This window comes from Neolamprologus brichardi, chromosome 22, assembly GCF_056152115.1.
Source record: "Neolamprologus brichardi isolate AB-2024 chromosome 22, ASM5615211v1, whole genome shotgun sequence".
In the NCBI taxonomy this organism is placed as follows: Eukaryota; Metazoa; Chordata; class Actinopteri; order Cichliformes; family Cichlidae; genus Neolamprologus; species Neolamprologus brichardi.
The window spans coordinates 17,896,790-17,968,878 of NC_142124.1; the positions used below are offsets into that span (position 1 = coordinate 17,896,790).

A 72,089-nucleotide genomic window follows, 5' to 3' on the forward strand; every position below is an offset into this window, starting at 1 on the left:
AAAATTAGACATGATGAATTAAGAAAAGGTCCCTCTAGTCGTTATATGTTTATTACATATTGCATTTTATTAACTTCTACGTTGCAAACTGAGAAACAGTTGGAAATGTTCTTCACAGATTTTGGTCCACAGCGACATGATAGCATCACACAGTTGCTGCAGATTTGTTAGCAGCACATCCAGGAGCTGAAGCTCCCATTTCACCACACCCAAAGGTTGGGTGCTCCATTGGACTGAGAGCTGGTGGCCATTTGAGTACAGTGAACTGACTGTCACGTTAAAGAAACCAGCTTGAGATGATTTGGCTTTTGTGTGCTATCCTGCCTAAAGCATGCAATCGGAAGATGTTAGGCTATGGACACGGTCAGCAACAATTCTCAGGTATGCCCTCATGTTTAAATAAAATGTGGCAAGAGCCTTTCCCCCTCATGATTACACCACCAGCAGCTTGAACTGTTGAAACAAGAGAGGATGGATCCCTGCTTTCATGCTGTTCGCACTAAATTCTGACCTTACCATCCGAATGTTGCACCAGAAGATTCGAGACTCATCAGAAGAGTAATGCTTTTCCAATCTTCTATTATCCAGTATTGGTGAGATGATTTAATGTTCAGTGTGTTTTGTATTCAAAGATACTCTTCTGCATCCTTTGGTTGTAACCAGTGATTATACCTGTTACTTTTCACTTCCCATCAGCTAGAAGCAGTCTGGCCATTCTCCTCTGGCCAGACTGTCGCTTATGGGATATTTTCTCTTCTTTGGATCCATTCTCTTTAAACCCTAGAGATGGTTGTGTTTGAAAGTAAATGATTAGTATGTGAAACTGCTTTCTGGCTCCAACAACCAAAACACATTCAAAGGCACTTAAGTGATGTTTCATCTCCACTGTGATGCTCGTCTTGACCGCATCCACTTTAAGTTCCTGCCATGTGACTGATATATTTGCAAGCAGTGAAACACATGTACCTAAAAAAAGTACACATTACAACATTTTCTCTGTACAAATGGGTTTTTTTTTGTAAATGACACTGATGAGATTTGAAAAGAAAGATTTGAAAAAAGACACTAAAGTAATGAATTTTAAAATCCAGTAATTTAAAACATGATAAAAGCTCCTCTTTGTTTTCTAAATTTGATTTGAGTTGTTTGTGGTTGGAGGTTAGCCAGGTGATGTTGGTATCCTGGGTGAGGAAGCTTGTCCAGATGCCAACCAGAGGAGACAAACAGGGAAAACAATTACTCGCACATTTTCACAACATGGAATCGTCTCAGTCTCTCTCTGTTTGCCACCATTGCTCTCTCTCTCCTTCTTTTCCTATTTGCCTATCCTAACATGAAAGTATTAAAGATGATAGATTTCTGTAAAACACACCTGGCGTTTCCCTATTACTACAATGCAACACAAGATAAAACAACACAAAACACCTGCACCAGAGCTTTGCTGCCTCTTCAATATTTAACATCTTGCCTTCTTACATGGCTTGTTGGAGTGAAATCTTTTATACATGCTCAAAAACTCATGCCACAACGCTTCACACAGGTTTACATCCATATATAATGAATCTGCGAGTCATGGGATGAATTAGTAAACCTCTTTACTCTGGAAAATTGAGGATACATCTTCGAAGTTCCCAAAGAAACAGTCTCAAATGCATTTGTCCTTGGCACACTAAAGTGAACAGTGTAAGTTTAAATAATGGAATTCGGACAAATTTTAAATGAGATCTTAATAGGTAAGGAGGTCCGTACTAAATGAATGGTTGTCACCCTTCCCTAAGAACCCTTTTGATCGCCATGCTTATTAAATCTTTTTAAAAAATCTGGATCATAATGACAGGCTTATTGTTAAGAATTAATCCTTTTAATGCCTAAGCACTAATCACGCAGGAAACTTTTGACACAAATGGTCACTCTCTTGACACAATTGTTACCGGAGGAGTGAAAAGGAGCTGATTGTAAATTATCTGCAGCTACTTAAATCCAAATCGCCACGTCTATTTGCGCAGCGCCACCGACTCCTATTTCCACGGCTGTTAGACCATGAAATCTACCCTGACCTCCTCCACTCAGGAAGAAAAAAAACTTCAGGAAACTGAAGTGCGAACATTCAAGGTAAGGCCAGTTAGACAGTCTCAAGGAAGGACAGACCCTCAGGGGCTCCAGTTTCACTGTGCTGCTTCCTCCAAATAATCAGCTGGTGAGAGATTTTCTTGTGCTTGAGATGGGTTTTTGAACTGGTTGGGCAACTTCATATTCTTTTCAGATAAGTGAGCTTGGTATTTATTTGTGTATTGCAATTTCTTATGTTATTAACCTTTCTTAACAGAAGATTTCCCCTTGATATTCAAAGCGTGCTGACAAATCTGGCCCTGCATGTAACACACACGAGCAGAAAGAGACACAGAAAGGACCAGAAAAGAAAAACAGAAGAGTCACATTCAGGATGTGTGTGCCCCTTTATCACACAAACAAACCAATGATACACACAACTAAATGACAATCCATAAAAGTCAAAATAATATTTTTGCATTGTCATCGACTGTTTTGTATTTTGTGGTGTCATTTTTAATTAAAAGACGATTAGCGCATGGGCCTATTTGGATGTTGAATTTTGAGGGTATGTTAATTTGCAGCACTAAAACAAACTTTAATAAGAAATAGTCCACAATGTTTTTACTCTACGTGAGTCCATAATTAACCAAAGTTCAAACCAATCAAACTGAGACCCAGAGGAAAAAGAGGACATTAATATTTCAATTTTTCTCTTATTAATTTAATCACATTTCATATGCTGATTTGAATTGGCCACGCTCCACCACTCAGAGTTGACTCTAATCCCAATCTAATTACTAATTATACGGTTGGAGGTTGATTGGACCAATCCTCCCAGCCAAGGCCAATTTGACTCCCTCTGATGTCGAGCACCTTTCATGTGCGATGTCTCTCAGGTTTTGAGGACACAGTGGCGGTGCATTTATGTGTGTGTGCGCACATGTCTCTGTTTTAATCAAATCATTCTTCAGCACCCTCAGTCATTAATGTTTTCCCATTGTTTCTGGCTGAGAAAAAATACAAACAACAAAGTAAAAGATGTGACTCCAGGTTGCTCTTATTAAATAATCTGAAAACGGGTTTGTGCTAGTTTTACGGTGAGCCGTGCACAATCCACTAATAAACAAAATAATTTCCCCGCAAAACTAACTGCTGGTATATTTTTGTTCCTCCTAGATAAAGACAGTAATCTTATCGACACAGCAGTCATACACGTAATTGCGGGCTTTTTGCTAGGGGAAAACTTGAAAGCAAAGGACAACGACACTCCTATTAAGAACGATCAAGAGGACAAAAGCTTGAAGGAGGATGCTACAAGTCAGTCTGGTGCAGCACTGGAAACCTTATTTTACAAAGTAAATGACTGTGGTTGTGAATTGTTTGCGTTAGTTAGCAGCTAAATTAATTGATGATAAGCCTAATTTAAAGTTAATTGACAGTATATGATAATGTGTGATAACATTTTCTCATGAGGACAAAATTATATCTCGGTAAGTGTTCCAGGGCATGGACTGCCATAGCACTGTGATCATCAGCGTCCCAGTGAAGAAAGAGTGAGGACTTTTCCAGATCCAGAGTTTAGACTTTCCTGCAACATGTAAAAGCATCAGGCTGCAGCACAGATGGAAGTCTACTGGGTCTTCACATCACTGATGAATCCAACAACGTATGCGATTCAGGGTGTATATATTAATAATTCACCATCTGTGTGTGTGTGTGTGTGTTCGAGTGTTCAGGTATGCGCACAATATTTCACCCAAGATGTTTGGTACTGCTGGTGATTCTGTTGCTAATATTCGTTTAAACTTGATTTAAACTTGAGATTGTTGTGCTGCTAATTCGAGCAGTGTGTTCACAGTGAAACTCTTTCTCTAATGGCTAATCGCACTTTTTTCCAAACTGTTGAACCTGCATATTAATAGGGGCAGTGCGATTCACTGTGGAACGCTTAAACACTGCTTTACAATGTCAGCTGGAGCTATGCTGGAAAATGAACTTCTATCGGATGATAAATACTAAGAAATGTTGACTCAGACATCTGAGGATTTAACACAGCCTTGCTTGCTTCATGTTAGTTGGCTTCACAAAACCTAAAATCCCAGTCAGATAACAGATAACCCAGAATTTCTGCTTCAAGCTTCGAGCATGTTCATATTAAAAATTGTATTTTGACGTGTCATTTGATGCTTCTGTGAAAAGTGGACCAACTGAGCACTCTCTAGTCCAGTCAGACATGCTAACAAGGGGAAAGGTCATAAAATTCTCTGAAGATAATTTAAAAAGTCACAACAGTGAAATGCAACACTGGTTCTGAAAATAATGCTGCGGAAAAACGTCACCATCACAAGTGCACAGAATGGTAAAATGAATATATGAGCTTCAGTTAATTTCATTGAGTTAAAATAATTGTATTGATTGGTAGTCTTAGTCCAGTGAAGCTGAATTGGATGGCTGGATATTCTTAGTCATAAAAAGCATAAACAGACAGATCCATTTTCTAATCATGTATTTTCTTCACAAAATAAGTGAATCCAAATTCCACCGACAATAGAAAGCAGAGTTTGCGCTGTTGTTAAACACATTCTGCATCGACAAATCAATGTCTAAGAAAGGAAAGAAAAATCTAAAATGTAAAGCCACGTTATACTGATGTAATTTTAGTCATTCTTCAGGACTGAGGTAATATGTTTTGGGTTTTTCTTTTTTACTTTTAATTTAAAAATATTACAATAAAAACCAGGCATGTTTCGCGCCCCGTGGTCTTTTCTCTTTCTGACCACACAAGCTAAGAACACCGCAGCGTGAACACAGATTGTATTGCGTCAGCTTGCAACTGTTACATTGTGGAGCAGGCGTATGGATACACTACTCAGTAGATACACTACTGTAAGCAGTGCTCACTGCAAAATAGGGAGGTGGACCTTGTGTAAATATATCCTGCTAGAAAAGAAGTGTGAACTGTAAATGTTAGCAGCAGTGCAGGGAACATAAAATGTTTTACCAACAAAATTCTGTCCAAAATAATTATGTTAAAAAAATATTGATTTATAAGAAAAACACTAAAGCTTTACTTTTTTTTTTCCATAAATGAGCATTTAATTTGCTATTGATAGAATTAGGATAAAATCAGACATCTAAGAAAGCATCAAATAAATATACACAACAGGAATATATGCAAACTATCAACAGATATTAGAATTCAACTGAGAAATTAAAGACATATGTAAAGGTTATGAGCAGGCAGACAACTAATAAAGTGCAATAGTCCGAATAGATCCAGATTTCTACAAGTACAAAATCCATTGTTAAATTTTCATCTCTGGCGTATTATTCACAGTCTCACAGAGTAAATAATAAAACTAAAATAAATGATACAAATTCCTTGTTTTAAACTTTGAAGGTGTAGCTCGAGCTGTTGCATCACTAAAGAAAACACAGTTCTGACACAGTCCAGGGATTTCTCACGAAAACTCGTAATAATGGTGCAATTATTGGGGAAAAACAAATTAATCTTCTCCGTGTTTCACTCCTATTTCCTCATTTTCTACTTTTCAACCTTCATTTCAAATAAGATCTGATTTTTTCTCAGCGCAGGATCAAAAGGGCACCTAAAATAAAGAGCCCTCAACCTCCACTACACCACCCAAATTCCAAAAATAATGAAGAGAAAATAGTGGAAAATAATGTTGCCTCTGCACCAGGAGGTGACTTTTGTTGACATAACCTCTAATAAAGGTTTTATATCACCGTTGGAGTATATAGGGCTCCGTGTGTGGCTGTTACTGCTCGTGGCTCATAGCACTGAGTGTATTTGAAAATGTCATCTCAATTAGTTGTTGAGCCTCGAGTCGTGAGAGCTCTGACAGGGCAGTAATGAATGGCATCACACTGGGACTAAAACAACACCACAGCAACCGAGAGGAGCGACTAGAATATTCTGTTGCCCCTTAACAACTTTTTACTATATTGATTGTGCACAGGACAGAAAGATAACTGTGTGGCCGGATGCTGTGTATGCCATTAGATAAATAAAGGAGAGCAGCTGTTGCTGTAGTAAAAATGTACGTTGTATCATCTTCATCAATGTTTTGCCCCATCCTTCTGCCCAACACCAGTCGTCAAGCTTTGGCACTTTTGCTATTTTAAATTTCTACCAATGTTGTCACTGTTAGCGGCCTCACAGGCAACATTTGCCATCGCATTTCTAAGAAGCTCTGATATCTGCAATCAGACAAAGACTTCCAATTATGCTCATTCCCACTCAATGATGGTATAGATTCAAGGCTGCTGTAATATAAGCTTTGCATGCACACAATTAGGGTCTAGTATAATTAAACTGTCTTTTATCTATCACAGTCATTACATATACCACATCTGAAGACAGAATGTGGACATTAGGCAAGTCACATTAAAATGTAATTGACTGGTAAATAAAGTAAACAAATAAACTATCTGCACAGCTGTGCAGCTCTAGTCATAGAAAAAGCAAGAAAAAGGCTGTTGCCATGGTCTTGACTCCAGACTCTGCAGCATTCAGTTTTGATGCTTGTTTTGAAGTCGGTGGTTTACCATTTAAGCATGTTTCTTCTGAGATTTCTAGTTATTAAAGCAATGATTGCTACTTCGCCTGACTTAATTTTTTTCAGTCTGCCAGTAAGATGAGTGTTTGAGCCCATCGGTTAATTTAACCCTGCGCATCGCCTCGACCTGGCTTCATCCCCTGCCGCTGTAACTAGCGGTGACGTCGATGTGTGAAGTATAGAGGCTGCCAGAGGAAACTGTCAGCAGTAAGTTTTGACAGCCTGCGTGATGGAGGCGTCCAACAGAGCCGTGGTCTTGTTAATGACTACACCACACAATGGGCCTGATTTAAATGCACCAATCAACCCTTATCTAAATATCAAACCTGATTATTAAGTAGCTCCATATCAGTAACACTGATTGAAGACATTTTTTTTTTTTTCCAGTAGCTTTGGCTTAAGGAGACAGTGTGTTTCAAAATGTCAACTTTTTTCATTGCCTTCTTGGTTGGAAGTTTGGTTCATTGCCATTGTTGGATATTAAATGTAAACGGTTTATTTTTGTGGTTGTGAATGAGCTCCAGTGGAGACGGCTCTTTTATAATTGTTAAAATATTTACTTTGACAAATTAGGAGAAATGTGAGAACTTGAATTAAAAATAAACAATTTAGATGTACTGAAAAAAGTTACTAAAAAAGCTGGAATGTGGTCACATTTTCAGCTAGAATATTTTATCTCCAGTACTGTGCAAAGTTTTTGAGCCACCTCTTAAGTGTATATATTTTGACCTATACTGTGAACTATGAGTTACTTGAGTATATAAAAAGGTTTAAAGGACCAGTGAAACTAAGCAAAAAAACATGTTTAAATTAGATCTTTAGGCACTTTGTGGCTAGCAGCCTGTCACAAAACATGTTATTTGCTCGCGTTATTTTAGCCGAACCTAAGAAAACGTCAAAGATAACACATTTAACTTTGACCGTGGGTTATGACGCAAAAATAAAAAATATGTATTTTGATCCATCATGCAAAACCATCTGAAAATTGTTTGATTAGCAACAGCGTTACTGTCGGTGCAGTAAAAGTATCAGGCAAGTATCAGTCATCAGTCATGGATTTGCCTCCCCAGAGCCTGGACCTCAACATTATTGAAGAAGTGTGGGATCTTATTGACAGAAAACAGAACAAAAGGCAACATCTAAAGAAGAGCTTTGAATGCCCTTTATAAAGTCTGGAGAACTCCTGAAGATTACTCTTTCCTAAGAGAGTTCAGGGTGTGTTGAAGAATAAAGGTGGTCCTACCAAATATTGACTTTCAAGCTCATTTGAATTATGAAATTTAAATTATATGTTGTATTTCAATTTATGGTTGCATATTTTACTACGTTGCAGCACCTATTTCCCATTTTCCTAGAAAACTATAAAGATGTAAAGGGCAGCTCAAGACTTATGAACAGAAATGTATATATTGAAAAATTGATGACGTTAAACTTAACCTCAACCTGTTGTTCTCCAGGACACTATCACTATTTTGACCAAACACACCACGTGTCAATGAATTCTTTCAAACAACATCAACTAGAGAACACTTACATTAAAATGACTGACTTACAACTGGATGCCTTTCTCAGATACCATATTTATTTACCCTTCACCGTGAGATATTGCAGGCTTTGTGCAGCCCATATAAAAGCATTGCTGTCTGTATATCACCCATTCCTCCTGAGGTTGTGCTTTGCTCCATCATACAACACTGGCCCCAGCAAAACTGATCTGACATCTCCAAATTGCATGGCGATGAAACCATATCACAGTGTTCAGATTTCAATTCTACTCCTTGGGGAAATATTGTTTCAAGCCATTACTCTTCATCAAGGCGACGTCATAGCCACTCTATGGAGCTATTGTCCTCCATGGCCTGTGTTTTCAGCTGTGCCCCTGAGACAATGGCATACGTGATGTACAAGCCGCTGAACTCCTGTCATGTAGTCACAAAGGACCACAGTGCAATGATCAAAATCCTTAAATGGCGCTTGCATAGAAATTTCATCATTAGTTTTGAGAGTGAGATGCATCAAACACAAATCGCTTGATGAGACGATCATATGCTGAAATGGTGCAGCTTACAAAGTATTTATTAAATAGCAGAGTGTTATGAATCACTCGGATACTGTGATCTTCCCCACTGTCTTTGTTAAATATGCTCAGTTGCAGTGCGACTGGCACGGCACCAATGATCCATGCCTGTTCCACATTCATCTTTGCTGCTCACTCTGTGTACAGAACGCCGCAAATTACAGCCCTGGTGGATTCACGCTGCTCTAATCCTCAGCAAAACTGTGAGGGGTTATGAGGGGAACCCTGCCAGTTACCTTGGGGGGGCGAATGATCTCTCTGACCTACCCCTACTAACCCCAGTGGCCGTACTGCAATGGGAAAAGATCTATCTCTCCTTATTATTACTCGCACCTCCCACCAGTGGCACAGAAGATGAATCATACCTGTCAATCCTTATCCCTGGTGCAGGGAGGCCATGTTTGTTTATATTGATCGGCAGCATATGTGGCACAGCTGTTGCTGGAGGAGGCTGATGCTGGCAGAGGTTTGTTCACGCTTTCCCTTGGCAACAGTACAGTTGGCAGGCAAGAGAGCAAACAGTGCGCACTCGACTAATCAATACAAACAATGAAGCAGCAAATCAAGAATGATGTTGGAGCAGACAGAACTGAGGGAGCGAATATAGCTTTTAATTATTTGAGGCTCAGAGATTATTTTGTGTTGCGATCTGTTAAGATTTATTTTCCAAATGCTTAATGCCTTCATGTTATTCTCCCTCTAGCATTGCCATTAAAGATAGGCCCTGGGGGCCAGTTCAAAAAGTTCACTGTGCCGTTCTCAGCTGAATCCTACTGATACACAACTACTACTAAAAGTAAGTCATACAGTTTGTTGATAATACAAGCTCAACACCAACACACCGGTAAGTTACCGCAGGTCAAGCTGCAATCCTGGCAACTATGATGTCAGTGAGGGTGGAGGGCACTAATTTTTGAAACACACAGGCTCCACCCCCGCAATTCTTTAGCCCAATCTAACTTGAAAATTGCAAAAACAAAAAGAAGTGAAAAGCTATTTTGAGCTCCAAGACTCCACCTGTCCTATAACTGTTCTCTCCTGCTTTGTTTGTATACTTATGTAATTGTTGAGCATCTGTCTATGCGTGTCATTGTACATATGCCTTCGTTGTAAATGGTAGATTGACTGGTTCCTATATAGAGCCTTTCTTCTCCATTTTGAGCACTCAAAGCAGTGCGAGTACAAGCACATCTGTGCCAACAGGAATGTACCCTGTCTTCTTTTTCATGAAATAGCAAAATCCACTATTTTGCTAAAGGTGTCCGCCCAGTTCACATGCTCTGGGATCAACCTTCTCCCTCTCTGCATGTAGGATTTTAACAATGCATGCATTTCAACATTAGGTGTATTTGGATAGATGTTGCACATTGCAAGTTGGTCCTGGTTTATGTTTATGAGCTTCCATTCTGAAGAAACACTCCAGAATATATATAATATGACTATTGTGATGTTACTGGAGACATTTAAGCATTATCATAATGGGATTTTATCCCTGTGTAGATTTGTCTATATATAATATTAAGCATGCAAGAAATAGTGGCACACAAAATGTGGTTCATTGTCAGCGTGTGGGACATTTAGAATCATATGAGTGTGTGAAATTGTAAGTGCAAGTGTAGGTAAATTACTCAAGGTGCAGCATCTGGCAATGATTAGTGACCATTAATTGGTGTTAACTGGTGCTACTAGTGTTTATAGAGTTGAAGGATAATTAGCTGGAGGTCAACTCACGGCTGAAATTAACATGTCAGAACTCTGCAGCTGTCTTACGACAACTAGGCAAGGTAGTATTAGAGTCTACCACACTTTATTGAGAGGGCAGTGTAGGATTGTGAGGATGGATGAGTTAGTGTTTTTCTTTTCCTTTTTTTGCAGTTATTTTCTTAAGCGAATCATTTACTCCGTGTTTCTGGATGTGTGTGTTTTTGGACCGAATTGTTAAAAAAAAAAAAAAAAAAAAAGAAAGAAAGAAAGCAAAAAACAGAGTATTTATGCATCTTCGCTGGTGGTGGACCCAAAGTGACAAAAATTATGTACCTCAAGAATAGCTCTCAGCAGGACCTTGACTTGACTTGCCAGAGTAAACAGTGAAAAGAAACAAGCCGAGTCAGCCAGTCTGCAGTTTGACCACTGGGAGACCTCGCAGAGATCCAACTGCAGCACCTGTACAAACACCAGAGCTAAAACTCAGTGCAGGCAGTTACCACACACACACAAGCATTGTATATTACACAACGCTCTCCAGTATGCATTTGTTGTGAATATTTGATGCCTCATACCCTAAAGAGTATTTGTTTACCATAACATTCACTACGTCACATGTGTCGCCCTTGACAACCACTTGAATTGAAAACAAAAATTCAAATTGTTGAATTCATGAGTAAAGCTAATTGTTAACATCAATGTCAAAGTGATTTACTGAAATTCAGATATTACACTGATACATAGAAACCATGGAGAAACCACCAAAAAGCACCTGCCAGACCAACCATCAGATCCATGCCTGCTGTTTGATTCATTTATTTGTTAAGAAATTTTTAAACAATGGCCTATGATAAACTTGCAGCCTCCACGTTTCATTCAGCCTCTGGCCCAGTGACAGGATAGGGTCAGGTTCAGGAAGAAAATGAACTGGTAATTGGATTAACAGTGACTTTAGATTGTACTAAAACATCTGATTACTGGAAGGAGGGCGTTCTTAGCATATATAGTTAGCGTAGCTTGTTCTGTACCTCATCCAGTTCCTTATGGAAATCTTACTGATGATCCATGAGGTTAATTTGGCAAAGATATTTTGCTGAATGCCCTTCCTGGTTGCAAAAGGAAAACAATGGCTCGTAGAGCAATGTGGCTGGGTTATCTAGTTAGCATAGCTATGAGCTATGTGTCATAAATGTTAATTTTATATTGATTGTTCTCAGTTTAAAATGAGAATTCATTTGCATGCATGTGTGCCCAGTCGCGACATACCCAGACCCTCCTCACACAAGTGGATAACTCCCAGTCATCAGACTCCGATACCGGATAATGACTGGAGCAAAACGGAGCTAAATCCACCTCACGATAACTTATCTTTCTAGGTCTGTTAGTTTTTTTTTTTCTTATACCAGGCCTTGCATTTCATAAACCCAAAATTCATTTTGCTCTGTATCGCTGCTGATACAGTTTTCCCGTCAATGAGAGGGAACTCTGTGGCTGAGAGATAGAGAGGGGAGAGAATTCACCGCACACTGCAGACATTGCGGGAAAACTGAGATAAGAATATTAAACAGGGGAAAGAATTGTGTCTTCTCCGAACCAATAACGTGACTGAAGATGGAAATGAAAGGCGAACACTAAACTTCAATCTATAAGAATTCATGTGACATATTTTAGAGGGCACCGTGTGTTTCTGAATATTTCTGGATTGAATTATTAAAACACTGTTTTGTGGAAATCTCTTTCAGTTCAATTTTGCATCCTCTTGAGTTAATCTGATAAAACAAAACCTTGAGCATTACATTGGTCTCATGTTGCAGTGAAAATATGACCAAATTCTGACAGCACGACTGTAGCTGCTGCCACCACCCACATTTATAAACTAGGAAAGCTCATTACAGCATTAAATGTTGCCAAATGCATTTTTTAAACATCTGAGAGACACTGATAAATAACAGGAATTGTTGGTGTGTCTGCAGATTCACAAGGAATTCATTTCTTAATCTCACATGCCTCAGAATTGATAGTGTACCTTCTGAAAGAGATTGTGGCTAATATTCAAAGAATCTGCCTCACACGGTGTGACATTTTTATTATTATACAGTGTGTAGGGGTCCTAAGCCCTTTTTGATAAGAGGTCTAATATCTCCAATTAACAGCATTTTACAGGTGGATTATTGTCCACGTCAATACGAATGCCTTTTTGTTGACTGCTAACCATTAAATTTGCTTTAAAACATTTAAAGTAAGACCTTAAAATATAGACAGACCACTCTACTGTTTACGACTGACAGTCAGAAATTAATCAGTCCCCCTGATGATGACTGCAAATTGCCTAAGATTATGTTGACACGTCTTCATTGCTGCATGTAAAAGAGGCGATGGCAGCAGATCTGCCATTTAGCCTGCCAGTAGCCCCAGGGGATTCTTCTTCTCTTGCATTCTTTTTAATGTCTGGCAATTAAAGGCCGTATAACTGCCGGAGAGGAGGAGAGATGAAGAGGGAGGAATCGAGGGAGGGGTGTAAAAGAGTGAGGTTCAAAGAGAGACAGGCAGCGAGAGGCAAAAAAGAGAAAAGAGAAACAGAGGCAGTCGCACATAAATAGATCTAAGTGCAAACAAACAAACTACAAAGCAGATGATCATATTAGGAAAATGGCCGAGGCTTAACTCTATTTCATGCCGCCTCTGCAGCGCGGTCACTTTGCAGACATTTGTACAGCTGAAACTCAATTTCATTTAACAAGTCTTCAATCACTGGTGAAATATTTCACCTCTCTGTAACAGATCCTGAGGGAAATCCTCTCATCTCCTTTCAAGAGTTATCCATACATTTCCGTGTACAGGCCACACACTGAAGCTGTTCATCAGGCAAATCCATCCTACCTAGTTTTCATTCTCAGCAGCAGTAGATGCTAATGCTTTCCATATCTATCAGAGTGACAGGCACAGCACGTTGGTTTGTTTCACTCAACGGGAGAAATTAATCACACACATTTAGAATAACAAGAGAACATTTGAGCTCTGCATTAACTGCACTCATGCTGCTTTTGATGGCCATATTAAGACAATAGTTTCAGGCTTCTTATTGAGGCTATTTGTTAACAGGTCTAACATTTTTGGCAAATATGCATGACTTTATGTATTTACAGCATATGGTCTGAAATCAAAGTACTTGCCTTAGATAGTTCACATAACTTCAGTTTTATTTTTAGAAAAGCATTTTCCATGAACATACATGGAAAATATCCTGTTTCCTCAGCAATATTTCTCCTCATAAAAAAAATACCATCACTGACAAATGCCACTCAAACGACTGTTTCTCAATCAAGGGGCAGTGTTTAAGTGCTCCCTATGAATGGCAGCTTCATGTGAAGTAAAGCGTAATGCAGACACATTATAGACAGATTACATCTATTAGTTACTGCTGTGCTGCATGCAAATGGCATGCCCATGGGAGAGCAGAAAATCATTTTAAACTTCAATAAGTTACAAGCGGTGGCAAGTCTACCCATAATCTGCACTAAGCCCCAGGCAGCAATGAGGCTGAATGCAATTAGGGGGAAATAAAACTCTACACAGTAAACAAGGAAAAACTGTTAAAAACAAAGACTGATAAAAGAGAAATGAACATGGTGGAGTAAGATTGCCTCATCTTTGATGAGGTTGGCTGTTGCTTCCTTTAATTGTGACAGAACAGAGCTATTGTTTTCCACAATGATCACAATGGCATTGGTAATATTCTGCCAAGGCAAGAATAACTTAAGGACAACAAATTAAATGAACATGACTATTTAATTAACACAGCACATGTCTTTGTTACTTTAAATAACATTTAACTGTTTGGGAGAACCAAGGGTGAACACATCCTTGCATGTGATGTGCAGACAGGTCTGTGTGATCATCTTATTTTGCAGTGATGGAAGATTCTGAACCCTGGCTCCCATTTCTCAGTGTACGTCCTATCAAAACTGATTAGAGCACTATCAGTGACCTTTTTGGTTTTAAAGTCAAAGAAACAATATTGTGAAGTTGTCCGCATTTCTTGTATGTAATAATCTGAGTATTTTACGCTCAGTGGCTCCATAGTGTAGTGGTTTACACACTTGTCTAACAGGCAAAAGCTCCCCAGTTCTGTCCCAGAAGGAGAGAGGAGTATCATAAAAATTTGCTCCTTCTTCATTTAATGTAAAACATTAAAAATCATTTGGGGTTATATTTGTACATTATTACTCGTGTTTTAATTAGCAAATAGTTCTCGTAGTTTTTGCTACCTGATATTATTGACAGTTTAGTCCATAATGATGTAGCACTGTTATAAAGTCATATGCTTGGAATATAAACCACTGGCAAATGCCTGATGGGCTATTTTTGTGTTTTATGCATAGCAGTAACATCTAAACCTGCTTTTTTCTGAAACACTGAAGAAATAAATACCATTTTGTTGACCCTGGTTAAAAAGTTTTGAGGAAAAAAGGATCCTTTTTTTTTTTTTTTTTGTTCTGTACATTTTTATTGTTTTGTGCACATCCACATCAACACCACCAACCCCCAGTCAGGACCCAGTCCCATATTTAAGATGGCAGGCATGATTTTTTTTTTTTTCAAACTTTATTGAAATTATAAAGCGAACAGTCAGTCATTCCAGTTCAGTTTGTACAGTAGACATACAAGGCAAATAAGAGTAACAATATACAGTACAATGAAATAAGAAGGATAAATAAATAAAGGAGAAAAAAAAGAAAAAAAGGGGGAATGTGACAGACTTCATAACAACTTTGTACTTGAAAGTTGTGACAGCTCATTCGTTAAACATTTCGGAATGAATTTCAATCAATGATAAACCTTTTTTATTGGAAGTTAATTTAAGAGAGTTTAAGTAATATTCAATTTCAATCAAAAACAAATTAAATGATGGGGTTGAGTTTTGAAATTTACATTTATGTATATGGAATTTCCCTAATAAGATATAAAGATTGACAATGGCACATATTTTTTTTCTTTAGTTTCAAAATAAGTGATAATGTTCTTCCCTTCAATTTTGATTTCGTATGTTGTCTTGCACAGTATATAATTTTCAAGCTCTCTCCAAAATGTAGCACTATATGAACAGCCATAAAACAAATGAGTAACACTTTCAAGTTCAGTTTTACAAAAGGTACATTTTCTATCAATGTCACAGAATCTTGAAATGTACGTGTTGGATGGATATATGTTATGTCATATTTTCAAATGTAATTCTCTAACTTTGTTTGTAATACAAAATCTAAAAGGAACAAGCCACGCTTTATCCCAGTTGATATTATCAAAAATAGAATTCCAAAAAAACTTCCCTCTTGGAGTTATTTTCTTCGCATTATACAAACATTCTCTAATATGTTTATTGGTGCATTTCTTGCTTAAGAAATCAATACCATTTATATAAAGAGTGTTAACGGATGCATGTGGTGTGTTCTGTTTTTTGTAGCTTTTCATCAACTCAGTCAGTCCGCTGGGAACGGACTTTATTACAGAGCTAAAATCTTTTTGATAGGGAATGTTTTTTCTGTAATAAAGTTATTGTAACTAAGTAGCTGGCCTTCAGAGTCAAATAAGTCTTTTAAATAGATTATATTTTTATCAATCCAATTCTGCAAATATAGTGATTTGTTCCTCTTAGTAATACATTCGTTATTCCAGATAATAGATCTATGTGGAGAAAAGTTATGTGAATAACATAGTTTCCAAGCCAACAATGCCTGTTGATAAAATGCAGACATTTTAACTGGTAACTTTGATATACTGTAATTACAAGACAATAGGAACTGTAAACCTCCAACATTTCTAAAAATGTTATGTGGAATGAAATGCCATAATGATCCAGGAGATTTTAAGCATTCTTTTAGCCATTAAATGTATAGTTCAGGTCCATGAAGTCCAGAAGGCCAAAACCACCTTTATCTTTAGGTCCACAAAGCAATGATTTTTTTTAGATGATGGTGCTTATTCTTCCATACAAAGTTAGAGGAAAAAAGGCTCCGCTTGGGAGTGTCCGACTATCAACCCGTCACATGCTACTCCAGTGTTTTTGTCTTAGCGTCCCACCCGGCGCCCCGCTATTGGTCAAAACGAAAGATACTCTTGTTTCATTGGATGAAAAGGCTGCCTGTCATCGACGTTGCCGTGCAAAACAGGAACTGTCCGCGGAAGAAGTGATGTGTTGGCATTTCGGAGAAATTTAGATCAAAGTCCAATAAATAAAAGGGGTGCAATCGGTCGTCCTGCGAGTTCAAGTAAAGCAGCCGTGCATATCGTAAACTTCTTCTCGTCGACGCGTTCACAGTGTAAGTATCGCCGTCAGTGCAATGAATGAACATTGCTTCTTGCACGTCTCTACTTACTGCGGTGTTTTGGAGTCTTTACACACACATTAAAGGGCTTTCAGAAACATTAAATGGGTGTTCTGTTAATAGTCAAGACTTACTAGTGATTTTGACGTTGTTGAGAAATAGAAGGATATAATAAATGTCAACAAGCATCAAGCATTGTTGCGCAAACTGCATATCATAAATCTGCATTTTTACATTTGACCTTATTTTGTTTACGCTGTTGATGTCAGTGAGGGGAGAATAAACTGAAGAAACAAAGTTGACCTATCAGTTCCAGCAAACATAAAAACATTCAGACTAAATAACCATGGTTTTGCTTTGTCTGAATGGATACTGGTGGTAAAGCCTTTCAATGATTTCTTTCCAAACACATACAGCTTAGAAAATAGCTGCTAATCTGTGAAAATATTTAACTTAAGCTTAATATTTAAGCTGAATTTTATCAACATTTATTTATTTGTTTTTGTGAGGTACTGGGGCCCTACTTAGCATGACCCTTTGCTAACACTACTTGTGCATTCACGTGCATTTAGAATGGTCACATTTTCCAGATTGGGAAGTTGTTCTTCTGACTTTGCTTCGTTCATGTGCTTTGGAGTCAGACTGTGGCACCAGCATGAATGGTACAAAGAAAAGATGTTATTTTGAAGTTTACCGAGAATACATAATTTTTCAGACTAATCTGGGTCACCTGGAGCAACTTGAGCTTAATATGCAATGCTATACTCAGGTATGCCTTGCTAGTATGAGGTTTTTCTTTTGCCTTCAAAGTTGCCTAAATCATCTGAAGCATAGATTCAACAAGTTACTGAAAACATTCCTCAGAGGTTTTGTTATCTTCCTGTTTCACCACATTGCAAAGGCACTTTTTGGAATTGAGATAATTGGAGCACAGTGAAGTCATTATCATATTCAAGGAACCAGTTTGAGATGATGTGAGCTTTGTGACATGGTGTGTTATTCTGCTGGAAGCAGCCATCAGAAGACTGGTGCACTGTAGTCATAAAGGAACAGACAGCAGCAACAACTTAGGAAACAACTTGTGGTGTTTAATTGAGGCTCAGTTGGTATTAAGGCACCCAAAGTGTGCCAAGAAAATATCCTCCACATCATTTCACCACCACTATCAAAGCCTGAGCAAATTGTAGCCTCACTTTCTTAGCTGACAGGAGGGGCACCTGGTGTGGTCCTCTGCGGACGATCTGATATCCTCGTGTTGGTGTTGTTGCAATGTTGAACCTGGAACAACATTTATTATGATGATGTGGGAACAACACCGACACGAGGATATCAGATCATCTGTCTTCTGCTGCTGTTGCCCTTCTGCTTTCACTACATGTTGCGTGTCTGGAGACGCTCTTCTGCATCTATTGCTTGCAATAAGTTGCTATTTGAATTACGTTGCCTTCCTATCAGCTCACTGGAGTCTAGCCATTCTCCTGTCACCAGAGAGCTGGATATTTCCTTTTTCAGACCTTTATCCGTAAACCCTAAAGAAACCCTTTTTCTTCACATTTGCTGTACGTTTGCACTTGGAAACAATTTCTCCAGATTGACATCACCATATAATTACTCAATGAATCCTACAGCACATTTACATTAATGATTTTCTGGCTCTTTCACAAATTCCTTCACCTGCTAAAGCCTACGGTTGTGAATCATCTTAAATGCTAAATTTACAGACAGGCTGGTATACTTATTTAAACATTATGAGGGCAATCGGAGCAAGATAAAGACAAATCTTTTGTACAGATACTTAATACAACCGTTTGTTTCTTTTGGTTCAGTTCATATGTACTCATTTGTAAGTATTTTCTTGAATGACACTCGTCTAACCTGTGCATGTAGTTTTTACTCTACTGGGGTTGAAGACTGTGTCTTTCAGGGAAATGGCTGTTGTAAAATGCTTTAGTTTTAAAAAAATAAATCAATTTTTAAAAATCCAGATTTACTTCAGGTTTCTAGTAAAGTGAGATTACAGTTAACACTGTTAATGACAGGAATGTATTATTCGCCTTGTCATCTATGACTATAAGGTGAAAAAATGGACAGGGATGTATTATAGTATCAACTCCAACAATGCACCTGTCACTAGCTGCAGCATGCTGCTTTACTATGTTCCACTGATGCAGATGCAAAATATACTCAAATGTATCTGTTCAAACGTTGATGACTCCAATTTAGGTATATTATTGTGATGCTAATGAATAATACTGCATAGCAGTAGCTCTGAGAGCCTCCAACTGTTAACATTTTATTTTCATTTGGACAGGTTCCTCTCCTCCTTTTGTCTTTCTCTGACTTGCTTTTATTTGCTGACTCTGGTTTCCAGCTGCTGGAGAACAATAGCTGTGCATACATCCTTGTTCTATGCTGCCACTAAGAGTGTTTGAAATGTAGCTGAAAACAGTGTTTTTAATGTAAGGTAAAATTCTGGTTTCCCAAGGCAGCTGCAGTCTCCCCTGAGAAGGTATCAGTCAGCACAGGCAGCCAGCCACGCTCCTTGAACATGCTAATTCAGTCTCTCTCCTCTATTCCCCAGCTGCAGCTCTAGATTCTCCACCACTCTTGTTCCTCTTGGATACACATAGATACTTTTTCCTATTCACCTAACTCTTCCCCTTATGTGCACACCTGCATACAAATGTTTCTTTTTACCACACTTGAACATTTTATTTCTTTCTCTCTCTTTTTTTTTATTATAATCATTTATTGTTAGAGTAGCAGGATTTGGTAGCTGGTATTATGTGTCTAATGTGGGTAGTTGTAAATCTTTTCACCTCAAATCTTTTGCCCAGAGAACAGGACGGACATTTCTGTATCATCAGCAACCACACGTACGCGTCCCTAGATTCACTCTTACTTTTCCCACTATTTTAAACAAAGGGCTACAATATTGATTGATGCAGTGTGTTGTGAGAGAGTCTGTCTGGAATTTAGAGCAGGAGAAACAAGCGTTTTGGATTGATGCAACAAACAGGCAGTCCTAAGTTTTGTAAAGAAAAGCATTACGTGGGCTTAGATGCTGGCTTCATATTCATTTCTCTTATTTAGATTATCTTTTGGCCATAAGGCATTTTTTTAAAAATCAACAGTTATAGTAGATCAAAGACATTATAATGGTATTTTTATATAGGATAAAACCCCAGTAACACATCTAATGGCGTCTGTAATCTTCCAACTTTGTATTGTAATATTCCAACTTTATATAGCCAATTAATTTAATTTGATTGTAGTGTAGTTCTTGTCACTTGAATGTATACCATTTAAAGTTATATACCAGTAGTGTACTTTTTTTTAATTGGCACACATTTATATTAATTTGATTCTTTATTTATTAGTTATTTGTGTTAAACATAATAAAATCCTTCAAGTATTGTTTTATTGTTTTTATTATAGGTACACAGAAAAACAACCTTGCCATCTCCAAATACCATAACCAGTGAATGGAGGACTTAAAATACTTGATATACTTAAACTAGCTTCTATAATAAACTAAATTGGGTTTAAAATGAATTAATCAAAATCAAGACTCAGTTTTTTTTCAGGCCTAAACATTATGGGACAAGCAAACATAGTTATAAAGAGAATCCTTTGCAGAAAGTGTGGTACCCATGAGGGTCACCTGTCTTGAGAAGCTTTGTGAGGCAAGCCTTTACCCCAGCCACCATTAGTTTCTGCTTCTTTGTGGGTCTTTCTGCCTTTTTTTTTGTCTTTATTAAGTACCTTAATCTGCTTCACAGACTAAGCCGACAAAATTCAAGTCAGGTAACTTTGCCGTTTAAAGCTCTGACTTCAAACGCATCACAAAAGAAACATTCTCCAGCTGGACTGGAAATCTCATATCATCAACTTTGAGTGTTTTCCTTTGCATGTCTGGCCTGTGGATCTCCGATATCATCACTTCCGTCAACGTTTCTTCATCCACAGTCATTTTTCTTTCCGTTTTCACGTTTATCTGAACTTTCTTCCTCCTGAGTTGTACCAGTGGTCTTGAGTTCATTTACATTCATGAATGAGTCCCTTGATTGCAGATGCTGACAATGATACACTTACCTCTATGAGAGTGCTCTTGACTTGGTTAGATGTTGTGAAGTGGTTCTTTTTCCACCAAAGAAAGGAATCTCATATCATCACATCATCATATCTGGCCCTTTAGTGTTGATTTGTTGTTGTGTTGATTTGCCTTGTCCTAAAGTTTCTAGTACCGCTGACACATCTGATTTTCTAATCAATATTTTTGGACGTCATATTGAGACCTACAGCTACAGAATGCCAATTCAACACTTTCATTTGTCATGAAATAACATAACACACCTGACCATGAAACTGCTTATTGATTAGATTTTTTTTCATTTCACTGCAAAATAAAAGGACTGTTAAAAATGGCTGATTATACCTAAATGGTTAATGGGGATTTTTCTTCATTAAACTTCTTGATTGGCAGCTATTCTTCACTCACATCTTGTTTGCTTTCTTTTAGTCCATTGAGGTGACGTACAGAACCAAAAGAGTCGCACGATAGTTCAGGAATTCTCTAGTGATGGGAAGTGATATTTAGCCTTTTGTTCAGCACGCCACTTCCTGTATGGACGCCTCTTTACACAGGTGAAACAGAAAACGACTTACTTATTATGACTTGATATGTTTATAGGGATGTCTTTTACTGTGTAATCTGCAAGTGCAATTTACTGACTACAACAGCCAACTGTCTATCTGGCATGTTATTGTTACCAGTGCCCCTCCTTCTATTATATTTAAACTTGAAGAAGGTTCATTTATTGAAACACAAACCAAATAGAAGAGAGAACCATATCAAATCAAACCCTGCAGCACGTTTGTTTTCTTATTCATAAGTCTTCTTCCTTTGACCAGTATGTCTTTGCTACCCCTGCTGTGCAGTGCTTTTATGTTCATATTTATTCCATACCCCAAGTGTAGTCACTCACTTGTACAATTACATCCTAAGGATACTATTTATATTATTCATAGCTCTCTGTCTTTATATCTTACCTCTGAGCTGTCAGTGTAATCAAAGAGAACTCATGGTGTGAAGGAAAATGGTGCTAGGCTAAATGAGATGGGTAGGAAGTGCACATACCGAGAGCGTAACACACATGGTAGGTGGTGAGAATTAATTTAATTACGTGTAGCAGATGTATGTGAAAGATAAACCATCTGCCTGATCAAAATTGACTACTTTGTGCGGTATATGTGATTGTGTATTAACTTGAATCCTTCCTGCAGATTTCATAAATTATCCCCAGCTACAGAAGGAGTGGAGCTGCAGTATAGTTGCAAACAATCGTGAGTAATGTGGAGACTTAACTGTGAAATTGTCTCAATGTTTTTTATTCTCATTTTCTGTCAGGTTGAGGACGGAGGATGGGGAAGAAAGATGCCAGTGCAACCAAATTACCGGTTGATCAATACAGAAAGCAGATTGGTGAGTCATCTGTACTGCTGCTTGGCAACAGCAAATCAATCAAATGTAATTAAATGAAATAACGCACAAGGTGTATTTGGGGAAAAAAAACCCCAAACTGGTCCATAAAAAGCTTTATGTTCGAAGTTCGTCTCATCTCTTATTTTAAGGTAGTGTTCTCAGGCATTCATTTTTTGTTTTTTCAACATTCATCTGATTGCGTGCTGTGAATTGGTCCCCTAGTGAGATAGTCAAAGCAGACCTATATAGTAACAAAGAAATTTTAGAGGAACCAATCTTAAACAGCTTAAAGCCCATACGTTTTAGGCTTGAACCCACTGGCATCAACACAACCTGCAACTTTGTCTGCTTCTTGAAAATTAAAATCTATCCCGTTTGAGAAATGCATTCAACATTCCACTGATCACTGAAAACTATCTATAGTTGTACAAGAAGAGGAACTTGAGTGTTTTTGAATTTTGTGGACCTGTTCTGAAAACTTTTAGTTATTGCTAGTTGACCTGACATGTTTGAACTGTGTGGAAATCATACACAGTGCAAAACATAGATCTAGCATCTATGCTTTATACATGCGCTCTTTCTAATGGGGGCCAAAAAGACTTCTAATCCAATAGAAATCTATTGGAAAACTGCTCTCAGACCTGATCTCATAAACATTTTACAGGTGATTTTATGCAGTTGTGATTGGCAAGTTATTAACGAGTACAAGAGTGCTTTGTAGCCCAATCCACCCCTTGGTCATCACATTTGTTTTTAAAATGCCAAGACTATAGCAGCTAAAAAGCTCAGCCCTAAGCTTCATAATAAGACTTCATTAACCGATGGGTAATGTTATGATTGCTGTATCTATCTTCATACTGTCTATGGTGAAAACTCATCCAACAAACTGTTTTTCTCCATTGTCATACATTCTCTATAGCAGCGTATATAACATATGGCTGATAGTTTCAGCAAAATTCTACCAATATATTAACTAATAATTAAACCAACAAGGTGACTGGTAATTATTTTGTGATGCTTTTTTGGTAGTTTGTATTTATCTACTTGTGGTCAAATTCCATTTGAGACATAATCCTCACTGATTGGTTGATTGTGCCAGTGTAGGAAGGCACATGTAATTAATGCCGCATTATAAAAAAAAATCAAGCTGACATTCCACATTTAAGAAATTAATAATAATAATAATAATAATAATAATAATAATAATAGTAATATGTTACTGGGAAGTATTTGGTGGCCGTTCTCACATTTGTCAGTGTAGGATTATGTATCATCTCTTTGCACAGCGTTGGAAGTGTTTCTGGTTTGCACTAGAGTAAAAAGAAAATTCAACCAAATTCACAGCCATTATGCAAACTGTGCAAATAATTACACTTGGTCATGAAAAAGCAGCGTCTCAGGTGACAGTGAATACGTTGCTTAAAGACCATCTTGTCAGAAGCTGTTTTGTCAGGTTTATTGGCTTTCATGTAGTATTTACTTCCCCCTTCATTCCCCTTTCTTCACAAAGGGCCAACTAAGGCAATATGATTGGAATCAATCAAAGGCTCAGCCAACTTTAGCGTGCCAGCTGTGGTTTCTTAAAGATCAGTGCACCTATCATATCTTTTTGTTTTTGTTTTTCTCATGTAGAGCAAAGCCAAAAGGTCGCCAGTGGCAAAGCTGGATAATTGTGGGCAGCTGACAGACTCTGATACAAAGGGAAGCTCTGTTGGCTTTGCAGGCTTAAAGGTTTTATTTTAAATCCCGGGACTCCCATTTTGTTAACATGAAATGTGACACAGTAGTCTTATAAGACACAAAAGTCATGCAAATCCTTAGGGAAAGAAATTTTATCAGCAAATGAACTTTTTGTGAAAGATCTGGTTTTGGCCTTGATTAATTGACAACTAATGACTGATGATTTGTCCTTTTACAATGTAGTAGAGTGATGGCACAGTGCAGTTACTAAACTAACACGATGTCTGAGATTTATTTGGATCTCCATGACTGTGGGAATCTAAAAATCTGATGCTACAGTACATTCAAGGAAAGAATATTTAACTTGGTGACTTGAATCTCAGTCCAAGAGATGTGTCAACAACATCCAGCTACACAAATGTGCATGTCCTTTTCTTGCGTTCTTTTGTTTAGTTAGTAGTTAAATACGATTACTTCAATAGATACACATTGATAGTACCAGGTTGGACCCCTTTTGTCTTCAGATTTTGGCATGATTGTATCACACAATTACTGCGGATCTGTTACACAGTTGCTGTAGAGCTGCACATCCAAGATGGTATTCTGAGGTTCCCCCCCAAACTCAAAGGTGCTCTGTTGGCTTGAGATCTGGTGACTACGGAGGCTGTTTGTAGTACCATTTTGTTATGTTCTGAGCTTTGTCACATTGAGTGTTATACTGCTGGATGTAGCCACCAGAAGATAGGGGCACTGTGGTCATAAAGGGATACATGTGGTAACCAACAGTAGGTAGGCTGTGGTGTTTAAATTCTGCCAAATTGGTGCTAGAGTGACCAGAATGAGCCAGAAGTATTCCCACACCATTAAACCACCACCCTCAGCCTAGACCATTAATAGAAGCCAGGAAACATCTCTTTTATGTTGTTTATACCAAATTTTGATTCTACCATTCAAAGTGGCAGCAGACTCATCAGACCAGGCAATGTTTTTACAGTTTTTGTTGTTGTCCAATGTTTGTGAGGCTGTGTGAATAATACCCTCACTTTCCTGTTCTAAGCTGGGAGGATGCTGGATCCCATGCCAGCTGTCTTAAGGAAGTCGGAGTACATGGAGATGCTATATATTTATTTAAAAAGCTGTAAACTACGGTGACGTTACTGTGACAGTAATGGCATTGTTCTAAACACCTTCATTCCAGCTTTAAGTACATGTTATTTTTTTTTTGCCTGTGGTGATTCACATCCTCACATTTTTTCCAGGTTTTGTATTTTCTGGCGTTAATTTTGTGTTAACGGGACTCGTGGTGCTCTCGTGAGTTTTAAAGCAAAATGTTTGGTCGGTTCATATTTCCATTTCTAAAGGTATGTCACGTTTATCCTTCTTTCTTTTTGTTATTATTGTTAAAGAAAAAAGGATGGCACTGTAAGTCCAATTGTGTTTTTTATTTTATTTTATTTTCCTCAGGCATGTGAAAGCTTTTTACACCACCAGCTTATAAAGGAGAGGGATTGCTGTTGTGTATGTTTTCATACTGGGACAGAAGAATAGAATTATTTAGCCTGAAGATATCCCTTAACTGTCTGCCATTATGCAAAACCTGATAGGTTCAACAAATGAGAGACAGACATAACATAACAAGCTCATCTCCCACCGTCACATCCTCTCCCACGAGTCCAGTTTTTTTTTTCCCTTTCCCCCATTTAGTGTTTTCTTTCTGAGCACATCTTATCACTTCAGAAATGTGTAACACACTTTGGTCCCATCTCTCCCGCCGCCTTCCTCCAACCCCTCAATTTCTACCATTTTCCTTCTGTTTGAAAAGGACGGCCATCAGGCAATTTCACCGAACCACTGTTTAACAGCAAAGGTGAAAAACAGAGAGTGGGGGGAAAAGATGGAGAAAAATGAAGTCTTCAAATGGAGCATGGGGCTTGTTCTCCTCAGAGCTGGAATGGGCCACACATGGTAATTTGAAATCGTAATAGGTAGCTTATTCATGGCACATCGGCGGTAGTCCAGGCTGGTTGTTGAGCTGTACCATCATCTCTGCTGGAGTGCTTTTGTCATGGCAGATGGCCATCAAATGGCTACTGTTGACACTCTCTTTTTTAATAACATTATTAAACCTGTTGTAATTGAATGCCCTTAGGATAGATAAAGCTGTAGCATTCTTACATGTAAGTACAAGTGTTCAGTCACAATGATCCTTACTGCTTGTTGAAAACTAGGGAAAATTGTCCACATAGATAAAGACACCCACAATTTTAAATACAAAATGTCAAGCTGGAAGCCATTAGCTTTACAAGTTACCATTTTACATGCAAATAAAAGATAACACCAATGATATACTGCTTCTTACAGGTGAAATACTTCACTCCTATCTGTAGATAGGACAGCGCAGTAGATCGACAAGGTGTACCAGTTATCTCTTGGCGCTATATCATGGATAATCTCCCTTTATTGTTTATTATTTCGCTTCCTTTCTCTTCCAGTAAGCGAAAAAGGGCTCAGTATATCCCAAGAGTCTGGCATCAGTTCTCAGGTTCTACCACTCATCCTGGCAGATGTCAGCGATCCGCACCATGTGGTCACTGACTATATGCCTGCAATGCCAGATAGACGCGGAAGCAAAGCATGAAAACTGTCAAACACGCTGTCGGTGTGTTTCCCGAATTGTCCCAGGGCACTCAGAAACTACTAGACAGGGCTGTCTGTCCAAATGACTCTGCCTGTGTTGGATGCAGTATGTGGGACGGTTAGTCCCCATAAACACAGTCACCCACAGAAATCTTCAGGCATTTTAGTTTATTTATTTTTTCCTCTGAACATACTCATGTCCCTGTTTGTGGTCATTTTGGCTTAGCGACAGCTGTGTGCTGTAGGCAGTAAAGGATTTTACATATATTGGCTTTAAAGCAACCTGGTTATATCATCTATCAGTTCAATAATGAATTGGTGGTTACTTCAGAGCTACCCTTGTTTTGGGTCATATAGCTACATCCATTAAATTCATGCTCACATTCACACCAGTGGCCAGTTTCAGGATTGAAAGTTGGACTGTGAGATGAAGCTGGGATATGCTGAGACCCGAACACCCACACAACACAGGGAGAACATGCAAAATCCTCAGAAAATGAACCCAGCCAGTGCATTCAAACCCAGGACCTTCTTGTTGTGAAGCAGCAACATTAACAACTGTACCACTGTGCTCAGTTTCCTGTTCTCAGCTGACAAGAGTGCCTATTGCAGTCTGCTGCTATAGCCCATCTGCTTCAAGGTTTGGCATGTTGTCAGGTCAGAGATTCTCTTCTGCAAATCATTGTTTTAGTGAGTGGTAATTTAAATTAATATTGGCCTCCTATCACCTTAAAGCACTCTTTCCATTCTCCTCTCACCTCTGGCATCTACAGGGCATTTTTACCCAGAGAGCTGCTGCATAGTGCATATTTTCTCTTTTTTGGACCATTCTTTGTAATCCTTAGGGATGGTTGACTAGGAAAATCCCAGTAGATCAGCAGTTTCTGAAACACTCTGACCCGCCCATCTGGGACTAATGACCATGCCAAAGTCACTTACATCACCTTTCTTCCCCATTCTGATGCTCAGTTTGAACTTCAGCAGGTTATTTTGACCATGTCTACATGTCTAAACTTGTTGCCATGTTACTGACTGATGAGTAATTCGTGTTAACAAGCAGGTGAACAGGTGCACCTAGTCGTGCTTGCAATTAAACTGAATATTGCTTCAAGTTTTTCAGTAGTCATCCTCATGCCTGTCTACTAAATGAGTACAGTGGTACTGTAAGTCCATATGTGTGCTCTGAACCATATTCTTATACTTTAAGTCTATTTTTTCCTTCGCGTTGGCTTTTTTGCTGTGCTCTGTCTGACACAGGCAGAAGTTTGGAGCTGCTGCCGCTTTGCTAATGTGCTTCTCGCTCATGGTTTATATGAAGACATGGCATTAGATGAACTGTGGGATTTTTGCAAAGTTTTGTATACTGGGTTCATAATGGAGCTCGTTGCAATGGTATAGTACTTGATTTTTAATACTTTCTGACACTGGAATACATTTAGATATGACTGAGAATAATATATAATTTGTTTTTGTTTTTTGTTTTTTATATATAGGTGGATGCGTGACTCGAATAAAAGCAGCCGAACTATACTAGTTCATGATAGGCTTTCATTTCTCAGTTGCTCAAAAGTGGGAAATAATTTATTCACAAAATGATCCCCATGTTTCTCATTCTAGTCCATTTTTAAATAACAAAGAAGGAGGAAAGGGGAAGTTGAACAGAGCAAGAGACTTTTTTTTTTTTTTTTATAAAGGTCGCATAGATAGTTGGGGACCACCTATTGCAGTGCGCTCCAATAGTGGCTTAAGGTTTGCTTACCTAGGCTTAGAATGCCCCCCCCCCCCAACACCCTTAAACAATACTTAAATAAATGGAGTATGTACTTAGTTAATTATATGAAAGGCTTAAGGTGGTCTCACCAGTTGTGAACAATTCACTCTTGAACTTGCAACCAGAAATCTAAAAGTAGACATGTTGTCTAAGGGTTTGTTCCATATAAAAGGAGATGAATTGAATCTACTCACTATAGGCTTGACATAAATGAACATCCTGCCGTTGCACACCTGTTACAAATGTGGCTGTGCAGTTTCGATTTGGTTACTACCTTCATTGTGATACTGGGGAAATGATCTCCTTGCAAAGAGAAAGTGTCAGCAATCAAATTGCTATTCTAAGCAAAGAGGGGTATTATTAGCATCACATCATGACTGGAGTGAAGGTTTCAAATGGCTCTCAAATGCTTTGCGAAAACTCAGTCAGCCCTATTCCGAACATTACCAGGGAGACTGAAAGAAAAACCATATGATCACGAGGTTCAGGGCATCGAGCTTTGTTAGAAACGGCTGCATTTTCTAAATAAAGAACAGGTTATTTCAGTCAGTAGCAGGAAGACTATCTCGTCAGAGGATAGGTAGTGTCTCCAAACCGCTTCACAGAAAGGAGGAAGCAAGAGCAAACACTTGGCATGGCTTAAGACATCAAAACGTTTGTGTGGACAACTGAAGAATTTAACGATGACTTAAACTTTAAGATTCACAGCAGTAACAGAAAGGTGTGAGAAGATAATCAGCCTAGAGAATGTCAGTGCAGCGTGTCAACACAGTGTAATGGCGGATAGCCTGAACTAAACACCTGCACCAAAACAAGTAGCAACTCACTGTTCACGAGACACGTAACATCCTTTGAGCTACATCCTTGCGATGATGCTCGAAGACCAAGGAGTGCTGAATATCGCAGTAAACTATTCGGGGCATTGTCTCCATTTTTGATAACATGTCTCATCTTTATGCAGACTTGTGGTGTCCAGCTTGAGCGCTGTCATTAATGCAAACGGGGATTACTGAATAAGATATTCATGAAATTAATTTACATTTTTATCACAACTAAAAATTTCACCAAAATCGTTAAGCTCATTTTGCCAGCTGTAATACAGGATGTTCGAATTGGAACTCTATTTGTTTTCTAAAATAGAAGCATTTAGGAGGCTCAGGCTGTTGGATTCCATTGTATGCATTAGAAACTTAAAAAAAATAGTAAAGTTTCTTATCATTACTCACCACTCTTCTATCTTCATTTTAATGGCCAATTTGTATGACACAAATCACATACCTCCCCTCTCTTTCCCTTGAGTGCACAATCACATGTGACTAATTTTAGCTAATACCCCCTACCTGTCTCATTATGCTAAACAGAATAATGGCTCAAGATAAAAACTAATTTCACAGCCGTCTTCATCAGACTCCATTTATAGGTAACCTGATGACAAACAAGCAAGAAGAATCTGAACTTTCCTTTAAGCGGTGGGGGGAGAAGGCCACTTTCACTTTTCCTCTCTTTCTCTTCAGCGATGACTCCAGTGAAAGGCACGATCAGGGAAGCCATCCCAGCGGGTGCCCTAGGCCGTTTTACAGGGGTTAATGTTCCTCTGAGACGTGTCATTGTTGTTGCTGTACAGGAGAACAGTGATGGCTTTTCAGGGTGGCAGGCTGAGGCAGGGAGGGATGGGATGATTGCTTGTAGCTCAATGCAGGTAGATAATTGGTGACAGAAAATGTCTCCAGCGCTGGTGAAGCAGTGGAAACGGTGATGACAAATAGGAGTACTCATAAGCCCAGTGCAATATCATCAGGCACGCGCGTGTAGATTGTGCAGGCTCCAAACCCACACAAACAAACCACAAGAGAAAGCTGCTGTGTAGCTACAGGAGGTACACCAGTGTAACACAGCAGCATTAGAATACCATATACACACACTGAGGTAATTCTCTACTCTGCACATTACCTTGCTTGGTGTAAGTATTCTGATTTGGCCTCAGTTAAGTACTAATTGTTATCAGATGGTTATGTCTTCAACCAATGTATACATCTAGCATTGAAATTTAAACCCCATCCTTGCTCACATCACGCCATTTACAGTGTGAAAATCTTTGCAACGGTTATGTGAATTGTGAGCAACCTGAGGTGCCCTCCAATCAAATTTTCCCCTCTCCACTTTCTGACAAGTGGAGGAGACATTCAGTGCCCCCCGTAATGAATTCCCACTAGCTCGCTGTTTGCTCCTGGCAACACGCTCCCCATTTCTATTAGCCCTCCACAGAGTCAGTGGGAGGTGAACGAAGGGTTCAGGACCAGGAGGAATGGAGGGGGGGATAAAAGAGAGCGCGGAGAGATGGGAAGTGAATATCAGATCTTGGAAAAAAGATGCAGGGGGAGCAAGATTATTGAAAAGCAGATGAAATGCTTAACATAAGGCTAATGGTCATTTCCTGTTTTCCTCTGTGACTGGGCCGTAAGAGTGACACCTTATTGAGTGGAAACCAGCTCTACACACACACGCACGCACCTACACTTGTTTTCCCACTAGCTCATTTCAGCTTTTCCCTCTCAAACCCTCTCCAAAATACATCTTCCAGTCTCTCTTCCTATTCGCCATTGTAAACAAGGATTAATTGGAAGAGGAAAAACCACCAGGCTGACTTGGTCTCAGTCTATACTATGTAACATCCCTGTTTGTCTAATGAAGTACAATCAAGTTTAAATCATCAAAACTTCATAGTTAACTTCAAGCACCACACTCATCTTACCATTAATCAAATCTAGATTTAACCATAAGTTTGAAGAAAGACTAGTAAAAAAAAAAAAATGGAAATTGCACAACTTGAACACACACACACACACACACACACACACACACACACTGTTCAGCAAGCTGTTGCCTTTCCACCCTATTGTTAGCAAAGTTCCTTTTCCTGCTGTGTGTTGTTTCTAATTAGACCAAGACAACCAGCTGTCGCACACACACACACACACACACACCCACACACACACACACTTTTTGCCGGGTGGCCAGTTTGCCCACAGGACTCACCCTTGAGAATTTAGCCTACGGGAAGTCAAGTAAGCACAGGTGAACCGTGTGTTTTGTAGACTGCGTGAGGCGTGTATAGGTTTATTTGAGAAATTTCAGTGGTGCACAATTTATTTCTCACTTTCTCACCCCCCATTTTTGAGCACATAAATACATAGACAGAAACTCACATTTAACTGTTATATTTCCATTCAGCAACCTCCCTATTCGGTAGAATAAAGACCAGAGTACAACCAGTATTTATACATTATATAAAAACCTGAAGCTCCGGGCAACCATTTGGTCACTACAAATACAAAATGGTGAGTGTAGTCACCTTAAGCCAGATTCCTCACAATGTTCCCAGAGTGCTACACTTCTACACAAAAACTTTCTGGTCTCTTTGGTTGTTTGGCAACAGTAAATGAAACCTGTCACTCAATATCAGTCAATCTTGGTCATTTATTTGTGTACTTCATTTAATTTCTTTTGTATCTATTTCATGTGTTTTAGGTAAGCAAGACTACAAAAAGACAAAGTCGGTTTTGAAAGCAACACGGCTGAAAGCTGAAGCGAAGAAGAATTCCTCTGGATTCAGGGTGAGACTTGGTTTCTGTTTAGGACTACTGCAGCCTTTATCTATATGTATTCTACGATTTGTATATATGTATATCCACACTTAAATGTCTGTCCTGGTACAATTGTGGTTCTGCTTATCTATGTACAAGATCTGCTAGCCAACTTTTCCCATGCTCTTTTTTGTATTAAGTTTTTATATTTATATTTTTTTTATTCCAGACACACACTGTCTTATTGAAAGAAGTTACTCTAGGTCTTCAGGGAATATAATAATCCATAGTAGATCTTCACATAATTATGTGCTGTGGGCCACAGTCTATTCTTTTAAGATCTCTGCTGCCTTGCTAAAGAAGGTATGCTAGTGTCCTTCATAGATTGTGTGTAAAATAGTGCTTTTCTTTACCAAAAAGAGGAGATATAAAACACAAAGATGGTCTTATCCTTTCAATGGCAAAGGAGGGGCAACGGGAAGGTGGGTGAAAAGAGGAAAATACAGTATGCAGATGAAAGAAGATGAAATGGATAGAGCAGGTAATGCTAAAGTAAAAGGAGGTCAAGAGATTTGGAGCCAATGACAGGCAAGGCTGAGACATGTAGAGAGGAGGGAACATGGATCTATTGGCCAAAGGATGCTGAAGATGGAACAAGAAGAAAAGAGGAAGACCAAAAAGAACATTTTGGGATATGAGTGGCCCTGCAGAGGGTTGGTGTGACAGAAGAGGATGCTAGCATCAGGGCGAGATGGAGGCAGATGATCTGCCGTGGCGCCCCCTAAAGGGGAGCAGCCAAGAGAAGAAGACGATTGAAATCACAGATTCCATGAGAGGAACTTTTACAACTTTATTTTTTAGTGAAACTCAATTGAAAGACGTCATTACAGTAACATTCAGTATTAGTTCTTTAACACTTATTGTCCTTTGTTACACTAACAAGTTCTGCTTACAGGACATTAAAAGCCAAAATGTTTCGCTTCCTGATTAAGCCTCAGTTGCTACGAAGTGAGCAGAGATGAACAAATCGCAATGAGGATTAAACACTGGGTGAAATGGTCAGGTTTTAAAATATGCATCTCTTAGACATGCAGGGCCTCATTAAACACGTCTTTAATCCAATTAGATTAGTCCATATCTTGAAATATTGATATCGGTCATGAATAATTCATGTTTTTCATGCCCAAGATGAGTGGAATTTTCAGAGGTTGGATTAAAAATACCTCTGGGACGAGGATATTAAACTGTCTTAGACCTCTTGGCCCCGAGTTCGATTGAAATTCAGCCCAAATGTAATGGATATTTGGTCACGCTTGCTTTCCCATCAGGTCCTTTTAGCGTGATATGAAGTTGAAGAAGTGATTTTTACACAGCTCTCTGATGACAGTAGAAAGCCTCACTCTCTCTCTCTCTCTCTGAACCTTTGGTTGACAGCAAAGATTTGGCTGGAATTTTTAGGGCTGGTTTGGATGTTGGGGCATGTTGTCTGCTTCTCTTCTCTTCTCTTCTCTTCTCTTCTCTTCTCTTCTCCATATTCCTGGTTGAGATGCTGCTCTCAGATGCAGCTGGCACCTCAGAAGGGCCAACAGACATGCGGGCACAGAGAATCTGACAGCTGCCAGGGCAGGCTGTCTCGGGGCTGTCCTGGTAACGGGGCAGTCTGGATGAGTTGGCAGAGAGCAAGGATGGAGACACTGTGGTGGAGAAAGTGAGAGAAGGAGAACTTCTGTTCCCACCATAGTGCTGAGTTGTCTGGGTTGCTTTAAAAAAAAAAAAGAAAAGAAAGGAAAAACAACCCAAAAACCAGCCACCTGCTGTATCCATGCAGGTCCTTATACACAGGTTGAGTCACAGTGTGTTTACGGAAGTAACGACTTGTTGCCAGAACACAAGTCTTTGGCTCTTCCAAAGAGTGGATGGTATGTGGTAATGACAGCAGAGAGGGAGAAACTGGCAGGAAGTGCGGTCTGCAGCCTCTCCTCAGGTTGCCTAGAGAAGAAGCAGCGCCTTCAAAGTAGCTCCAGCACATTATCTTGCAGCAGAGGAAACGAGCCTGCTGCCTTGTCTAATTGGCACACTAGCCTTCTGTTCAGTTCTGCACTGTTTTCCCTCAGTCTTATTTAGCCGCTGAGCCTAGGAAGTTGTGGTAGAGTGGATGGGGTGGGGTTTCTTATGGAATTGGCAGAGGATGGAGACGACAGATAATGATGGGTATCTTCCATCTGTCATTTGTGAATGTGTGCTGTGTGGCGAGCGGGATCCTATAGATCCACAAGTATTAGTTTTTTGGACATTTTTGCCTCTTTGTGACAGGAGCAGGTGGGTCAGGACGCAGGTGAGGATTTGAACCATGGATACAGCTTCATATCTAGAGTTGTTTTAGAGTGTTTTTGAAATGACATCCTATTTTTCTATACAGTATTTGGCATTTCTTATGTTCGTACAAGTATAACTCACGTCAAGAAGCTCCAACCTTTGTTTTAACGGGGCAGATTCGAGTAACCGAAGCAGTAATTAGTGAAATGCCCGAATCAGTGCTGTTAGAGAAAAGCTCAAGGTTGTGTTGGGAGCTTTGTGGCCTTTTGTTCTATTTAATGGTGCTGCTGTTTATTTCTAGCATGACTGTGGCACATTCGAGCTTTTAAACTTTAAACTTGTTTCCATTTCAGCATGGGGATGTAATAGCAGAGATGTTGTAATCAATTTACTCTTTGGCCAAATTAAAGTGAAATTTATTCATAGTTGCCATATCTGCCTTTTTTTTTTAAATTTTTTTTAAAGCAAATAAGCACCAAGTATAAAAAGTCATTATTTTTCTGCATCGCTAAATTAAATGCATGTGATGTAGTCTGCTGCAACGTCACTGCACGGCTTAGTTCAGTCATGTTAGCAACTTGTGGCTCACCATTTTACACAAATAAAACATATTCCCTCTGCTGAACATCTGCATCACACTCGGAGCACATTGTCAGAAAAAGGATGGGTGAAAGTGTGACGCTTGCAGCCCTTTTTTAAACCACAGCTCTGAACTACATCCAGAGCAGCTTATGTGTGCAACACCATGAGTTACCATGGCAATCTGGAAGAGAGAGCTACCTTTGTGACCTTTAAAACTGGCTTTAGGCTCAGCAGCCTTCACTAACCTTAACTCTGTAGCTTTCCACCCCTCTGGACCCTTGGACGCTGTGGTAAGCATTTTTTTTTAATTTGTTTTGTTTTTCCTCTAATAGATGACGTGATTAAATTCAGCAAAATTATCAATAGATTTGAAGCTTTGCAAAAGAGTGAATGTGGTCTGAAGGCAGGAGAATCTATTCTGTCGGTGATGGAGAATCGATTGCTCAACAAAGGAAACGAATATATCTACAAAAATTAACTAGAAATTTCAATTTAATCGGTCAGAAAAAGTAACACTTTAGCGGTTGATTGTTTGTTGCTGTGGCTGGTATGGATGAGACCTGCTTACTAACTGTGCTCCAAATGCACCGACGGTTGTGTGGCTCTCACAAGCTGCCACCCACATACAGCCCCAGACACACCAACTCTAACCTGCTTAGCACATGGGAACATACAAACAGACGTACACACACGTGTACGTGCACAAACAAACCCAGGAGGAGAATAAAAGTCGGACCAGATGAGGGGATGTCTGCTGAGCTATGGCTTGTCGCCAGGGTGACGGGGACTAGGCTCCCAGCATGCAGAGTGTGCTGCAGCTGCCGCCAGTGCTGAGAGAACCACACGATGAAGATGATGATGTGTTTGGGCCCCATCCAGAGGTCTCCATCAAAATGTGGGCAGAGAGGCTGTGTGTTAGTGTCTGAGTGTGTGTTTGTGTGTGGAGGGGAGCACATAAATGTATTTGTGAGACAAGGCAAGAGTCAACGCAGTGGGCTACTCTTCTCGAAAACAATGATCTCAATCAAATGCAGGTGCTTTCTCCAACTCGAGTGTTTTCACTGAAACCCCTCCAGCTTGTTTTTATAGACAAGTCACTGTAACCCGCTGTTCTCTTTATCTCTGAAACCTGATGCAAAGAAGGGGGAGAAACCTGAATTGTAATTTTTTTTGTGTGTCTCCAGCAATTCAATAAAATGCTTACCTATGTCAGAAACACAATGTTTTCTTTGTGATATTCTCGACAGAATTACAAACGCTTCTCTTTGTTGTGCTTCTTTTTCTTTTTTTCAAAGCTGCCACAGAACACACGAAAAAGCAGAAAACAATCAAGCCTCGGTGATTTGATAACAGTTCTCTTTTCTCCGAGGCCTAAGCAAAATAGAAAAGTAAATCAAGCGGTGGAAGCCTGGCGGTTAATATATGAAACTAAAGTGCATGAAATTTAAAAGTTTTCCAATTAAGCTAGGACTTTAAGCTGTTTGGAGGCTGCTGGGATTCAGATAAATGTGGGCTGAGGCTAATGAAGACCAATGCTGCTGATGACTAGGCACTACAACATGTACACAGATAGCTGTGGATGCTGTGACGCCTTTTAATTGTCACCCCCATCGCCTTCGTCAGAGAGGAATTATTATTAGCCCCCCACCACCCCTCATTTGTGCCGAGCTTTATCTCTCACTTGTTTTCTATTTCATTTTCACTCCCTTTTTTTTTATTATTTATTTATTTTTCTATCATTTTCTCTCTGCAGTTTGGCCCATTGACTGATTTTTGTAGTCTGCCATGTGTGTACGTGCAGTATAAGGGAATTGTTGAACTGATGTTTTATCAGATTGTCATATAGTTTTGTTGTTTCAATTTTTTAAAAGTGTCTTTTAGGATGACTAAGCTTATCTTATTTTCTTTTTTAGTGCTTTTTGCCATCTCTAACCTTGTGTCAGCCTCTTTCATGAACACGTGGATTTTGTTAAATTTAGTTTTTCCCTGAAGCCTTTTTATAAATGTATAAATGGAAAACTGAATTTATTAACATTTGCAAAGATTTAAGATTTTTTTTTTCTTTGTAACACTTGCCACGTCACCTTTGTTGTTGTGGCCCAGTTTGCAATTTAAAACTCATTTCCACGCTCAAATATTTCTTTTTGAATAACCTCCAATCAGACTGTACTCTGTGCTCTTTTAAAGCTCTCCAAGCTCTCCAGTGTTGATTAGAAAGTTTGCTGCTAATGAGTTCTCTTGATAAAGAATAACTGGCATTGTTCAATACTCTGAGTGCCCCTAATGAAACTCCAGCTGATGAAGATTGTAATCGTGTGAGCACCACATAATGAACAAGCGCTCCTAATTCCCATTTTCAAGTTGAATACCACTCCTTTGGAAAGCCTCAATTTGTTTGACAATTAACCAATAGAAAATCTAAAAAAATAAATAAATAAAAAAAAATAGGCCATTTTGTAGAAGAAAGTTCAACTTATCAGTAAAAATGGAGGGAGGAAAAAAGTGAAAGTGGAGCCTGACTGCAAATAGATTTTTATTTTTTTTTATTTTTTTTAAATACTGCAGCCACTTTCTACCCGGCTTCTGAAATGTGATGCTGCAATGTGGGTTTTTTTTTTCATAGATGTTGCTTCAATTTTACCTACCAGCACCTAATTATTACATATTGTGCCATATGTGCGTGAGTGTGTGTGTGTGTGTGTGTGTGTGTGTGTGTGTGTGTGTGTGTGTGTGTGTGAGAGAGAGAGCATGGCTTTACCATTTCTTCTTGGTGGAAGAAATGGTAAATGGCCTGTATTTGTGTAGCGCTTTACTAGTCCCTAAGGACCCCAAAGCGCTTTACATATTCAGTCATCCACCCATTCACACACTGGTGATGGCAAGCTACATTGTAGCCACAGCTGCCCTGGGGCGCACTGACAGAGGCAAGGCTGCCGGACACTGGCGCCACCGGGCCCTCTGACCACCACCAGTAGGCAACGGGTGAAATGTGTTGCCCAAGGACACAACGACCGAGACTGTTGGAGCCAAGGCTCAAACCGGCAACCTTCCGATTACAAGACGAACTGCCAACTCTTGATCCACGGTCGCCCCAGTAGGGCGATAAGTAATTTAGTTTGAGTTTGTTTAACAGAAAAAAATGTTGTACTTATGAGTATATATCCCATTGGTATGTTATTGGGTCTTTCACCAATTGATGCAGTCTCATAAACTTACAGTTGAAAATTCATAGGAGTGGGTGGCACTGTGTTGCCCAGTTATCTTGAATACAGTGGCTGAGATGGATGGACACCGCAGTTCTGCCTAATCGTGTTTTATGTATGTGGCTAGAAACTGGCCACAAGCATAGTACACTTTATATGGTACTTTAAAAATCACATATAGGCTTCTTTTTTTTTATTTTTATTTTTTTTAAATGTATATGACCATTCAACTCTTTCTCATTATCTCTTTCTCCTCCTCCATCAGTCCTTTCTCTCCTCCCTCATTTCTAACTCCTCTCCTGAATTGAAGTCAGGTCTTTGCAAAAGTGAATAAACATGCGTATTTAGTCCTGATATTGACAGTGACAGTTACTGTCAGCAGATTAGACATGAGACCCTCCCGTCACCGGACAGCTGACGAGCTGTCAACGACGACAACAACTGATTACAAGCTAATAGTTTGATTAGTTGAGGTAAACGGTGGCCTGACAGTCTGCGCTCACTACAGATGAACGGCAGCCAGAGTTTGTCCTAAAAAAAAAAGAAGTGTTTTTTCCATATTGTCCAGCCCTAATCATCAGTCCCCTAAACCAAGTTTTGTTTTAAGTTGTGATCATATATAAAATAGTTACTTATTGTTTTACGAGTTATTATGTATTCTTAAGGTTTTCTAGCTCAATTACTTAAATACTGGATTAAAATGTACGTTGTAATAAAAATACATAGTGGATTGGATTTTTTTTTCTTTATAAAGTAAGTAGTGTTTCACATTAGTGGTATTACCTAATTATGAGAAGTGATTTCTATTGGTACAGTTCTTTTACAATTTCAAATGTTTTTATAGAAATATTTTGTTAGCATATTTTCTGAAGGGCTAGCGTGTATGCGCCGTGTATAACAACACAAAATTCAAATTAAAAAATAAAAGAAGAAGCTGTTTGACACTGTCAATGTGAAGCTGTGGAGGATTTTCAACTGCTTCCAGTTTACGTTTCTGGTTTAAATATGAAAACAGATACAAATTCATATATTATTATGACATACACAGATGATGATAATAGCTTTGTTTGCTCCTCTGTAGCGATTTTTTTCCCGCCCAGTTTAATATCTGAAACTAAAATGTAATTGCTATAGTTAGATTTGCCCTTTTATGCACATCAGTAGAACTGTGAGCGAGAGTTTAAATATTTATTTTGTGGTTTTCAAAACAAGCAAAGAAAACAACAAATCCTTATTCACATGCGGTGAATTTAGATGAAAAGAAAGGCATTAGAGACTTGGCAAATACAGACGTAACACAAATAAATAAGCACAACAATTATGAAACACTGCAATGACATTCAAACAAAGCAGACATTCGTGAGTGTAAAGACAGACTCGGGATTTGGGCAGAAAAATAAAAAAACGCTCACAAGAACATTTTGAATATATTTTTAAACCTTTGCTTTCTCCTCAGGATGCGTTCCTGGTCATCGCGGCAATTCTGTTCTTCGTGCTCTGCGTGTACGCCTTCTTCTACCTTAACCTGAGCACCGAGATTAACCTGGACGTGGACGTGGATTAATAGGAGGTGGACAGTGGACCAAATACTTGGCTTCTCTGCTTTATGCACATGGGCGAATTGGTTAACGCAAACTACCGTTTAGTTTTGTAGTTTTTTGGGGCTTTTGTTCGGGTTTTTTCCCCACATTTCGTTGGTGACGTGCAGACTGTGAACACACTACGAAAAGACACATTACTGCATATCACACAGTCAAGTTTCAGGGGTTTTTTTAAGATAAAGGTTTTGGAATTGATCAAACACAGAAATATTTTTCTTAATCTTTCTTTCTGCAATGAATTTTTTCAATCTAATGATTCCCCAATGTAAAACCTTTTTTTTTTATGTGGTGAATTTAAGCCAACTAGAGTAAAGCATTTAAACGACGGTGACCTCCTGCTTGACATCTACCTTCTGTAAAGAAAGTTAGCATCCTTTTACGCAACTGATCCGAGCCACAGTGGAGACTAAGCTTCATTAGTCATATTCAGCAGAGTCACGTCCCACTGTTTTCACCGCTAATAGAAAAATGTAAATCTCCCGCCGAAGCTCTCGTCACATCGAGACAAACACTCGCCTCACATTCCAGTGCACAAACCTCTCCTCCTGGATGTCTGGAGATCACAAAGTGTGAGATTAGAATCCACAAAGCCCTTGTCCTGATTGAACATGTGTGCAGAATACAGAATAACACGTTGCCCGACTTACGTCGTGGAGGCAGACATACTCAGGGTAAGCACACAAATATGATTGGGTTCATCAGATTGAATGTAAATTGTGGAGATAATTGATGGCTGACGTGACACAAGCCTGCGTCTTTTTTCCTTATAAAAAACAACAACACTATTTTCATTCCATCTGGTGTGCATTGTATTCTGTAAAATGTGATATGTCTGTATAGAAAGGGATATGAAGGACTGTCAATGCTTCTTTTTTTCTACTGCTTCACTCTTTGTGCCTGAGGCCTGCAGGCTGCAATCATTTCAGTTCAAGTGCTTCCACTGTTTGAGAGATCATTTGTTAGCAGAAGCACAGAGTCAGTAGCTTTTTATTATCTTCATATAAGTTTAATGGAATTTTTTTGATTTAAAATTGTATTTTTCCTATTTTCCTTTTTTTTTTTTTTGCACAGAAAGTGTAATGCTGTCGTCTATAAGGTTTTTTATCGAAAATTAAGTTTTGCATAATGCATACAAGACCAATACCAAATACATATCAGTGCTTTAAGTTTATTCCAGCATGTTTTTTTTTCAGAAACCCTCTGGGGAGGGACGAGTCATGTCTGCTGCTGATATGATTCCTGAAATGTGAGATAGATTTTGAGCTTTCAGTTTTTGCCTTTTCTCCCCTTTTCTCCCATGACCTTCTGACCTCTAGTAAAAGACCACATGTCAAAGAAACCATTATGATGAGCATGCACCCGCGCCCTCACTCGGAGGCTTTTATCTCGCCTTGATATGTCCGAGCTCCCTCCCCCAACACCATGAGCCTCCCACATGTGTAACAATAGATAGCCTGGTCTAATAGACCTTCATACATGACACCTGTTATCTGAAAGGTCACCATTACCAACTACAAGAGCCTTGACATCAGCACAATAGAAAGGATCTCGCTGCCCAACCTGTGTATTCAGACCTGTGTTTGGAAAGATCTTTTTTCATAACAGTATGGTGGTTTGTTCTGTTGTCGAGTACATCTGTTAAATAAACATCTTAAAGTGTGCTTTTTTTTTTTTTTTTTTAATGAATCAATCGTGTGATTCTCTATGACATGAATTATCTTTCTGCTTTTGTGTAATATATGTTTATCGCCGATATCCGTGATATATTAACCACAATCTTTAAAAAACAAATTATGACATCATGTGGAAATACAAGAGCTGTTACCATAGCATGAATGATCACTATCCTTTGTTATCTTATTGTATGCATTTGTACATTTACGGTTACAGACTATTTCATAAATAAAATTTCACATTTCTACCTACCATCAATGTCGCCTCCCACCTACACAACAAAAAGCGATGGTATATAAGGTTAAGTACAGACCACCCCAGAGGCTTTTATTGCTGTAAGAAGGTGATTGTAATTGCATTTATTAATTTAAATAAGAGAAAGGTTTCCCTTTAAACACAATCAAAATAACAGCTGATCAGACAGTGTGTACTTTAGATGAATCATATGCATTAGAACCAGTGATGTTTTATATTTCTTATCTCCAGAGGTTTATAGTCAGCTGTTAAATGTATGTGTAGTCATTACTTTGAGTCTTAAAAGTTAATGAATAAAAAAATCCTAGCGTCAATTTACTTTTATGGAGTAAAAGCTGCCATTATTTCTTTTTAGATTGGTTTAATTCCCAGCTATAAACAACAGTGTTCTCTCCGTAATGGGTTATTAAATTGCATTGACTATGTGTGGAGTGCTCTTCTGGTCATGTCAAGGCTATTTGCATGCCACTGGATTGAACCGCGGAGGCAGTGAGAGATGCTACAGTATAATGGCGAGAGAACAGCAGCAAAAGGACATGACTGTGACATCCGTGTCATGTGACGTGTCACTCCTAATCGAGGGTGTTCACTGAGTTGTGCTCGCACAGGAAATTAATCAGGCATTAGGGCTTTATGAGCATTTAACATGACCTTTCCAGCTTTCCACGGGAGTTGAAACCACTGAAATTTTTACCTACCATCCTGTGACAAATGAGCTCGACGCTTCGTGCCCAAACTCTGCTCATTAGTCATGTACGGTATGTCACCAAGAGTAATTATACTTAGCCTGAAACTCACATTTGCACCAACACACAGTCACACACACATGCGTACTTGCACATGTAATTTGCTGTGCTTTCCCACACTTGAGGCAATACAAACCTTATCATACATGCATGGCTGTTTACTGAGACATGAATCATAATTATGACTACTGGTGAACCAGACACCCCGCATTCGCAGCACGCTAGATTTGGCGTGCACGGTATTTGCTTTTGACATAAACAAACACGTGCATTTTGTCACATTTTCTGACGTCATGTGAACATAAATGCACCTTGACCTCCACGTATTTTCTGTTTAGTCTCTAAAATACCTCTGTTTTAATGCGTTTTGTGTGTATGTGAATATGGTCATACAGAGAGCTTCTGCAGCTGCCTTTCCCCAGAGTTTGTGTATGTGTGTGTAACATTTTCAGTATTCAGCACCCTGCCTGTGGCCATGCTCCAGTGGAGCGCTCAGTTTCTCTGACGGACCAGTGAGAAGTGAGAAGGGTCAGTCCCACCAGAAGCTCATTTAGTCCCTATCTCTTTCACACACAGACACACGGTCTCTCTACAAGTCACTCTGACAGAGAGGCTCATCACTCTCACTCTCTCTCTCACACATGCGTTTGCGCGCAAACACACACACACACACACACACACTGCTGCGCTCCCATTAGGGAGATGTAGTGAGAAGACAGGACTGATGATGCATGTCACAAAGTACTACTGCTAATCTTTCCCTTCTTTCTCTCTTCCCACTTTTCCCCCTTCCCTCCCCCGTCATTGTTTTGCTTTAATACTTCACATGTCCCTCTGCTTCTGCACTTCTGCTAAAAAGACAAATAATTGTAGGTCATGCAATGACAGAAACTTTACTGTGTGCATCCAAGGTCACTGTGACAGAATATATAAAAGTGTATGCAGTGAATCTTTTCATTTTTCACTCATTTAGTAGCTTTTCTGCATTAGTCCTTGAGAAATGGTATGATGCAATACATATTATATGTAAGTTTGTTATTCAGAGATATACATTGTTCTTCATGCAAGTATTTGTCCTATAAATCATCATCCTACATCGCTAACACCCAGCTGAAATGCAGGTGTCTGCCTCAGTTCAGACTTTAATGTAAAAACAAACAGGCCCATGCTGAACTTGACAGTAATACTTTTGGTGTTTAATTCTCAGTCGACCTCAATTGTCTGCGTGTCTGATATGAATGCATTAGCAGGATTGTGCTGCGCGGTGGATTAGAACCTCCCCCGCGCTTTGTGAGGTGTGTGGTAATGCCAGACTTAGTGGATTCTGCTGCAAATCACATCCTCCCATCGTCCTCTTAATCCCTGATTCGCTGCCTAATGACACAGAGACTGAAGAACTCAGCGGGAGATCAGAGAAAGGCAGGGAGGGCAGGGAGAAAGTGAAAAGTTGCAAAGACTCAAAAGTAGTTTGATGTCTGAGTGAGGCTGTGCACAGAGCGCTGTGGTTGATTCTTACTGACTGATATGTGTGTGTACAAGTTTTGGCTTTTGGAGCGCATGTGTTTACAACTGCTCCATCTATAATCAGTGTGTCATAAGCGGATAGGACAGGTGCTCAACAGGTGTGCTCTCTGATACCAATCCCTCTCCATTTGCTTGTCGGTCCCTCCATGTTTGCACGCACTCATTGTGTTGTTCGTAGAGGAACACCTGGGCTCTGCTGCACCTGGGCTTGTTGCCCAGTCCTCTGTCTGACAGCACACACACACACACACACACACACACTGGAACACAGCCAGTTCCTGTTACTGGCTTAAGCAGGAAGCAGCAGCTGACATCCTATCCTTCAGTTCCTAAGAGACTCAACACCCTGAGTAAACCATCCAACTCGGACCCACTTGAGACTGATTTACCTGAGAATCAGGCCTCTTGTACACACCAGTTAAAATGGGAAAGGAGCACACTGAGGACTCTGTTAGCACATTAAGCTAATAACTAGTGGGTACTTCTACTGAATTCTCTACAGCTGATTGCTTTGGGCATCTATTTGTTTTGCATTTCAAGTGTCGTTTATCTTTCCAACAAAAGCTGCAGTATGCATCACAGCTGCCTGAGCTTTCAGTGAATAAAAATTCACAGCCAAGTGCCACTTTTTGCTGTGATTTGTCTGTTCAGATCACATGCATATATATCTTTTAAATGAGCAAAGAACATGAGCAACCTGTTTCTTAAAATCTGTTGTTTTCATTTTTATTTTTATTTTTTATCTTTTAGCCAGAGCAAAGTTACTATGTTTCTCACATTTGTGCTGTTGGCTATGCACTAGTGAGCGTTGAATTGCCCGAGGGAATAATATCTACATGTTGTCTTTTAGATCGCTGTGTTGTTTACTGGAATAAGTAAGGCGATCTCAGCTCCCTCCTCCGCTCTCTGCGAATCACTGTTCCAGAAAGTAGACAGCAGTGATGGGCGCGTTTAAGGAGTAAAGTGTCTAACGTGATTGTTTCTGCACTACGAGGCTCTCCAGTCACTTCCTAGTTTACAAAACATTCAGCAATTTATTTGTTTTACTGATAGACTGATAGACAAAGATCAGAACTAAGACGAGCACACTTTAGCAGCATAACCAGCATGATTAGTATTTTAATAGGCAGAAGCATCATCACTATGTTTTGGCAGTTGAAACAAGTGAACATGATCGATGCGCCAATAAAAAAGTGGCTATCAATCTTTCTGTTAGCCTCCCAAGCAAATCTAAACAGATATCATATTACACAAGGGTAAAAGGTCAAATCACAGGATCAGGGACCATATGCCCATTAGCTGTGTGTACCAATTGTCTTTCTGTCTTTATGTAATGGTCTTTTCTGTTTTCTCAGTGCTTTGGAAAGTCCACCTGCTCAAAACATCCTTTTCATGTTACATCTGTAGTTTTGTGAGTTACTTAGGGAATATTTACACTTTTAAGCATTGAGCACTGAGAAGATAGAGCGGTTGCAAGGTAGTGAAAGGATCCTCATTCTCTTAAGAAGGTTATGGCTGTGCCTTGTCTTTGATTTAGAAGACACAGAGTCACAGGTCTCCTAACCCTGGGGCAAAAGGCAAGAAGGCACTCACACTCGTATTCCTTCTTTCCTGCTTTTCCTCTCTTTTCTCACTTTGTCCCACAAATACATACACTGCTTTCTCTATTTGCCCACCAGTGACCAGTCTCTCTATTTCTTGTCCCTTGAGCCAGGGGGTCGTAGGAGGTTAGGGGAGATATCATTCAGTCATAGAAAACTTAGAGGAACAAAGACCACCATTCAGCAAAAAACTTTTATGTTGTTTCATTTTTTTTTATTGCTGCATCTCAGCTCAGCTAGATGTTTTATACTAGAAAATTCTTTCACTAAAAGTAGCTGTGCAAAGGCCAGGGTTAAATATGTCATGAAAACCAAATGCTGTGTATAAAACAGTGTATAAAAAAGAACTGGGGTCTTTGTTCTCTCCATGAGCTGAATATTTATTCACTTCTATTTTCTTTTAAATAAGTTAGACTGATTATGTAGATGTTGGAGTTACATCATGTTTTTATTGCAGTAGATCGTGGCTTTGGGGATTAAAGCAGTTAGTTAATCCTAATTAAAACATATGCACTATTGGAGGATCACAAGATTTCCAAAGAAATTTCCTTTCCTTTTGGAATATCTTCTAATGACTTTAGTGGTCTTCACCTTCTCCCACTGACCTGAACATTTGTGGATTTAACTCAAATGACTCAATACCTACTAAGATTGATGGCTTCCCTGGCAATTTAATAGAAACATTAGAAATGATTTTCTTTACTTTACCTCTTTAAGCCGTCATCAGGTAAAACTTTGTGCTTTATCGTCATGTATTTCATGTGTAATGCTGATTAGATCATGTTAGCACGCCATCACACTAAGCAGGTATAGACATGATAGAAAAGTGGATGTTACCAATGCAGAACTGTACAATGGCCAGCAGGACCTGAGTTATAGTGATTGATAAGAAAATGCCTAGAAATCTTGATTTATGAAATCAATAAACATTGGACTAATTCATGGTCTCAATTACTAGTTTCATGTATTATTCAATAAAATATGATGTTCAGATTGCAAACTATGTTCCCCAAGATACAGCTTGCTAACCAGCGAGTGTTTGCTGATCATCTTCACCCTCTTCAAAGATTTCCAAAACTTACATGGGGTCAGACAAAACATGCAAAAGGATTCAATCTACAATGAAAACAAAAAAGGTTCCATGGACATGTTTTAAATTGACTTTTTAAAAAATGGCATGCCCTGCTGAGGAAAGGCCTATTGATGATAAACTCAGGCCCACAGTTTGGTTACATCATACAAAACTGCTTTTATCGTGAAGATTTGTCTTGAAGTCCTTGTGTATAAAAAGCTTAAAGTTATCACAGAATCAGCATCACCTGACAGGTAGCTGTCTGGGCTGTCTGCACACTTAGTGGCAGGTTGAGTGACATGGCAGTTTACATAGGCGTCCATGCTACAAAGTGGGAAAAACTTTATCTGATATTTGCATTTGACTTCTAAATATCCTCTTATAAAACACACACACTGTGGGTGAATGAGAGGGAATGAGAGGCTGCGAACTAACAGGCCTTTACACAGACACTCCTAATATCAATACTTTGCTGAAGGACAATTTTTACACCACAGAGGCATTCTGTCATAAGTTTAATACACATCAGAGGGACCTGTGAGGGTCTATGTGGATGACACCTATCTGTACCGGACCTGTTTTTAATGATGAGATTAGAGCGTGCACACCTGTGGCCCTCTCATTTTTAACACAACACTATGGCAGGCTGTTGAGTTGATTGTGTGTTTGTCTCCACTCTGTCAGTCTTCTTGTTTCAAGAATGCACCCTGTACAGTACTGGCCAAAGCCTTGAGCAACCCCTCATTTCTTTATATTTTACTAGCAAAACGGGAAATAGGTACAGCATTTTATTGAAATATGTGCAAACATGAAAGTAGAGTATATGATGCAAAAATACAAATGAGCTTGAAATTCAGCACGTTTATTCTTCAACAATGGCTGAACTCTCTTAGGCCACCTTTATTATCATTTCTTTCAGTAGTCTTCAGCAATAGTTCACGAGACTTGTTGAAGGAAATTCAAAGATTGTTTTTCGGATGTTGTTGGCTGCCCATCTCTCTCAAGATCATCCGTCATTGCTTCACTGGCTCTGAGGAAGCCAATCCAGGACTGAGAGTGTAACTTTGTTTGTTTTTCTATCCTTGTATCCTCTCATTGCATCAGCAGTGTGTTTGCCATGATGAAAAGTGAAGCTGTTGCCATTCTAATGCTTTCTAGAAGGTATTGCATTGTGTGAAATCTGATGACACTTTCCTGTGTAAATAATTTCATGAATTTTGACAAGATCCCCAACACCACTGGCTGCAGTGCATCTTTGGCCCTAGGGATGCACCGATACCGATACTGGTATCGGGTATCGGGGCCGATACTGTAAAATTTGTGTGTACTCATACTCGTAAAAGTTAACCGATACCATGAACCGATACCAACTTATTTCATTAATCAGAAGGTAGCTTGTCATTTCTGTTGTAGTTTTTTGGATTGGCCACTAGGGGGACATCCCACGCTAAACAGGCACAGGGTTAGGCGAGTGAGACTGGTGGCTCCAGATAAAAAAGGAGGCTGCTGTAGCTAGGCTAAACAAAATGTCAGCAGTGTGGACCGGAACAGCCAACTTTAACTCAGGTTTTGGAAAAGCGAAGAAAAATGTCAAGAGAAAATCCACGGGCAGTTAAAATAACAGAGGCTCTGACTCATTTTATCACTCTGGATGACCAGCCAATGCCGGGCGTGGAAAACATAGGATTGCACCGTCTTCTCAGCATACTCGAGCTGCGATATGAAATATAATAAATAAACAGAAGTGTTTATTTATTATTCCGAAAGCTCAAGACAGTGCCAATAGTTCAGTGATATTTTGTTAAATTACAATGTGGAGACTCTGCAATAATTTAACAGAAGTGCTTATTTTTCACTTGAAATTTTTTTGTGGCCATTTTTATTAAGATTTTATTTTTTATCGGCAGAGAATAAAATAAAACCTGTCTTCCAATTCATTGCATTTGTGTGTGTGTGTGTGTGTGGTAGAAGTATCGGTTTTTGTACTCTGTATCGGCAAGTACTCAGATCCAAGTATCGGTATCGTAGCGGTTTGAAAAAATTGGTATCGTTGCATCCCTATCTGGCCCTTTAGTTGATCCTACAGGATCTCTCAGGGCCTGTCAGGTCCCTGCTGGATTTTTTCTATACTCCTTAAGGATGCAACTTTCAGATTAGGTTCATCTGCTGTTGATTTGGTATTTGAGGCCTCACACTTGTCCACCACTTTTCCAGTTTCCTCAGAGTTTTTAGGGAAACACTCTGCATCATGCTGAGATATGCCAGAATTTCAGCTAATAGTTGCTTGGGAATCACCAATCTTGTTCCTGTCAAACTATGTTATCTTCAGCATTTTTAGCACATTAAACTAAATAAAAGGGGAAAATGATATGTTTTGTAGCAGGTTGTTAATAAGGCACCTCAAGATCCAATTCAAAACTGGTTCTTCTATAAGTTCTCTGTTATGTGTCGACACAACCGCAGGTTCATCCCTTTAATTAGGCCCTTTTTTGTTTAAATTATTTAATGAACCAAATAATGAATCTGAAAATGGTCAGGTAGAAGGACTGGACTGAGTGAAGGGTGAGTTGAGTCTTTTGCACAGTAGTGTATCGATCCAGTTTTTCTCTCTCCATAGATTTGTTGATCAAAATTGTAATATCATATGCTCTATGTTTAGGTGTTTCCCTTTCATCAAGTACAATTTCACAATCTGCATGCCTTCTTACTCAGTTCAGTCTGCTCCCCGAAACTTTGTGTCATATTTGTATCAAGAATAAGGCAACTGGATTCCGTAACAAGCTGACAAAAGAAGAATGTTGCCAGTAAGAGGCAAAAAAACATAATGTGCTGTTCTTTCCAATAATTACTTGTTTCTTAAAGCCTCAGAGGAAAGTCTATACAGTTCACTGCAAATTATATTTGGCAGACATAACCCATAGTTTTGTGACAGCCAGTGATTTCTCGTATATGAAAATCCTCTGGGAGAAGACACTAAACTACCTTGAACAAAATAATAAATATAAAAAGATTTTTTTTTGTTCATGCCAAATCCCTAAACAAGAAAATCAATTCCAGATGGCAAACGATAAACACCGAATTTCAATAAGAGAAAAATGTGGTTTTGACAGCTCCCTAATAGAAAAAGAGATTTCTGTTTGACTATAATTGTTGGTTATTCTTATTATTGCATTAGGTGATACTGAACAAGATCAAGAAGAAGGGCAATCACAAAAGGGAAAACTCTTCAAATTTTAAAGAAATGAAAAAAGATGTACACAGTTTCTTGTCTCTTGTGTGCAGGCCGTTTATTTCAAAAGAGAACCGGATAGTGCTTAACCTTCTCATGACATGCTTCTTTAAACCAAAGAGCATTTTGCAGTCATGAATATATATGCATTTTTTTCCACTAATCTCTTGTTTTCACTTAAAAGTACAAAGTAAATTACTTATCCACAGACTGCAGCGAAATAACCGTGGATTGGCATTCTTTTTCAAATTAATGTGATAAAAGTTTTCATTGTGGGTTTGCAGGCTGGAGCTGAGAATTCATGTTTCCCTTCAACCACCCAAAGGTTAGTTTCATTTTCAACTTTCCACTTTCCTTTTAAAAATAAACCAAGCTGCTCGGACTTTGATAAATAACTGTGCTCGAGGTAACACCGACCAGTGTTTTCTTAATCTTTAATGTGAAATGAAGCCCAAACTAAACTTGTACTAGCTATATTCTGTTACTTATCTTTCTTACCTTCACTTCATCATTTTACCACCTTGACCCAAGAAAGAAAAACGAGGGAAGAGGTCGCTGCAAATCATTTACAGTTTTCAAATAGTTGTAGTACATGTAGCTACTCCTCTGTGTGCACATATATGTTTCTGCCTAATGTGACTTAATAATCAAGACTCTCGTGGTGCTTTTCTTTCTGGATGTCTGTTGCTATCCCTTTCCTGTCCCTTTAACCCTAATGTGCACAGAAAGCATAAACTAGAGTTTACTGCCTTTAAAAAAAATTCACTTTAACCTACCCCCACACTTTTTATGTCTGATACTAAAACTGCCCTAACATACACAAAGATATGCCATACCTCCAACCACACACACCTAACCCTGACCCAACCTCTCCTCCTTCAACAGCAGATAGTGTAACATGGGGGGTGAGCCAGACGGATCCCAGACCTCGACACAAGACAGTACCAGGGTGAATCAGGGAGCATCCTCGGCATACTTGCCCCCTGACTCACCCACAAGCCCATCTCCCACGCACCATGTCCCTCCTCACTCACTCATTCGCCTCACCTTTGAGAACCTCAAATTTTATTTGGCTTTCATTTTGACTCTTTTTGTCAGTTTGTCAGTTTATAACTACAATCTCTTTGTTTAACAGTTTTATTAAGCAGATTTGATACAACTTTTATTTGTTTTAGTGGCAATAAAATCTCTATTAAAGATATTTTGTTGTTGCAGTGTCATGATAATGACACAGGAAGCTCAAACACCTACAAATACCGGAATTGTCTACTGAGCATGCACTGCTGATTTGCAGGTTTTGCAGGCTTACTTAAACACAATGTAAGATATTTACAGTTATTCTGAACTGTGATTTTTAAATAACTAAAGGCACGAGTGCATTTAAAATGATTTTAAAAAAGACAAGCTGCACATAAAAAAGCTATTTTTGTTTTTCCCTTACAGACACAATGCTGTTAAAACATATTTCTTATTTCTTTGCATATTTGTCACACTTCATGTTTCAAATCATCAAACAATTTCTAGTATTAGAAAAAGATAACCCGACTAAACACATTTATTAAAGGAAAAAGTTTTCTAAACGTACTGAGTGAAAAAGTATATCCCTGAACCTAATAACTGGTTGTGCCACCAGCAAGAACTGCAATCTAGTGTTTGTGATGACTGGTAATTAGTCTTTCACATGGCTGTGAAGGAATCTTGGCCCTGGTTCAGTCGTCACTCTTCTAGTAATTTTGGTAGGCTGGACACTCATGGGAAGATTCACCACTGCTCCAAGTATTCTCCATTTGTGGATAATGGCTCACACTGTGGTTCACTGGAGTCCAAAAGTCTTAGAAATGGCTTTGTAACCCTTTCCAGACTGACAAATGTCAGTGACTTTGTTTCACAGCTGTTGGTGTCTTCATTTTACTTTGTCAGAGGGGTTCTATTTAGGTGATTTCTTGATTCAACAGATCCAATAGTAATCAGGCCTGGGTGTGGCTTGTGAAACTAAAGCCAGCTTTCCAAAAATTCAGAGTTTCATGATATTAAGGAGGACAATTACTTTTTCCACTGAGTCAGATAGATTTTAATATGAAATAATCAATTGAAAAAATGCATTCTGTATTCTCTAATATTACAATTTTAGAGAGAAATCATGTTCTCAAACATGAAAATGAGACAAATGTGCAAAAATAAATAAATCAGGAAAATACTTTTTCATGTACCCAGGCAATACAAATCTGATCAACACTGGATATCAATTAGCTTTACCCTTTTTTGGCTGAATAATGCAAACTGAGAAACATGGCAAGTGATAAAGGAAAATCAGGAAAAATAGTTGGCTGGCTGGCTCAGGGAATTCAACCAATCATTACTGAAATCTGAACATTTTCATTGTTATTTATATCTCAGTCTAATACTCTCTATATAAGACAGTGCTGGTTATACAATTCATAATAGTTTCCATTTTAATCCATAAAGCACACTGTGGTAATGATGGCCACTTATACTTGCTTTTTTTTCCAGTGCTTGACCTGCTACAGAAATGTAGAAAGTGCAAGAAACAAATAAATTAAGCTGGCTTGTTCATGTTAACTCAGACTTTAGAGGAAGATGTTGCTATGATAACAAAATCTGAGAATCACTCACAGATAAATGGGTTTCCTGCGGTGCTCCAATAGTTTCTTGGCAGAGCTATGATCCAATTCATCCTCCACCCATAGGTATTGTGTCGTGAAAACATCAGCTGAATATGAAAGGATTCTCTGCATTTGTTGCCTCTACTATTTTACCTACCATGGTTTAACATTAACCATAGCGCCTTTGTTATAAAAATACAAGTTCAAATGAAGGAAAGAAAGATATAAAGGGAGAATATAAAGTAGTTCTTCCCATGTGCAGTTGAGTACAATTTTCAGCTGGGGCTGTGTACGGCACTCTGTTACAAATGTTCTGAGGCGCAAGTGATGGCCTATTCATCTCATTTAACGTTGTTACTCTGAAAGGCTGAATTGCAGTTGTGAAAGTAATGGATTATGGCGTATTCACACATGTTGCACAGACACAAAAAGCACTTAAAAGGACCCCTGGAACTGCTGCTGGAGGAACAGGCAAAATGATTTCACCCACTGTTCCCATTTTGCCGTGACCCTCATTTAAGAATCTGACACCCAAAGTACTTCTTCTTACAAATCAGTTTAATCTGCAGCCGCAGTAACATGGATTCAGTGGGAACACACAGGCCCAGCCGTCAATAGCCACATTATTGGTTGTAATAACTGTACTTACTTATACATTGTTGCCACCCAAAAATGATCAACTCTTAGGCGTAGTATGGAAAGAGCATCTTGAAATTACTCCGAGTAAAACTTTCTTCCCTGTGCTGAAGTAGTGTTACACTGCACAACAGCTGCAACATGTGGGCTAGAGATACGATAGAAGTGGACAGGAATTTACAGCTGACTGTGGACCAGGAGGCACGAGTGCAAGTCTTAACATGCTATTTATTTAGAGTTGCACTTGTTTGGGTTAACTAAGGCAAAATCATAGTGTGGGCTGGAATAATCTTTTTTTTTTTTTACTTTCAGAGCTTTTTTAATTCTTCATGCCACAGATTCAACAAGATCACGGACATATTCCTCCAATCATGCTCCACTGCCAAAAGAAGATCTATCTGGTGACTGTGAAGTTTATAGTGTACAGAGAACTCATTGTTAAGTTCGAGAAACCAGTTTGTGATTTTAACTTTGTGGCATGGCTTGTTATCTTGCTTGAAGCAGCCATTAGAAATTGTTACACTGTGGTCAAAAAGGGATGGACATGGTGAGCAACAATATTCTGACAGGCTGATGTTAAAACAATGCTTTGCTGGTACTAAGTGTCCCAAAGTGTCTGAAGAAAATATCCCTCACATCATTAGACTACCAGGAGCTTGAACCATTGATACAAGGCAAGATGGGTCCATTCTTTCATGTTGTTTGCACCAAATTCTGACCCTGACATCCAAATGTCTCAGCAGAAATTAAGACAAATGAGAACTGTAGCCACAGTTTCTTATTCTTGGCTGATAGAAGTGACAGTGGGTGTGGTCTTCTGCTGCTGTAGTCCATTTGCTTTAAAGATTGATATGTTGCATGCAGGGGCAGCACGGTGGCACGTGCCACTAGGTGTGAATGTGTGAATGAATGTGAGTGCGAATGGTTGTCTGTCCCTGTGTGTTAGCCCTGCGACAGACTGGCGACCTGTCCAGGGTGTACCCTGCCTCTCGCCCTATGACAGCTGGGATAGGCTCCAGCGCCCCCCGCAACCCTGAAAAGGATAAGCGGAAGTGAATGGATGGATGGATGGATGTTGCATGCACAGAAATGCCCTTCTGCATACCTTGATTGCAATAAATGGTTTCTGTTGACGTCCTATCAGCTTGTGGTAGGGCCACCTTTGACCCTTGGCATCAGCAAGGCATTTTCACCCAGCAAACTGTCTCTTGCTGGATATTTTCTCGGTTTTTGGACCATTCTCTGTAAACTCCAGGGATGATTGTCTAGGAAAATCCCAATAGGTCAGCATTTTCTGAAATACTCAGAAAGCTACGGCATGTTCAGAATCACTTAAATCACCAATCTTCATCCATTCTGATGGATGAAGATCAAACTAACTCTCTGTAATTGCTTTTCTTTTGCTAAGCCAATGGCAATGGCTAATGCCATTCTGATGCTCAGGTTGAACTTCAGCAAATGACTAAAAGTGTCTGGTGAGTGTGGGTTTCAAAAGCAGCTGGGACAAAAAACTTAGGGCTGTTCTGTGGGTAAGGTGACTTTAACTGAATGAAAGCCAAATTCATTGTACTTTGATATGTAATTCATGATCACTGTTTCACATGCAACAAATGTAATCAAATATGTATTTCAGTTAAATTTAACATTGACAAACTAACTCTCTGTAATTGCTTTTCTTTTGCTATGTGAAGCGTATTGGTTTATACAAAGGAAACAAGCCAAATCAGGCAATACATATGCAGTCATCATACACTAAATGATCGTTCACTGTCCCCTCATGTCTGAGAGAGTCAGCCAAATGAGCCAGAGTACTTGTTAAACATATGTTTCAGGCAGAGAGGGAGGTGAGTTCAAGCGCCGCTCTAACTCTGCGGAGGTGTCTCAGGTCTTTTATGGATGCGCATGCTGGCTTTTCTGTGAGGGCAGGAATGGCGCTGCGTTTGCTGTGTCCCATATGTGTTGATGTATATCTGTAGACAAGCACACACCACCTTGTTTTTTTGTGTTTTTTACAGGGATCTTTATATAAGCGTGAGCAATGACGTTTAAACACTTTTCTGTCTTCTAAGTGTGTGTGTGTGTATGTGTGTGAGCGCGTGTGGTTCTGCACACATTGCCAAATATAATTATGACTTCCAAGGGCTACTTCCCACTGTCTGGGCTGGCTCTCCCAGCAGGGGTAGATTGGGAGAAAATAAGGGCTTATTCACTGGACTATAAAAAGAGCTGTAAACAATCCCACATTGTAGCTACTGGGAAAAAAACAGACAGCTGGCAGCATGAAGGAGACGCTCGGCTGCACTGGCTGGCTGACTGGCTGGGGTCGGTTACTTAACTGACTATCTGGTTAGTAAGGTTGTTGACTTACATTTTGGCAATCCACAACTCTCTGCTTGTTTCTGGCTGTCTCCACCAGGAATAAGAGTGCGGTCTGATCAGGCCATCGTAACCTCAAACCCACCAGTTCACCGCAGTGACAGCTTTTCCCAGCATGCCAGTGCTCTGACATACTGAAGTGACTGATAATCTCAGAGCGAGGCTCATTTCTAGTTGTTTTTGTTCTTCGCAGACTTATAAGGTTGCTGCACAACATGTTTGCAGCATTTGTTTGAATAGTTATATTCAGTATACTGAATATACTCCTGTGATTAGTCCTTAAGGAGTTGTTATTGTTTGTTAATGAGTGTAAGACATTGTTAAAGAAACAATGAGCTAAAGAAATAGTTATGAAACTGTATTTGACACTTAGACATGGAAGATGTGTTAATGCACACTGTAAGCAAGTAAGTCAACAATCAAGGAGACTCATCTGAGTGGAAACAAGTCTGTCAAATAGGAAGTGCAAAGTGTGCAAAAGCTTGGAACTAAGACTTTACCATGGGCATATATGGTGATTACAAATATGAAAGGAGAGCTAAATGAGATACTCAGTCAAAGGAAATGGATAGCTGCAAGACAGATCAATTATTTTCCATAAGATTTAAAAAAAAAAAAATAAGAAAAAAGAAATTACATAATTTAATTCAAGTTCTTGTCTTTGACTCTATTTTAATGGCCATTTTGGCTAAGTACATACTGCTCCATTTACTGTATTTTGCAAAAACTTATTTTAAAAATAAGGCTTTGACTGTGAAGACATAAGAATTGGCATATTTCCATATTTTGATTTAATAATGATTTTGTAAAAGCAACCTTATCCAGTGACAGTTTTACAGAGTCCAGCTGATGTCAACAGCAAAAGCTAGATGGAGACCAAACTGAATGTTTATTTCCTTTAAAAGGGCCAAAGCACATTAATCAACATGAGAACTTTTCATCTGTGATCCCTCACAGGTTGATGGCATTTATAGACAATAATGGAAAACCAAAGATGCAGAGACATCTACACTTAGGCAAGAAATAATAGCATTTAAGCAGTAAAACAAAAACATAAACCCTACAACATCAGCCCACATCAAACATCAAAAAGCGCTTATGAAATCTCATACACAGAAAATAAAACACATTAGCACAATTACTAAAATGAAAATGTGAAGCTCTCCTAGTTTGTCAAAGAGAAGATAAACCTGGTTGCTTACAGTCCTATTAACCATTCTCGATAATATTCATCTTGACATTGTTTTAGTTCTTGTTTGTTTTGTTTTGTTTTGTTTTGTGTTGTTTTGTTTTGATTTGTTAGTTTGGAGATATTTTTTTAAATTTGCATTCCATACAACAGAAGGTGACACCATTTTTTCCCAATCTAAAATCTACACAAAAAGCAAGTATAGGGCTTGTTTGGAATAAACTCAATCCATTTATCCATTTCTATTCACTGCTGACACTCACCAACACAACAAAAACACCAAAAACAACCAATTAATTAATTAAAAGTACTAATTCCTCAAATATACTTAAAAAAAGAGCTATATACTGTACATGCATGTGCCTGTATTTACTAGGCACAAACACGCACACACAAGGCACCCAAACAATAATAAGCAGCTCATTAAAACAACCTGGGTTTTTTATTTCGTTTTATTGTTTTTTTTTTTCCAAGTCTTCTCAGCTTTGGGGACATTATTCTGAGATACACACCTCTATCTGGGAGCAGGGGGATATCATTTACCGCTGCACAGCTCTGAGGAGCCACTTATGCGTGAAAGGCAGATGTGTTTGTGCAGTAAACAAGAGAGGGGAGTCGGAGAGTGCTGAAGAGCCATGCCAAGAGATCTTCCCTGGCTGCCAGGGGGCTGTAATGCTAGACTTCATGAAAAAATATGTCCAGTAACAATACCCGGCATGAAATCACAACAATACATGCATTTTTGGGGGGGGTTTGCCCAGTATTTTCCAGCAGCGCAGGGGAGTTTGCAGTTAGAGACACTGAAACTGTAAGACATCAGCACGTTTCCTCTTGGAAAAAGCATAAAATCATTATCTGAGTATGTTCCACACTTTGTCTAGTCACAAATGATTTGAAAGAGGCAAACAGATGTTTTTATTTATTTTTTATTTATTTAATGTTGGATAAATGTCATTCAGTTTTCTGAAGGAACTCAACATCCACGCAAAGTATTCACACCCTTGCGCACAAAACAAATTATTTCAATCATAAATCATTTTAAAGGATCGATGTTCCTGTGAGATCACTGCAGAGATATTTCTGTCTGACACATGACCTTTGTCCTCTTCCTCATTGTATGGTTATTTTGGTGATATGCTGTTTATCAGACTCTCTAAATAGTGTAGACCTAGTTATTGCTTTCCACACTTCAAAATGTAGTTAATCACTATGCTTCTGTAGCTATTTCCCTCTAGCTTGGCCTATATTATTCCAAGTATTTCCAGAGCCATCATTTTCCTTTTGGATAATTTGTTAAGCACTTTGCTTCTTCAGCATGCATCTGGTGAGTGAGTCTATCCCTTTTTTCCCCTGACATATTTTTCTTTAGAAATGAGTATCAGCTACACTACCCAATAATTTTCTTTAATGCAGAATATCCCCGCAGTTACTTCTGTAGTTGCTACTTGAAAGGATTTCAGTATAAGCGTAGGCTCTGTAGTGTTTTTGCTGGACAGCGCTGAAGCACCTGATGGCTGCAAAGAGGAGACAAAGTGCTGCTTACAAAGTGGGCAAATCACCTGAGAGTAACTCCACAAGGAACATGAACCATAATTATTGCCTGCTCTTTGTTTCACACAGTCATAGAGAGAAAAGTCAGTCTCCGAAATATTTCAGATAAGGAGTGGACTCAATGGACCAATTATTCAGGAGCAAGAAAGCAGCTGTGCTTCATGAGATCTTCAGGCTCATTCTTAGAAAAAAATATACCAGAACCAAAGAATTTCCAAGTGAACTTAAGTTTGGAAGTCAATTTAGCAAAGTAGGAAGGAAGGAATCAGATGTTGTAGTTTTACTGTTATTGTCAGATTAAAAGTGAACCTCAAATAGTACTTTTAAATACCAATCATGAAGCTAAAACAATCAAAAAAGCTCAAGTGTATCTATAGTAAATTATCTGGTTGTGGTCATGACATAACCCAGGGATTTAATTTGAAATACATGAGTGCCAAAACCTTTTTAGAATATATATGTATGTGTATATGTATATGTGTGTATTAATACACACACACAGTCGTGTTTTCATGTCTTTGTGGGGACCTAATGCTTTCCCTAGCCGCTTCCCCTAACCCTAACCATCAAGAATGAATGCCTAACCCGAACCCTTAGTTTAACCCTTGTACCCCTGACACTAATAGCAAATTTTGAGTCTCAAACTCGTGGGGATGGGGATTTTGTCCCCACAAGGGCTGTTGGTCCCCACAAGATATGTAAACGTGGTACACACACACACACACACACACACACACACCTGTTTCTCTGTCTGGACTGAAACTTAAATCTTCTGTGCACAGTCTTTATATTTTCTACATGTGTCAAGTCAGATAATTGATTTGTGCAACAGTCAGCACGGTTTTCATCTGTTTGTTCTAAGAGGGTTTGAGGGCATTTAACTGCCAATGTGAAATATATGCCTTCCTCAAATGACAAATATTTGATCACATTTCATACCTGTGTTTAGATTTGTATCATATTTAAAATAATATCCATGCTCTGAAGAAAATTCTATGAATGGAAGTTGCTGCAGATTTGATTAGGCCTTTGAAATCATCATAAAATATTTGGATTAAGCAGGGTGCTTATGCATTAGGTCCGATGCCAATTTCTTGGCAGGGTTTCAATTTTGCTTTCTTTATTAATAAAGCAATCATTTCCCTTCTTGTAATGAAGTGTTTGAAATACCCATAAATTTTAATTAAAAAGTGCTGCTCAGTAGCCATGAACGTCACAGCGTGGTTCTGACAGGTAGTTGTTGTCATTATGGATAATTTGGTTTGATATCTGACCCCACAAATCTGCTCGGCAATATTGTGTGCTTGCGTTTGTCCTAATTGCTCTTACTTGGCACAAAAGCCCCAGTAATTAATGAAAAGCTCAAATTTACTTTTTTAGAGTCTCTTTAATCCTTGTTGGATGTAACTCCATTGTTTTCTTCACTTTTCTAATTGAATACCCCACTGGTCTTTCTAAAGGAGGCTCGTATTCTATAATAGAGATGGATAACTTGGCTCAGTAGGTGCAAACTTAATTGATGGTATCATCATAATGTTCCGATGCGTTCTCTGTGATTCGGATACTGTTTGTTTACGTGTACGCTGTGTGTGTTTGTGTGTGTGCTTTTTTGTGGGGCACTGCATGATCATGAGGTGTGTGTTTGTGTGAGGGGGGAATGTATAAATGGCTGGCAACATGCATTAAGAGAGAAGCGTGGTGTGAATAGTGATTGTGTGTGTTTGTGTGTGTGTATGTACACAAGAATGTGTGTGTGGGAGTAAGCACAGTGCGTGCATGTAGTGTTAATGAGGCTGCATGCTTGCTTGTGTTTGTATGTGTGTGTCTGTATACGTGTATACGTGTGTGTACACACATCTCATCTGCATGGCGCCATGCCCCATCGCTTCCATTGGGGTGTGCGAGAACAAAGACTTTCCATTTCCAGCACTGCTGTGCCTGCAGGGAAAAGCCTGATCATAATTAGCTGAATGATGAGTCTCCGCCATGCACCACACAGCAGGCCTGTGGCTGCCTCTCTGCAGCACCCCTCTCTCTCTTTCTCACTCTTCGTTCCATTTTCTCTACTTCTTCCTCTTCTTCTATTTCTGGAAATTTTCTTTCTATTCATTATCTTTCACATGCGCCGCACGCTGCTTATCATCCATCTTCTGCTCCCTCCGTCCGACTCTGGCTCCCCCTCTCTCACTTTGCCTTTATCATTCTTTCACTTCATTTAACTCAAAGGAATTAAATGAAGACATTCACTCTGTTTTTCTCTCTTTTCCACTCTCTGCTACTCTGGCACAATCACTTTTTAAATTTTTTTTTTTTATCTCCCGTTCACTCTTTAGTTGTGAAAAGTGGGAATGGCACACGACAGAATTCAAATGGTTTCAGATTAAAACAAGTATCAGTCACCATATAATATTGGCTAACAATATGTGCTGCACGTAATAAAGAGAGTAGTATTGTGAAGAGGCATGTGTAAGTAATGTTAATGTCGAGAATTTGTAAAATCTAATCTCTAAGTTACATTTTATGTCATTTTATTTTACCCAGTAATATTTTAGATATTCATTTTGGTTATACTTTATAATAACTATATGCTTTCAGGCATTACTGAGGTATTAGGGAATACGTCATACATCATTTATAAAGCACTGCGCCTACATTAGTATACATTAGTATTTGACTTATAAACAGAGTTGTAAATGCTTTGTTCTCAATTAATACGTTTTCATACTTAATAAATGAGACTTTAACCATTTCTGAATAAAGTATTACATCATTATTTAAGGGCTGCTGATGGTTCAACTAGGTAAATTGTCTCTAAAATATATAGATGCACATTTGTATGTAGTATAATGACTTATGCACATTAGGTATGCACTAATTATCAGTTGTGTATTTTTGTAGAGATTACTGTTAGTTTTATAAATACTTGCTCCATCCACCCATTTTTTTCTGAGAATCCAGTTCAGGGTTGCAGGACGTGGGATGGCAGAAATCTCACAATCACATCCACATCTATGGGTGATTTAGAATCACCAGTTAAACTAACCCCACTAACAGCATGTCTTTGGACTGTGGGAGGAAGCTGGAGTACCAGGAGGGAACTCAGGACTTGTTGTTAATTATTGTGACCACATCTAAAATGTGGACAAGTTGTGGCGTATGAAGCAATTATAATTGAAACTGGAAGCACCTCAAGACTCAAGAATTAAAGTCTCCCCTATCCTTACAGCAGAAAAGGGAAACACACAAAGAACAACGTGACACAAACATGCAAATATTTATTGCAAGACGCAAACACAACCTATGTGAGGTTTACAGAATACAGGAATGTAAGTAGGACCAGAGTCTCGAGGCATTGATGAGAGAAAGAGACGCGGTGAGAACGCAATTTTAATATTCCGATATTTCTCTGAAATATCGAAATCAATTAAAATAACATCAATAAGGTTATCACAAAACAATAGCTATTATTTCACAGGGATTCACAAACAGTTGTTAACACCATAAACAGCATTTGCAATGTCTTTAGTTCATTCTTTAAGTTTAACTTTTCTATGGTGTGTTTAAAAGTGCTCAAGTATTAAATGAATGACTTGCAAAGCTTTTTAACCCTTTAAGACCTACCATAGAACCAAGTCCGCCAGAGCTTATATTATATTTTTACATGCTGTAGTGCCATTTTTGGGAGCATTTCAAGTTGCTATACATCAATACAACCATTATAGCCCAAATTGTAATAATATGTATGCATTAAGTGCATAGTAATTACATAAATTGCAAAAAGTGCAATAAACTACAAAAAAATTGAAAATCGTTTTTGTTTTTTTAACATATATTTCTAGTTAGAGAAATTTAAGAGGTTTATCCCTTAAAACTGTAAATACAAAAAAGTTGCACAAAATAGTTTCCAACCAAAGGAAATTTATTTTGAGTGTCTTCATAGTTTTATTTTTGAAATACAGTAATTTTTATATACTGCAGAAAAAACGAAAAACAATCCTATAATGCAAATCTGCAAAGAAAACAGCATGTGCATCAAAATAAACTATTTCCAGCAGTGCAATTTGGCTTCTAAGCATCCCAGAAACGACACAGAAAGTCATAAAGTCAAACATAATTTTTAAAAACACCAGTATAGGCTTATAAGGTCTTGATGGTAAAAAAATTTCCGCAAAAATGATGTCACTTCTGGTTTCAGGCAGGTCATGGCGAACATGCGATAGTTCGCGCTGACGTCTATTCCAACTAGGAAGTGTTACGAACAGCTGATCAGATCTGCAAAGCATGTTTCTGGAATATTATTTTTTTGTTGCTGCAAGTGCTTTTTATGCAGTTTTTGCAAAGCTATATGTGGAAGGAAACCGTGACCTAGGACAAGCTGATGGCATAAGATGTAAGTACAACTCCTCCGGTTTCATATGCAAAAACAATAATTGCGCTTGTTTACGTGGTTACAGTGCTAACTAAAAATAGTTAGTTTTTAAAGGGTTAATAGTGCTCCTCCAGCATAATGAAAACTCAGAGCTGCTCTTCGTGGTGATCAGATTCAGGGTGCGCTCCTTCGTCATGGAGAGTCCCAAAACAAACAGCACTGCCATGGAATATGAAAAACTTCTGCCTATATTAAACTCGAGTCTTTCAGACTGCTTGATAGAGTTCTTCATTTTCTATATTTTAATTTTCAGCATTTTAATACACGTTCTCTTTCAACCATAGGAAAAGCAACCCCCTATCATGTCATGTGAAAACATAAAACAGCAAGTGAGACTTACCCCACAACTTAAGATAAAGACACGTTCAAACTGCTTCGCCAAACTTTCAAAGATCTTATCAGTTCACTCAGTCTGGCAATAATTCCCAACATTGTAATTTGACTGTTCCTGGCATGTATGATCCGAGGGACGTAGTTCTTCTGCTCACCTCCTCAGTGACTGTCACCATGTTTGTTGACTGTATCATGACTTACGGGTCAGCTGGGTTTCATTATGCTCAGGATTATCAATGACATCTGTTCTAAGTCACACAGCTCTGCCCTTCCTTCATGACAGAAAGCACTGAAAAGCAATATGTCTGTTAGCAAACAGATGAAAGAGGATACTGTAAATAATCAGAGTTGCCTTTGGATCAAGTAGAAATCGCTGCATCTGGTGAGCATCTGTGCGAGGTGTTGACGTTTGACAGAGCACCCCGCTAAGTCTTTATTAGGACGTAGTTTAAACTGTTCACATTTAGTCGGGAAACTGCTTTGTGTGTCAGCATGTGCGATCTTGATTAAACATAAGCATTAGTAAGCACTGAGTAAGGAGGATTTTATGAACGCACTCTAACTCTGGGATTTTATATATATGTGTGTATATGTGTGTGTGGGTCTGCTGATGGACCACCAGAACAGTATCCTGTGAGGTGGCTCCTGGGCAGCTCAGTCATCCAGTGTGCCACCGCAACTCTCATACAAACAGATACACTTCCACTCTCCCTCCTCCTCTCATTTCCTCTCACTCTCTCTCTCTCTTCACACCACAACAGGCCAGGCAGATGGCAGCCCCTCAGCCCACCGTGCCAGGAAAAGCATGTGAATTAAAGGTTATACCCAGCAGGTCTGAAGAGCTGCCAGCATCATCGCGGTGCGGCAGAGGGGGGGGCCCCAGCCCACCTGCCTTCCAGGCTCTGGGACATCTGGCTGGGGTTTTGTGGAATGATGAGCGTGCTGCCGCCAACCCCTGCTACTGCCACCACGGCCGGCACCGTGCCGAAAGGAGAAGCCGGCGTCTGTTCAGTTTTTCTGCTCTCAAATGAAACAAATGAGCGGGTGTTCGTCTGTCTGGTGGACTGCGCGGCTCTGCCCGTGTGCATTTGTGTGCTATTTCGAAGCGAGAGGACTGGGTAGTGGTGATGCCTTGTATTTATATCACTGAATGTGGTGGTTGGTGTGAGCCACACTTGCTGTAGGCAAAGTAAAAGTTAAGTCTCAAAATGTCGCTATGTAGTTTTATTTAAAATTTCAATACTTTCTCTTTTTTAAAAAAAAAAAAACTTCCTGTATTCGTTTTCTGGACAAAAGTTTCCATTTTTAATGTGCATAACCTTGCCAATCCATGCTTCACAAATGTTGGCTGAGACATAAGTTCATAAAGCCGTTGCCAGGTCAGGCAGTCTGTAGACGTTGACCGAAACAGACATGTCACTGTTGAAGGCTTAACAATACAGCCTGTCTCAAATCTGTCCCTAATTCCTTCCCAATATGTTTCCCCTTGTTTGCTTTAGCTGGGAGCGGAGTGAAACACTAGGACCTCGAGTAGCTTCACAGATGTTGCGGAGTATTTCTAGACGTGCCAGTGTACAGAAGCTTTATCAGCCAGTGAGACACATTACATTCACCTCAGGGAGTCTCTGACAATGATGATTAGAGGTACTTTGATTGGAATAGGCTTTAATTTTTGAGGTTACAGAACATTCTCCTTAGTTTTTCTTTTTTTAATAAAGTCAGTGTTAATTGGACCAGCTGTTCTCTGCAAATTGGTTTACAATGAAAATAGTTGTGCAATACAGTTTTATCCCTTTTTTAAAGTATTTACAACAATTCTCATTTCAGCGACACAGCCACCCTATACTGTATGGTAAAGAAACCACAATATTATAGCTAGAAACTCCGTGATCCAACAATCCCCTGAGACTAAGCACTTGGCAATAGTAAGGAGAGAAAAAACACAGTCTCCCTTTTAACAGGAAGAAACCTCAAGCCAAATCAGGCTCTGAGAGGGTGGCTGTTTGCCACGACCGGTTGGAGCTGTGGTTTGCTTTCACAGCTTTGACAAACTGTTTCTTACTAAGCGTCGGGTCCTTAATGGGATAGTTAAATTCCAAGTTGTTCCAGCTTGTATTCACAACTTGTATTCACAGTGTTAGCCGTTACTCTTATCTGTAATGATAATATTTTACTAATCAAAATCTTTGCAGAGACCTGGAAACATCTGTACGAACAGACTTGAACAAGAAAAACACAAGCAGTGAGAAAATGAGTCTTTATTTGAAACCTTTTTTTTTTTAAAGGCAGATAAGAAAAATAAACTACCAAAGTTTACCCACATTTCTAACCAAACTTGGAAATACTTTTAACAGTTTTCCTGGTTCCTGCGTGCCTTTTCACTAGCATTTCTGGCTGCGCAGTTGAATTGAAGTGCTCAGACACTCGTCTTGTGTGTAAATGTCTGCTAACGTGGAAGCTTATGACTGGTTGATCATCACTGCATCACTGATTTGCTGAACATGGCGCAGATTTTCAGAAATGTCAGATATGACTCTATTTTGGTGCACGTTCTTTCAGTTATAACAATAAATTCTTTATTTTTGGTGCTTCTGTGACTGTTCATTTTACTATAGCCAAAAACTACACGAATGTAATCACAGCACACAATAAACCTATATTATCCCTTAAATAATCTAAATCGGTGAGCATCACATCAGAATCGCTTAGTCTGATATTCCTCTGTGAGTTGCGGTGATGTTTTTTGGTCCCTGGAAGCAACGCACGCGACTTTTGTGTGACCTCTCCACTCCAGAGGTCAAAACCATCAGCGGTGTCAGAGGAAAACCAGACACCCAGCGAAGGTGTTAATGACTCCCTTAGCCGCAAACTCAGCACAGTGTGTGCATGCTGGGTGTCTGCACTGACTCTGGAGGACAACCCTCAACAGAGAGGGTTTCTTATGAGGTGGCAGTGTGTGTGTGTGTGTGTGTGTGTGTGTTTTCCTCGGTGTTAATGTGTTAACGCGCTTATCTGATTTAATAAACACTTGCACCGCCACAGCCCCGCTCATTTTCATGCTAAAACTTTTTTCTGACACACATGTACACACACACACACACACAACTCTAAGCAGTGCGTAGTGCAGCTCCTAATGTCTGGGCCTCTAGGCACAGCACCGGACTCCCTTCCTCCCTGCCAGCTGCCAGCACATGACCCCCTGATACATCCTCCTCCACATGGCCCACACAGCTGGTGCAGAGCCTACACAATGTAGGCTGCTCCCTTGCTTTCCCACATACACACAAGCATGCGCGTGGGCAGAAACAAACACATATGTTGGTATATTCAGATAGACACAAACACACTTTCAAACACACAAAAATGGACTCACAGATTGAAAGAAACAACATTTAAACATGAATTTTTCTTTCTCTCCCACCCACCCACCCACCCACCCACACACACACACACACACACACACACACACACACAAAGATATATACTCTTTTTACGATTTACCAGGCACATCTTAAACCACTTACTGTCTCCCTCTCTATTTTGCGTTTGCCAAGTAAAGGTGTAGAGGGTAGAGAGCGGTGCGCTGGACGCCACGCTATTGTTCCATCGGCTCTGTTTAAATACTCACACAACTCTCCTGTGTATGTCCCCCTGTCTTCTACTCAGTTCTGTCTGTCGTGTTATAAGGTGTAGGCTTTTCCATGAGAGAATGACAAATAGTTGGCCACGAAGTTGATGGGAAAAACATTGGAGGGTGATTTGAGGCAGATGATTGATTTTAAAGAGAAGCTGGGTTTTGGAAAGTGCTTTGAGTGTATTATGTTGTCAGTGGCTTTTTGAGGTTTGTTCATCACTACTGCAGAATTCAAGTAGAGTGACAACATAAAGGAGAACAAAAAGATGTGGGAAAATTCAACAATATACGCTATATGGACAAAACACATTCTGCCTACAGGACCATTGAAACCCAGGCTGCGAAGCTCCCGCCACACAGTTTTTGTGTTGATGTTAATGCCAGAGGAGCTTTGGAGCTCTGCAGTTATTGAGCCAGCAGAGCGATGACATCTCCTCAGCACTTGGAGACTGTAACTTTACGTGGCCTGAAAATTCATGGTTGAGTTGCTGTGGTTCCTAAATGCTTCCACTTTGCAAAAATCCCATAAACAGCTGATTGTGAACTATCGCGGAGGGAAGAAATTTCACAAGCTGACTTCTTACAACTGTGCCATCCTGTTACAGTAAGATGCTTGAATACAGTGAGCTTATTAGAACAATCTATTATTTCCAAAATGTCTCTAAAGGGTGGACTGCATGCCTAGTTGTATGATTTTAAACTTCTGTGGCAATGAGACTGAAAACACCCAAATTCAAAGATTAAATGGTGTGTCCCAATACTTTTGTCCATATAGTGTTCTTTATTTAAAGGCACACATTTTACTGTTGTCATTTTGTTATTTGCAGCATCAGTCCTCAGTCTGTGGCCAGTTTAAAGCAAATGCCTGAATTTCTTTCTCAGAAGGGCTATTTTTCTTCGTGCAAACACACACACACACACACACACATGCAATCCATCCCTGCCTCTTCTCTTGACACTATACAGAGTGGAAATTGGACGATCTGTTGGCATCATCAGCGGTACTTGTCTCTTTGTCTCACTTGGTCTCCAGGCTGAGCACTGAGCAGGTACAATTTTGGATGAAACTTGAATGATAACAGCTAAAAAAGAAACTTATTCCAGTGAGAAACTGCTGTAGTGCCACTTCACTGAGACTTTTTTTTTATCATACTGTGTCCTTGCCTCAAACCAGCTGTGGCACAGTACCTTCTCTATTATAGAGCAGGTAGGATTCAGATTTCTAAACAAAGGACATTTGCTGGTCTTGACCTCATTTTGTTTGAGTTAAGGGCAATGCTGCTACTCTTTCTCACTTAAAGCATAAAACGAAATATGTGTCTGTGTTTCAAAGCAATTTTTGTGTTTCTTTTTTTTCATTCAGAGAAATGTTATTTGTGCACTGCAGCGCAGTCTAGTCTGTTCTTTTCAGTCGGGGCTAAAAAGTAAGGGATGTTTGCTTATGGAACAGGGCGGCCTCAGGGCAGGTTATCACAGTCCTGACTTGCAGCACGCCTGGTGGGCGTCAAAATGGTACCAGCAGGCTGAGCTGATGAAAACCAGACAGTCTGGAGCTGAAAAGTACAGCGCTAGTGGAATGAAGGGATGGAGAGAAAAGATATACAATGCAGTGCATCACAGAAAGGAGTGTTGGAATAGATAAGACCAATGGGTTTGGTAAAAGGAAATATGAGAAGCTGTGTGATAAGCATGTGGTGACTCGGAGTGAGGTAGACGAGTTGAATGGTGTTGGGAAGCAAGGCACAGTAGATCTAACAGGAAAAGTGTGTATATTTCACGGATTACCTCCGAGCTTTTAAAACGTCATAACAATTTACACACAAATTAAACAGAAAGAGTCATCAAACTTTTTTTTATTTCTTACTTATTTGAACTCCAAATGAAGAAAAGCAGCTTGAGCTTTACGAAAAAAAAATCATTTTCCTGTTTCCCTCATCACAATCAAGTATCAGCAAGAAGAGCGAAACATGCAGCTATGCTTAATTGTCCAATTTGTTGCTGCAGTATGCTGCTATTTGCGCAAACACTCTTAGCTAATGACTGGCTATGTTTACATCTCGATTCATTTGAGTGAAGCAATGTTTTCTGGGGAAAAAAAATAAATCTTGCGATTAGACTTTGGAGCCACAGCATCCTTCTCTACTAGTTTCAGTGAATAGGTTTCATGCACAATGAGCTGTAATGTTTATAAAGTTTAGAAAATTCTGACAGGTAAATTAAATACAGCAGAACTCCTCCCTAAGAAGTCTTTCAGCAGTGTATGCAAATATGAACAAAAATGCACATGGTTATCGCTGGTCCTGAAACAAGGGTGTGCTTCATCTGTGAGCAAAGGGGGAAGCAGCTGCAGTGTGATAAAATGCAGGTGTATTTAGGCGGCTGCTGGCTATCAGGCAGAGAGGTGGTGCAGACACACAGCACTGACAGGAAGGCAGGGACGACAAAGTGCTGTTGATAAGGAATGGAGACAGAGGATCATATGAGGGGTGTCTGGATTCAAGCCTGCTTGACTCTGTAAATACACACATGCAGATATACTGTATATACACATGGAGGTGTTTCCATCACTTCAAAGGATGTTGAACTGATTTACTTTCATATCCTGGAGACCAAATACGTACCTAAATCTAACTTTAAACCAACCATGAACTTAGACTGCACCACAAAATTCAATTATTTCTTCTCTATGGGCTTGCTTTTTGTATAAAACACTCATGAAAATATATTTTGTCCCCACAACATAACATTGTTTTTTTTTTTTAAAAAATGCATGTCTTCTTTTCTTACAGGCACGGTGCATTCAGAAAGCTCCACTTGTTCCACAATTTGTCTGCCAGTTAAAGCCATCCAAAATGTGTTTAAACCTTTTTTCACCTTTTCTCCACATAATTCCTTATGATAACAAAATGAAAAAAGTTTGCTTGAAATTCTTTTACATTTATTATAATATATATATATATATATATATATATATATATATATATATATATATATATATATATCACATACATAAGTCTTCACAGCCTTTGTTGAATACTTGGTTGAAGCAGTTTTTGCAGCCTCAAGTGTTTTTTGAGTTTGACACTACACGTGACCTTTGCCCCAGTCCAGAGCACAATGCAGCAGGTTATCATCAAGGATGTCTCTGTACAGAGATACATTCATCTTTTCCTAAATCCTGACTAGTTTCCCAGTTCCTGCTACTGAAAAACATTCCCACAGCCTGATGCCATCACCACCATGCTTCACTGTAGGAAAGGCACTGTCCAGGTGCATTCCTTCAGAAATGACGCTTGGCATTTAGGCGGATGTCTTCAGTCATTGTTTCATTAGAGTATTTTGTTTCTTCAGGTCTAAGAGTCCGTCAGATGCCTTTTGGCAAACTCCATGTGGGCTGTCATTTGACTTTAACTTTGACTTTGACTGAGGAGTGTTTTCCATCTGGCCACTCTACCATACAGGCCTGATTGGCAGAGAGCTGCAGAACATTTTGTCCTTCTGAAAGGTTCAGGTTCTTGGTCACCTCTCTTACTAAAGCCCTTATGAATGATGGAGCCCACTGTTCTCACACCTTGGCACCTTCAATGCTGCAGAAATTTTTCTATACCTTTCCCCAACTCGGTGTGTTGACTATCCTTTCTTGGAATACTACAAACAATTCCTTGGACTTCACGGCTTGGTTTGTGCTCTGATATGCACTGTCAGCTATGAAAACCTTTATAAACAGGTGTGTGCCTTTCTAAATCATGCCCAATCAACCAAATTTACCACAGGTGGACTCCAATCCAGTTGTAGAAACATCTGACAGATGATCAGCGGAAGCAGGATGCACCTGAGCTCAATTTTGAGTGCCTTGAATTTGAATTTGTGGACTTATGTACATCCTACATATTTTTGCTTTTTTATTAAATAAATTTGCAAGAATTTCAAGCAAACGTTTTTCACTCTGTCATTATGGAGTGTGTAGAATTTTTAGGTGAAAACTCTATTTAATCTATTTTGGAATAAGGCTGTAACATGGAACAAGTGAAGCACTGTGACTACTTTCCGGATGCACTGTAAATGGTCATCCACACAAAAAAAGGGCCATGCTAAAAAAAACCATAGTGGCAACATACCAAAGTCTTCAGTCTGGGAGTTTTAGATCTTTACCAGATGAATTATGTCATGTAATGTGACACAAAATGAACTAATAACTCAGGTGTCTTTCTACTTAATACATAATATGGTATGTCCATCAGAGTGTGAAAGAAGTACAAGAAAATAAAAGTAACCTGAGAGTGGAGGTACTACCAGGAAAAATGGTTTTCAGTGGGTGGTCAGACTGTCATGGCTAGAATGTAAAATCAAATATACTGGAAGTAGCAGAGCTTTTGTGTCTGTACATATAGCATCTAAATACTGTTTATTCTTTAACTCTCAGATTAGGTGTGTGCAACAGTCAGTATTACCCTCATAGCTGCTAAGGTGGGGAACTCAAGCTTTCAGCTGCAGTTTGTTACAAATCACAGAGAGATGTGTGATGTCGAGTTGAACTTGAAATCCACACAACGCAGCAGAATATGAGTTTGTTTAAACTGTTAATAATATTTGCAAACATATTACATATTAATGGTTTTTGTATTATATTTACATTTACGATTTTCACTGTGAAGTACAATTACAATTAACAAAATTACTTTTGTTCAAATCAGCAAGCTCCCACAGAAAAAAGCACCCATGAACGTGTGAGCAGTTATCTATAATAAATACATCGAATTTCCTGGCTGAAAAGCAATGGTTTCCTTATTCAGTGCATAACAGTGGCACTGAATACGACTGGCAGAAAATATTTTTCCCACTTAAATTACTTTCACAAACCACTAAAGTGCATATCACATATTTTTTTCTTTCCTTTCTTCTTTCTTCTCTTTTCTTTTTTTTTTTTTTTTACATTTTGTATCGCTTGCCAGGCCATAATGCAAACTGATGCAACAGATGGCTGTTAAATGAGTTTCCTACATTAATGAAGCATCCTATTGTTAAAGTTGTGTACATGCACAGAATTTCTCTGATGTGAAGCAAACACACCCACATGAGCTTTCATTCCCTTACTACTTATTCTGGCTATACATGGGGAGCATTCCAGTCGTATCGTGGCCCATGAGAGCTGTGAAGCAGCCCAGCTCGCCTGCTCTCCATCACGTCTCTGTCACAAGTGCAGTCGGCAGCTCCCAGCTCCTAATTTGCTGCCTGGAGCTGGCGAGTTGAGGTCTGGCTAGTGTTAAACCACTGAATGATAAGATCCAGGTCGTCTCCTCTTTAAGTCCTTGTTTTTCCATATGAACCAATGCTCCCACGTTTGAAACATGGGGATGACTGTTTGCAGACATATAAAGACATCTATTTACATACACATTAAGCAGGGAAAGTGTGTCTGAGCAAGCATACGTGCACATACAAACACAGACACAGGAGCACACACCCTCTTCATCGCCCCAATGCTTCCTCAAAGCAAAACAGAAGACGTTTGACTTGTCTGGACCTTAACGCCTGCTGTTGCCTCATTTGACAATTCCTCGTTGTGCAACAGATGATCTATATATTGTGACAGAGAACACACTTGGTATGGCTCACGGCTG

At 39.2% G+C, this 72,089-nt stretch overlaps 1 protein-coding gene across 1 annotated transcript; it reads left to right on the forward strand.

The window, feature by feature from the left end:
- The first annotated feature begins 16,577 nt into the window (after positions 1–16,577).
- On the forward strand, positions 16,578–41,521 carry triqk (triple QxxK/R motif containing). The gene is made up of 4 exons (XM_006787796.3): positions 16,578–16,730; positions 22,147–22,221; positions 31,838–31,923; positions 39,451–41,521. Exons 2-4 carry the CDS (start codon positions 22,161–22,163, stop codon positions 39,556–39,558), a joined length of 255 nt encoding a protein of 84 aa, XP_006787859.1. The 5' UTR covers positions 16,578–16,730; positions 22,147–22,160; the 3' UTR covers positions 39,559–41,521.
- Positions 41,522–72,089: the final 30,568 nt, after the last annotated feature.

Bases quoted from the DNA above. Each gene is read 5' to 3' on its own strand.
- triqk (XM_006787796.3), top strand. From the start codon at position 22,161: ATGGGGAAGAAAGATGCCAGTGCAACCAAATTACCGGTTGATCAATAC. The intron at 22,222-31,837 runs GTGAGTCATCTG...CATGTGTTTTAG, and splicing joins TCAATACAGAAAGCAGATTG to GTAAGCAAGACTACAAAAAG. The intron at 31,924-39,450 runs GTGAGACTTGGT...CTTTCTCCTCAG, and splicing joins AGAATTCCTCTGGATTCAGG to GATGCGTTCCTGGTCATCGC.